This window comes from Aythya marila, assembly GCF_965140915.1.
Source record: "Aythya marila genome assembly, chromosome: 3".
In the NCBI taxonomy this organism is placed as follows: Eukaryota; Metazoa; Chordata; class Aves; order Anseriformes; family Anatidae; genus Aythya; species Aythya marila.
Genome location: NC_139044.1, coordinates 108,490,422 through 108,562,510, shown reverse-complemented (window position 1 = coordinate 108,562,510; position 72,089 = coordinate 108,490,422).

The window sequence follows — 72,089 nt, the reverse complement described above, 5'->3', positions numbered from 1 at the left end:
TGAGAAAAAATCTTGAACAAAAAATTCCCACAACTTCTAGTGCTCATCTCAAGCTTATACAGCCTACTCCCTTTCTTCTAAACGATATATGACTTCTCTTCCACAGGTTTATTTTTTTTAAAAGTCAGTAAAATAGTATGGATTTCAACACAGAGAAAGTCTGTTACAGTCTTGAAAACCCACAACACCTTTATAAAATTGAAAGACACCATTCTGGGTCCTAAGCCTTCCATATCGCATTCAACAGCCAACACATTTTGGTGATAAAGCCTCAATACTTCATAACATGAATTTGTCTATGTCATATAAGAAATATGCACACAACTTCAGAAAGTGACTTTGTGTACTATTACTTCTTACAGCAAAGTAATGGGCTCAGCACATTCCCTGAAATGCTTTTCATTGCAGAGGATAACTCTCATTTTTTGTTTTTTCCTGTTTCACAATAATGTGTTATTTCTTCATTTTGGTTGAAAATTGCTTGCATCAATAATGAGAACAGTGAATCTAAATTTCCACAGTTTTTTACTCAAGTGGTAGAAATTCCCTGAATGCAGCTATCCTAGATGAATATTTACATGTCTCTCACTCGGAGCCTTCATAACAATGTGTTTTGCCCTCAGTTGACTGAGAGGGCCTGAGTTTCAGAGAATAAGGCTTCAATGTTTCCTGAAAGTGTGACAGCTTCAAAGTATGTCCAATGAGACCCCAGAACCACCAGTCATTTTGGAAAAATGTTGTTGCTGTTCCTCTGATCCATTGTCTTTTTCAGTGTGGCACAACTGTGTTTGCTGCGCACAATTCCCAACCAAGTGATTGATGTGGAAGGCAAGCCAGGAAAATCTCTGCTCCACCCCATTTTGCATGTTCCATGGTCCAAAATGTTCAATAACTGCCCAGATGGGGAATATATTTTTTCCTTTCTGTTCCTCTATATATTCCTTCTGCAATTTGCATTATTATTGGGTCACTCGCATGCTATTTACTTCATTCTACAGCTGGTAACCCTTTAACAGTCTCCCACCTACAATACTGCTCTAGAAATGTCACCAGTGAATTCCTGCCATGAAATGTTCCTGTAAACAGGAAGAATGTGAGCAAATACATCCTTTGATTAGTCCTTGCTACACACACACACACACACACACACCTTGCTTTATAACCCAAATGAAATCTGCAAGCAGTCAAGGTGCTTGCATTCAGCCTTGTGTTGTAGTGACATCTGTGAAATGTTCTGCTCTCACTGAGGTGTTGTATAACCACCATTGCTACAGCTTATGTCTTCAGTTCCTTCTTAGGTTACATGACCAACACTGAGATTAGTAATAGGTTTTAAAAGATGTCTACATACTGATAATTTATCACATGCATATTACATAGATATATAAATAATGTGTACACAAATATATCAACTTCATTGCTGCACATGTAAGTACCTGATTTCCCATAATGAGCAATTTAAGGAAGCCTATACCCCAATAGATATTAAATACTCTGTCTGTACCAGAAGTCTCACTTTTCTCCTAAACATGCTACATTCACTGGGCTATTGGATTTATGATACTTCTCAACACCATGGTGCCTAAGCACCTTTTTATATTAAACCAAAATAAGTTGATTTTTTAAATTATTATTTTTTTATTTTTTTTTTTGGAGGGGGGTGCAGAGGGTATTAGTTTTCTAGTAAGACACAAGAAAAATGATCTTTGTAGGATTATTGCTTTCGGGTTTTATTTTATTTTATTTGTATACATATAGCATTTTGGTATCGAGGGATAAGTGTATTGCAAGTATTATCTTTGGAGCAAAAAAAATCCTTCTGCACCAATGTGCTTCTGAAGTAATTTCCTTTGCATAATGCTTAGTCTGCACCAGTGTAAACTGACAGCTGGTGATGTTTTTTTCTGGTAGTGGGTTTGTGCCATCACCAAGAACTGAGTTTCTCTCCAGAAACTTATCACCAGCCTGTGCAGAACCTGTAACACAGAGGTACCACCACTTCCTCCCAAGAGGAAACTGCAGCCTCAATTTCAGAGGAATTTTGCATGGTTAAGTACCCCTACAAATTTCTGGTCATGATCCCAGTAAGTCTGAAGAGGATGCAGTCTTGCAGCCTGAAGGTACATTATGTTTAACAGCCTTGATTGTGTCTTACTCTGTTAAAAGGACAACATTATACTAAATCTCCAGTAATTGCTAAACCGTTACACTTAAGCACACTTCCATGAAAGATATACAAGTCCCCAGGGATGTTCTGGCACAGGAGTGTTAAGTGCAGCATCCTTATTTTTTAAGTAGGTGATTCCTTGGTACATAAATGTCCCAGTCTGCTGCTTGCACAAAGGTAAGATGACCCTCCAGAGACATTAACGGGCTCTTTAACTCCTCCGTGCCTTATTCACAGCCAGGCAGCATCCCACCTCCCTGCTCCAGCCCCGCTTTGCTTATTTGTGTTTATGGTACACAAGGCGGTAGATAAACAAAAAGGTTTTAGACACTTTCTGTTCTTAGCTAAACCTTTTAGTTACACATTAGGGAACAGAAGTGTGGTACGACCCTCTGTTTATTTGTGGTTCTTTTAAGTGATGTCCAGAGACCTACATTTCATGGTTGTTTGAAAGTTTATATAACAGTGGAAAGCTGTTAAACAGCAGTTTACCTTCACTTTTTGTTGTTGTTGTTGTTGTTTTGTTTTGTTTTGTTTTGTTTTCATCGTGTAAAGGATTTGAAATTAACACTCAGTCTACCCTATTATTTTAGTTATTACTCAACATTCTCCAGGTTTTCTTTTCCCCCAGAATTTACGTTTCCTATAAGTAATTATAAGAGTATTCATGTCACCAAATATTAAGTAACTATGTGCTTTAAAATAGCCCTTGCAGCTTTCATAATTAGTTGCTGTTGAGCTCTGAGTTAAAAAAAAAAAAAAAAGTTGTGATTGAAAATTAAAATCTGCATTCTTCACGTTAGAAATATAAATGAGACAAAAAGTACTTTCATAGAAATCTCTTAATTTTATTTCCTTGTATTCTATTGAGTAATATGTAATTCAGTCTTTTAGATCAGCTGGAAATGTTTTTTGAAATGTTTACAACTTTCTTGCATGTCTCCCAGTTCCTAAAGCTTTGTCATGTTCAAACACCCTCAGGATCTCTCTAACACTGCACTGCATTCAGCATATAAATTTTTGTCTCATGTCTGAAAGCTCCTGTTTTTTCCTTTACATAATTTGACCCAATTTTCCTTCCTTAAGTTAATGGTACTTTTGCATTGCTGTAGGATCCTACTTTTTCTTTGGTGTAGGATCTTTTTCCTGCTTTATATAGCTGCAGCTCTTTCCAACAGCAAATATTTCTTTCATTAAAAATAAATAAATAAATAAAAACACACCAATAAGCAAAATCCAGACTAAATATTTACTTTATTTACAAGCCAGATCTTAATGCAGTATCACCTTGGGATACTGGATATATTGTTTTTCTTCAAATCTTCTTAAAATTTCAAGCTAAGAAATATAAGACAATTTAAATGTAAATCATTTATCATAAAAATTCGATTTTGATTTTAAAAAGTAACTAAATAATATCTGCCAAACTTTTAATGTAATGTATGCATTATTTTGGATCCTTATATTAAAATGAAAGAAAACCCACTTTTTAATTATAATTTTAAGTTTTTGGAAAATAACTTTAAACTTCAGCCTCAAAAACAAGCCTTAAATATATATATATGTGTGTGTGTGTGTGTGTGTGTGTGTATATTTGTGTCCAGGATTATTTATTTACTTATTTATTTATTTTTCTGGGAGAACATTGATGGAATTCATAGTAAAAAAAATGTAATCTAATTCCATCAATTATTTTTGGAAAGCTCACATGACATAGTCATATCCCATCAATTCACAGTGATCATTAGAAGGCCAAATGAAAGCTACAGAATAATACAAACTAGAGCCAAAAACTTGAAATGGATCACTACACAAGGCCATACTTATTTTAGGTTAAAAAAAAAAAAAAAAAAAAAAAAAAAAAGCATATTTTTCCCCTTATTACCTTTGTGTAATATTTCTAATTTTAATTACCATACTTTCTAAAACAATTTAAGGATAATGAATTCTCATGGTATAATGTTATGTGTTTACATTTTTTTTCTGGAACATTTCTGTAGCTTCAGACTCTCTGCTCCAAACATATAAAATGTTCTGCACTGCAAGGCAGTGGCAGAAATAAAATTTCTCTTCTTAAGTTGCTGAAAACTCCAGAGTTTGTGAAGATAAATTTCTCTTGTTATCATACTTATAATTTGTCAAGCTATTCCTTCCATTCTCTAACCCTCCCTAAGTATATGTCCATATATATATTAGTGAACGACAAAACTGCAAATCCAGTCCCACCCCATGAAAACTGGCTGTATGAAACTTTGCTATAGTGAAACTCCACTTAGGTTGCAGCGAAATTAAAATCACAGAGCACGTTTCTGCTTTTTGAATGCGCACACTGCATTTGCAGAGCCTCTAGAAACTGCTGACAGCCAAGAAAACAGCCACACTGTTTAATAGGTAATAATAGCCACACTGTCTTAATAGGTAATAATGCTATCAGGGATTTCTGAGAACAATCACCAGTTCAGTTCCCCGTAGGAAGCAAGCAGAGGGGCCAAGTCTATCTTTTGAACATTTAACCTAAGTTAGGCTCACAGTTAAAAGGCAGATGTGGTGCGAAAGCTCCTATTCACAGTTAATAACTTCCCCCTCCTCAAACATATGCCAAAAAAAAAAAAAAAAAAAAAAAAGACAGATTAAAAAGATATAAAAGCTTGTTTAGGCCAGCAAGTTGTTAAATTTCTAGAGCAAGGACAATTTTCTAAGTAGGATCATTTCCTCCAACAAGGTAACTCATGTAAACACCATCAGGGTCGTATTGTTTGTTCTGTGCTGCCAGATGGGGGATATAAACCATGCAGAAACAATTTCAGATTTCCACCCTGATTAGTTCATCTTGAATATTTTCACAGTGTGAATCTGGAAGTCAGAAGTTTACATAATGGTTATAAATTAGGGAGAAATCCTGCTGCCAAGAAAGTCACGCTCAGACAAACAAACTGTCTCCTTCCTAACATGTTTTAGGTGTTGCTTATCAAACACATTCTCAGCTGTAGGTGGAAAATAAAGAGCTTCAGCTCCTCAACGTTTTTTTGGGTTACTGTTTTTCCATCGCAGGCTATTTATTCCAAGCAATGATTTACCGAGTTAAAAGAAGACACCTCTCCGCACCGTCCCCATCAGCTGGGGAAGGGGGAGGCTTGCCACAGCCTGCAGCTCCCCCCGTGGGTCAGCAGAAAATCCACAGCTTGCAAAAGCCTTAGATGAGCTCTCATCTGAATCCTCGTCCAGTGAGAAAATTCACCGGAAAAAAAGCAAAACCTAACACCCCGAGTATTTCTACCAGGTGGCTGAGTGAGAGACCCGGTCCTGCACCCCTAAACTCCTTGTGTCCCAGAGGGTGGCTGCGGTGGAGGATGCCGCTTAGGCACCTTGCCGCTTAGGCACCTTGTGCCTTCCCAAACCTCTCCAAGGCACAGGTTTTGCTGGTTTTACAGTCATCCCAAAGCATAAACCTTAAAAAACAATATTATCTTACAAAATCTCAACAGAATGCCAGTTCTTATTAGAATCGATGGTTGTGGTTAAAATGAAAAAATAAAATAAAATTAAATAAAATTAGAAAAACAAACAAACAAACAAAAATCACACACAAAACAACAGAGTAGCTGTGCAGTAGACAAATACCAGAGGAAGGTTTATGCAGAGGGAACTTTTGAGGACCAGGCAGATGGAGTAAGCAAAAGGTGAAGTTTATACATTCTTTCCAATTGACTTGGCTGAGTGATAAAGCCAGCAAAAAGCTTTTATTCAGCAATCATTTTGATCTAAAATTCTTTGTGTACCAGTTATGTAATTGAAATTTCTGGTTATTATAAGTACGGGGGTGAATTCTGCCCTCTAATGTATGCACAAGTTCAGCTTTCCTTTAGGATCATCTGGGTTAATGTACGTGTGTGTCAGGACAGAATTTAATATTATCTCTGGTGAACAGTGAACAACGTTAGGTCAAACAAGCCAGTTTCATTTAATACTAAGCACGTTTAAGAAGAAATGTCAGAGTTCAGTTCCGCTGGCTCGCGATATAAATCAGGAATCAGTGAAGCCAGACACCTACCCTGCTCTTATACTAATTTTGCACTAGGGTTACTCTGCTGAAATAAATCAGTTCTTTATGAGAAATCCACGCTATGAGCAGTTCATAAACTTTATGCAAACAAGGAAATCATGCTGTGTAGGTGAGTAAATTTATTCATGTGGTTTAACTACTTGCTACAGTTACATACTTTTGTTTTCCTCCTGCTGAATTTTTTTGAGCTGAAAATGCCTTTTCTTTTTAAAGGAAAATTTTGCTGAACATCCCTCTTCTCTTCTCTTCTCTTCTCTTCTCTTCTCTTCTCTTCTCTTCTCTTCTCTTCTCTTCTCTTCTCTTCTCTTCTCTTCTCTTCTCTTCTCTTCTCTTCTCTTCTCTTCTCTTCTCTTCTCTTCTCTTCTCTTCTCTTCTCTTCTCTTCTCTTCTCTTCTCTTCTCTTCTCTTCTCTTCTTCTCTTCTCTTCCTTTTTTTTTTTCTCTTCTCTTCTTTTTTTTTTTTTTTTCCTCCTCTCCTCTCCTCTCCTCTCCTCTCCTCTCCTCTCCTCTCCTCTCCTCTCCTCTCCTCTCCTCTCCTCTCCTCTCCTCTCCTCTCCTCTCCTCTCCTCTCCTCTCCTCTCCTCTCCTCTCCTCTCCTCTCCTCTCCTCTCCTCTCCTCTCCTCTCCTCTCCTCTCCTCTCCTCTCCTCTCCATCTCTCTTTCCTGACACATGTAAAGACTATGGACTATATACATGAAAAAGTCCTCAAACATATTTTCAAAAATTTCTAACCTCATAATAGGGTAATAGTTAAAATAAATAAATAAATAAATAAATTTTCTCCTGTTAACTTTTTTTTACATAAAGAAACCATGACACTTTTCATACAGAAGAGCAGATCGATTCCTAGAACATAGTGGGCAGAATACCACCCCATTTAATCTGTAGCTTATTTGGTCAGCTTTTGCCAGGTGGTAATGTTTGTGTTAGCATCTCTCCTCAATATCAGTTGTATGAAAATATCCCCCATGCTAAAGGACTTCAAAGAGCTAAAACACACAGTAAGGAGTGTTTGCTATACTTTTAGATGAGATTCCCATGATCACACTCAATGCATTTGCTGATTATTATTATTATTTTTTAATCCTCTGCCAAGCTTGGGACATGTACCCCCACTACGTGTTTCCCTGCCTCAGTTTCAGGGGGCTGAGCAGTGCAGCCCCACAAAGCAGGGGCCAGAGGGGCTACACAGCTGCAGGGTTCAGGCTCTGCCGTACCCACAGCCTTGTAGCTGCAGCTTCTGGAGGTGGAAAACATTTTCTCCTTCGAGCTGATGCCGGTGCCTGGATGTGTGAGCGCCCCAAGGGGCCGCGGGGCTGCTGTGGGACTGGGACGCCCCGGCAGGGGCCTAGCTGCTGCCAGGGCCTTTTGACTCTTGTCCCCTTCACAAGCTGTTAAATGGCGCCTCCTGCCTACCAGCGAAAGAAAATTGCCTTGAAAAGCTTTGCCACTCAAGTTCTTGACCATTACACCACTGGGGTTTTGCCCGTCACACCACAGAGGTTGCACCTGAGATGTCCTGGTGGGCAGTGTCCCCCCACCCTGACAGGGGACAGCGAGTTGGCCAAGGTGCTGTAGGGCAGAGGCCCAAGTTTTGCTTGGTGCCCCAGCACAGCTCAATGTGTCTCCCTGCCGCCCCATCAGCCCCTGAGACACCCACAGGTGTCTGAAGTGATGGGCCTGGGGTACTTGTGCTGGGCAAGCATGGTCCAAGTGACCCACCTCCCTGGCTCAAGGTCACAACAGGCCAGAAAGGATGTGATCAGTTTCACCTAACTTTAGACATCTACAGTGTAGGCATGCACAGACCTACATCCACTCTATGGTGCCTCCATGCCATGGGTTGGGAAGGGCAGGTATGGCCACAGTCCAGCATAACTCACTCTTGAGCACACACCTGAACAGACCAGAGAAATCGCCTCCCATAAGTTCTTGTTTTCATTGCTAAAGATTTCAGGAAAAGAAAAATGTTTTGCAGAGGTCCAAAGTCTAACAGCAAGGTGAGCTGACCCTATTTGCAGATCCAAGGTATAGCAGATGCTGTCTGGTAGGACCTGGCCTCCTCTTGGATTATTAGTGCCTTCCTCTGCTTCCTGCCTGCATACCACAGAAAATCTGAGGAACACCTAACTATTCAGACACCCAAGTCACTATCCTTGGTTAACACCTAGCAAATTTTGAGCCACTGCACCATTTGCTGCTGTGGTGCAATAGAGAAGTCTTAACTTTGAGGCAATACAGCATTTCGCATAGATGTTGATTGCAGAAGAAGAAAGGGAAGCAGACAAGATCTTTCTTGAATGAAGAAATAGTGTCTGTATAATTGATTAAATATTTTTCTTTTGTTTTCTCTAGTGTTAGTTATTATAAATTGCCATGACCTCACAATGCTGATGACATTCATGCCTGCATGAGTTCTGCTGCATACAGGTTCAGGGTTGCATAAATTAAATGAGTTTCACAGAATCATAGAATATCCCGAGTTGGAAGGGACCCATAAGGTCCCTTCATCAAGTCCAACTCCTGGCACCACACAGGTCTGCCCAAAAGTTTAGACCATGTGACTAAGTGCACAGTTCAATCACTTTTTAAATTCAGACAGGCTCGGTGCAGTGACTTTTAAGGATTAAGTTTAAGGATTTTTGGAGGATAATGGTATAGCCAGGCTTCTATAGAATACATGCTGAACACAAGTTGTTATTATTATTATTATTATTATTATTATTATTATTATTATTATTTGTGTAAGGGAATGTGTTTTCACATGTAAGTACATTGGCTCCATTTTTTTTCCCACTATATATCACAGTAACTCTTGGACAAAACTCAGGGGAAATAGGGAAGGCAGTATTAAGCCTCTCAGAGTTAACTCTGCAAATTCCCAATTTTCACACTTTCAAAAGTGTTTTTGTTTGTTTGTTTGTTTTTTAAATGTCTAATGCACCCAGTTATTATTTAGTTATTATTAGTTAAGCATTAATATGTTATTATTTAGTTATTATTATAGTTAAGCATTATATGAAGTGTAAATATTACAAATCTAATAGGGACTAGAATAGGTGATTTTAAACATAAGGCATAAATTGCTCACACATGCTTCATTGCATCATTTCTTACATATATGGCAATACATTCAAGTGGATATAGAAAGCTATTCCAGCAATATTGAAAAGGACACATTTTAGTCCTCACATCTAAATGTACTCCCCCTGAGCTTTCTACCCATAATATATAAAGTGCACCACCTGGACATTTTAGCCCTGAAGAAGATGACAGTACTTCAGTCTTTTCAAAACATCTCTGAACTATGTCAAGAAACAGTTCTGGTTCTGCTCAGTTACGTTACTCAGTCCTGTGGATGATATCTATCTGGTCTACGAATGCTTATGAAATCAAAAAGTGCAGCATGTACCATAATTGCAGGCATTTGGATCAGCACATGCAATAAGCGTTCTCAGAATATCTCCAAGACTCACACTCTGCAAAGCACTGCCTCTCTCTTGTAAACACAACTAACTCAAGGAAGAATGTATAAACTCTCCTTTCACTCAGCTTTGCCCTTTTTCTCTCTTTAGTAGAGGAAGAATCTCCACTTAATGCAGTTATATCTTTGGTGACTATACATCTGCAGCCTTTCAAGAGACAGTTGTTCCCTCTCAGGCTCTTTCTTTCAGGTTCTAATAATAATAATAATAATAATAATAATAAACAAACAAGCAAACAAAACACCACAGACCATGAACCAAATCTTATCTAAAAGGATTATCTTTCCTATGAAGTTGGAAAAAGGTATTTACCTGATTCCCAGCAATGATATTTCTCTAATCTCTCTCTCATGCTAGGAACATCACATTTCTGCAATAATGCTATCTCTAAGCCACTGCAACACATGCTGAGCAATTATCAGAACCTATTTCTGGATTTTCCAGAGGCTTTCAGAATTATCCAGGCGTGCAGTCAGCTTGTATAAAAGCATATCCACTGTAGATAACATTCATGTCTTATATAACTACTATTTTTTTTTTTTTTGGTCTTTTTTTATTTTCATTTAGAAAAGTCATACACTGAAAAAGAGACGGACTGCAGGCATACTGAGACTGCTTAGAGCTTTTAATGCATTTGCCATTCACATGAGCAAAATTGAAAAGGGGAAGATTTTTTGAGTTGTCATTAAAATATTATAATTATCCTGTTTCTTTTTGTTTATAAGGCATTTTGGTAAAAAAAAAAAAAAAAAAAAAAAAAAAAAAGTTGTTAAAAAGAAATTTAAAGTTATTTTATAAGCAGGCATAATATACCATTTATATACAACAGGGAATGCAAAATTTTCTCGAAGTTATTCACATTTTTTTCTAATGATGCCTTTTTTTTTAAGAAAAAAAAAGAAAAAAAAAAGTAAGTAGAGAAATTGCTGCTGTGCTTGATAATTTCTCTATTTAAATAGCACCAAATAGATTTTGAACTTCAAAAGTCTTTTACATGAGATGGAGAATGGAAGGGTGAGTGGAAACCATTACCAGGACTACTGCTTGCTGGAATCAATTTTCTGCAAGACTGGTTTCACAGTGCCACATCACATTAGATAACATTTTGATAATTGTATCTTTTCAACATTAAGAAAGAAAAGGATTTTGCTATTTCTATGTATAATTTACAAAAATATAACAGAATTCAGCATGAGTATTGCTGAAAACCGTAAAACCACAAGAGCCAAGAATGTGTTCATAAGCGAATTTCAATGTGACAGCTTCTGCTATGCCAGTTTCCTCACAGCTATTCATATGCTTATTGGTCAGGTAAGAGTTAATTGGATTCTGCAAAAAATCAGAAGTAGCCACTGAAAAGAAAAGCTTATTCAAGCCTTATAGAGAAAATACTGGTAAAATACCAAGTCATCACAACAGGCTTATCATGCTTTATCAGAGTGGCTGAAGAAATATTTTCTATTTTTCTTTATAAAAAACAAACAAACAAACAAAAACTTTGAAAACAACAGCAACAAAACTTAGGCTGAAACTGAAGGATGTGTACAGAAAGAAATTTTTCAGCAAAGGGATTGTTTTTCACATTGAGTATGCAGCATTACAACACATAAGGAAATCTTTTCTGAAAGTCAGAACATCTGTAGCTACAATTACAATGCCTATAGTGCATTACAATGCCCAAGTTTAATTGGGAAACTCACTGTAGAAGACATTTAGACTCATAACAGGCTTCTTCAATCAGCGATGTCTGTTCCAGTCCTCTTCATCAAAGGCAATGTGGGCATCTCCATGGCTGACAGCAGCAGGACCAGGTTTGTAGGCAGTAAACCATTTGCCATATTGTACCAGAGGAGTGGGCTCTGGTCTAAGCAAACATTGTTGGGGCTGAGGAGTCAAAGGCAGGGATGCTGCCCTGAGAGACACCAGTTCTGTGGTTGCAGCAGTGGTTGGTGGGGGAATTTTAGCTCATTTAACAGTTCCATCTCTGTAAGTGCTTGTGTGGGTGATTCAAGAGCATCACAGTCTGCTCAGACTCAGTGTTCCTCACCAACTCTCTCTAACTGCCAAAAGTGGAAGATGGGAGAGGGACCACACATAGCCACAGCTCCTGCATGTTAACAATTAAAATCTGCCTGAAAAAAAATAACAATGAAAACTCTTAGCTATGTCATATTCATTCCCTCACACATGAATTACGAGGTGAGCCCTTACTTATGCACATATTTTTGATATCACACTTCCCACACTGTAACATAGTCTCATTTTTGTATTTATTCAATGTAGGCTGGCTGGCAGAAAATGATACACTTTAGGTTTTCATGAATATGTTATGTGCACATAAATTTGGTGTGGTGGGCGGAAGAGAGACCATGGGTCAGGCACATGAATAACTGAGAAATAGAAATAAGTAATGGCCATAATATCATTTTTTGTCTTCTAACAGCTGAAGACAGAGTTGACTGGATCACCTGCTCTCCGTAGCTGCTCATATAAGTAGATGCTACAAAAAGAATTTGAATTAAGAGCTATGGGTGGCCTTTAGGTCATGGGCAGTAGCTGCTTAGATTTCCCTGCATCTATTTCCAAAGTAAAAAAATGCCTGCATTTGATGACCATCAAACATGTGGGGCAATAAAATAAAATAAAATAAAATAAAATAAAATAAAATAAAATAAAATAAAATAAAATAAAATATTACAGAATGGGAACCAGCAGCAAGAAGAAAATCTTACAATTAGAGACCAAACCAGAGGTTCCCAGCGCTGTGTAGCAGGCCCATGTCAACATAGTTCAGGGTGGTACAACATAATGGTGTGTGCACAGGCTCCCTAATATGGCTAATACATGGGCTTGTAGGCTCTCAGTTCATAAAACAACTTCCCTGTCACGGATCATCCACATTCTTGTAGGTCTAGTGGCAAGGCCATTGTATTCCTCCTGTCTTGCCTTGATTCAAAGATGCTTTTGGGAAGAAATCCTGTCTGTGCAGCAGGAGTGTTTGCCCTGTGTCTTCCTTCTGCTTGGTTTCCTCCAGCCCTCCTGAAGGCACTGGTTCCAGGATGGTGTTCTTAAAACAGTTGCTGCTGACAAAACAAACCCAAAGACAGCTCTACTCTGTGCAGCACCAGCTATGCAGGTGAGTGATATCAAGAAGCCCGGGAAGCTATTTACAAGGAAGAGACAAGAAGTGTGTTGTACGTGCAGTGGGGTGGCATTTGTCAGGCTCAGTGTAGCCAGCTATAGTCTGAAGGACTGCAGCAGAGGAAGTTTCCCTATGTTCCCTCCCGTGTGCTGAGCACAAGCTCAGCAGCTGGAGGTAGGTAGTTCCAGGGTACATGGTGATTCATTTAGCAAGTAGATATAAAAAGGGGTCAGATTCTTCGCATTGTAAATATACTTTATCTCCATTTTTTTTTTTTTTTTGGGGGGGGGGGGTTGTTTGTCGGTTATAGTTTTCTTTTTTAAACAAAGCTCCACCAATAACTTTTCTATTATTTATTTTTCAAAAGTACAGACATTAAAAATGCAGATTGCACACACTATGGAGTACTGATGTTTTCACAAAAAATAAGGGTTTAGTCTTTGACATGGATGAGCCATTTTGGAGAATCTCTGGATCATGAGAAAGTTTCACGAAATGGAAGGAAAAAAAAAAAAAAAGGAATAAAAATATCAAAGAAAAGTAAACAATCACATCCAGCCACAACTAGGAAACATTCAGATGCCCTTCTAAGCCCAACATAGGGTTAGTTTAGGTTAGTTCACCAACTATTATTTATTGGTAGGGTTTCTTGACTCCCATAGTAACACAACCTTGCTCCAGCTAAACATTTGTTGTACAGTTTCTCAGTATGATTCTTCCCATGACAGTTGTGGCACAAGTTCAGCAGCAATCACCAGATGGCACTGTTACAGCTTCTTTATGAATAATTTTAATGGTCTTTCATAAGAAGCTGTTGCAAGTAGCAGAAAGATCAATTTCAGGCTTAGTATATTAATCATAGTTAGCATATAGGCTTTGGTTCTCTTGATTTCGTTTTTTTTTTATTATTTTTATTTTTATTTTTATTTATTTTTTTATTTTTTTTTCCCCTAGGAGCCCTGCACTGATGTTTGGGTTGAAATTCTTGACAGCAAAGTTTTGTGGCAGTGCTGTTTGTGACAAGTTCCTGTCAAGACTGATTTATATGGCAAAATCAAGCAAGCAACATTAAAAATAAACTCTGATGTGCCTTGCTAATTTCTTCTATGTAAAAAATGATGTATTACAGTCTGAAATCTGCTGTGGCTCTCAACAAAGCCACATTATTATGGTGCTCTCTTGTCAATAGATTTATGAAGTTTTGCAGATTTGGAAACAACTATTTCCAAGATATATATATGAAAACAAAACAAAACAAAAACCCTTCTCTTTAAGTGGATAAAGATCAGAGAACTGTCAGAAGGTTACAAAGTTTCATGAAAGATAGCTCAAATTTCAGAAGCTTATGACTACAAATTTAATGTGAGCATCGTTTGTTGGGAAATATTAGGTATTTTCTCCTTCGAGCTCTAGTTTGGCATGTTGAAAAAAAACATCATGTACCATCTTAATCAGAACAAGGATAACAAAGGAAATGATTTTTAACACTGAAATTGTTTTAAACTAAAGTTTCCTTTAAATTTTCTAAAGTTCATAGTGTTTGAATCTCTTTCTATATTTTTAATGATAACTCATGAAAGAAATGAACTGCTTATCTGGAGGTGAAAATAATTGTACTGCATTTTCAACCATTGCAATTGTATACATTATGCTGTTTATTTATATCCAGTCAGCCATGTAACTCTCAGGTACAGTATCCAGATGCTCCTGTCTGCATTTCTAAACTTCTGCGCCAGTTCTTGTGTCACCTGCTGAAAGAAAATGATCTGACTGTCTGCAGATTGAGCAGCCACTTCTTTGAAGCAGTTACCAGTGCAGCTTCTGACTCCAGGTCTCTGCCAGCATGCGTTCAACCAGCCTGCAGACATCAGTAGCTGGCTTTCCCCCACTCTGAGGCTTCACGTTAAATTGCTGTTGAGACTCCATGACATAAATTAAGAACAGAAAAACCAGTTTTAAGCTTACGGCTCTGAAGAAATCACCAAACGAGTTCTATTTTGGCAGCCTGCTGCTCACAACTCAGAAAATACGACAGCAAAGCAAATCACATGTCCAGTGTGTGTTTTATAACTCGCCTCAGACTAAGCCATCTTGTAGGCACATGCTTGACTATTTTTAGTGGCTGTGCTCCCGCATATATGGCAAAGTCCTTTAGCATTGGCTACTCACTAGGGGCTACTTGAAAAGTAGCAAGAGATGTCAGTTGCTGGAATTTTCACTGAAAATAATAATACCTGGATTTCAGATTTGCTGTGCAGCTTTGCCAAAGTGCAAATGAAGTCAGCTCTGGCAATGTGATGATTCACTGATTGCTGCCTTCAGCCATGAAAGCTCAGGATCTGACTGTGTTTTATTTTCATCACCATTACAGCATTATTTTAAAGATACACCATTGCTCGTGGGAACGTTGGTTTTCCAGGGTGTGCATCTGGGAATCAAACATTTCTTCCCCAGCTCCAAGCAGGCACTGTGGCAAATCCAGAGGACCTATAACTGACACGTCCCATTAGTCATAGAAACATCCCACTAAAATTAGCGGCAGCTTTTCATCTTTATGGGCCTCATGCCTCGGTCCATATGTAGAACATACAAAATGGATTTTTCTTTTCTTGGCATGTAACCCCGTCTTTCCGGTACTTTGGTTCCAGACCTTCATGAGCAACGCAGGTGGCTTTTGTTGCTCCACAGCTCATATTCTTGACAGTTACTGCATCTACACAATACTTCTGGATTCAGCCAGGCTGAAACATTCTCACAAACAGTTACTTAAGATTATCAGCATTAGCACATAAATATAATAATAATTAATAATACTTTGGCTTCTTGAAGATCCCCTGTGCTGCTCTGTTGGCTCTGTTTCAACAGCACCTAAAAAGATGACAGCAAGGGCTCCCCCATCCGTGTCTTGTTTTTTAAACTATAGATGGTTTGTTTCTTAGGTGTGCAACAAAAGTGCAGCCAAAAGCTACTGCGATTTTCACTTTCAGAGCCCAAGGTTTTCATGACCACCTCACATTTGGGACTGTATCTGTTTATTCATTTGTTGAGTCCCAGCTGGAGACAGTTCAGACATGATTTTTGGAGGTGTTTGCCACTTAACAGCTTCCATGTGAGCCAAGGAGAACTGTGACTGTGCAGCACTGTTCTTAATGTAGCTTCTGGTTTTTGAAATGAGCATACTCTACAAGAGGCCATTTCTACGGTGTTTACCTCATCTTTATTCTGAGTCTAAATTTATAACAAACAATGACCTGAATTATTTCTGCATCATTCACTGCCTTTGTGAAATTAATAAAGAACACAAAGAGATACTTTACTTCATTAATACATATCAAAAAGAAAATCCAAGGCTTCTGAACCCTGCAATTCTTGATTTTCTTGTTTGCTGCCTCAACATACAGGTCAAATACAGAGTAAGACTCTCCTTTTCCTGTGGAGTGGTTACTCTGAAGCAGGGATCAGGCTGTGGTGAGAACTCTGCATCATCATTGCTTTACCTGGCTTATAATCTCAGGATTTTATTTTCCAGTGTAATCAATATTCAAATTTTCCAAAGCACTTTATCTAATCAGAAGAGACAGCAATGTGCCAAATTTCCCTAGTCAAAGTCCCAAAGCCACATTTTTCAGTTTCAAAAGGAAACAAATAAATAAATAAAATAGAACAAAACTCAAAACAGTAGTTGGAGCTAACTAATAACACAGGTATCATTTTTATTTTTATTTTTATTTTTTTAATCATACCATGCAATGGAGTGCAATAAGAACAATGGTTATACCCATTGAGAAATAGAAAAGGTGATTCATTTTAGTTTGGAAAGAAACAGCAGTGTGTCTTGGTGTTGCTAATAAAAGCTTTTAGGGTTTTGCTCCCTGCAGGCTTCATGGCAGTAATCAGCAGTGCTTCTGTTAGCTCATTATCAGCATTGCTGGCAGCAGAGGAGGGAGAATTGGTTGCACATTCTGATTATTATTGTCATTGTAACACTTTATATTAAGTCTCTTTCAACAAAGGATTTACAAGCCGCATTAGAGACAGTACATCAATAGAAGCTGTTACAGAATCACACTGTAACTATACAGACTGATTAGTCTTTTATTGACAGCCTATGAAAAATTTACTAACCACCCACTAACTGTTTGTAAATGGAGCTGAAGTATTCAGACTCATACGTTTGAAGAACACGAGGGACCGTTTGGAGGATGTGCTCCAGTTTCTCACTGAACACAGGTCACAATGTCTTGCCAGAAGAGTCCTGCGGTGAGCCAGCCATTTCTGGATGAACTAGTGCATCTTTCCTAGAACATCATCCATTCTGGACCCAAAGTTTTCAAGAATCCTTAACAACTCAGTATGAAGACTTGTAAGAAACAGAACTCATGCAATTCCAGATTTCAGTTATTAAATACCCTACAACAGTAAAGATCCTTCCATTACTGAAACCTTCACCCTTCTCTCTTACTCTTTCTTTCACTTGATCTATGTTCTATATAAAGTAAAAAATCATTACCCAACATTTAGGTTTTGGTAGGATCTGAGCTCAGTCCAAACCAGAATTCAGTCATGCTGAAGGTAACACATCCTTTCAAAGATTACACAGGCAACATGAAACAGATGGATAAAAACCTTGTAGGCTGGTCACAGAGAAGAAAGTAAAGGAGTAATGGGATACATACAGCTCTGAGCCACTCACATGCCACACTGAGATGTTTCCCCATCACTGCACCTGCAGAGGTACCTCCTTTAGGAAAGCCCTATGAAAAATGTCTGAAAAACTAAAAGAATCACTGTACATTAATTGTGTAGCAGATAATAAGCGCAAGCTCTACCCACATCACCAGTATTCCTCTATTTATGAGCTATGGATCATAACCTGCACTTCTTATGAGGCTGCTCTGCCGTCCCTACTCCCTCCTATGCTTCTCTGTAGCAAGCTGTTCTTTTTTTGTTTGTTTGTTTGTTTTTCCAAAGCACAGAGGCCTGGCATGGAAACCCCAAGGTGCTCTTCAAGTTGTGTCCTAAAATAAATTGGATCTCCTCTTGTTTTTCTTGAATAAGTGCAACGCATTCTAAGTATTTCTTTGCCAAGGTATTTAGAAACGGTAAAGCTGGGAGATGAAGAGTGCTGGAAGACTGGGCTTGAGGCAGTGCACTTACTGCAGTGGTATTCTCCCACCAGCTGTTTCTGTTTCCCTGTAATTTGTTCAGGATTTGCATCAGGACCTCTGAGTTCACCTTCTGCAAAATATTTGTTAATTTTTTTTCTCTCTTTCTCTGAGACAAGTGCTCCCCCCTCCACCCTGACCCAACCTCTTTTTAAGTAGAATAGTTTGCCAGTGGATTGGAAACAAATTAGTACCATGTTGGCAGGGCTGGGCTGCTTGATTCCCAGACGTGTTTCTTGTATTTTTAATTTTTTTTTCATTGTGAAAATAACAGAGATGGAATGATGTATTCAAGGAGCTCCTTTGACAGAGGCAGATCTAAAAAGAATGTATTCATCCTCCACAGTTGTAAATGTGGTGTGTTCCCACTGGCTACAGTATACTCCCAACATCATAAGGATGGTGAATCTTTAGAGGACTCACAATTTAAGTTCCAGTGACTGGCAGTCTTCTTAAAATCTTCTTAATTGATGGATCTGCTTACAGACTGCCATTTACATACATCTGCCTAATTCCTTCTTTCTTACAAATCTTAGCCTATTTGCCATGGTCATGAGATTTAATTTTTGCTATGTTCTTTGAACATCAAGACATTTTCCTGATGTAGGAAAGCTGAGGTATAACAATCAATGCAATTCACACATGAAGCCTGGGTTGAAATAAGAAAGAGACAGTTAATTTTCACCCATTTTTATAAAAACAAAGTTCAGAATATTCACTTCAATACATTTTGAGGTTAAGCTAACTAAATCTAATGTAAAACTGAAATGAAGAAAAAAAATCTAGGTTAAATGAAGTATTTTAAGTCAAGCAGAGTGTTTAATTTGATCAGAACTGAAAAACCTTTTCTTTCATTTTCATTTTGGCATAAACAACAAAGAGGTCATTTTGGGTTGACCTGAAATAATTTTTTTCTTAGTTCAGCCAAAGAGTGGAAAGATTAGTTATTTAGACAGCACTACTCCTAAATTCAACTACTATGCCATTTCCAGCAGGCTATCCTTCCTGCCTTAAACGAGCTTTTCATCCTTATATATACGTTTATAACAACTGATGAGAGAAATATTGAGTAATCACATAGGTCCTAGTCAAAGTTTCAAAATTCCTTTAACTGTTTGACCTTCCTTTCTTGGAAGTGAATCCTATGTATGTGTAATTTATTCATAATTCCAGTTCATGAGACCTTTTTGTTGTTGATTGTGGCCATTTGTTGGTGTTGTTTTAAAAATAAAAGCTTTCCATATTAATTTGTTCCATCTCTTGCTTCATGGGACATAATTTACAGTGATGTGCCTGGCCCTAAATGAATGCAGGTTAGCTTACAGTAGGAAGGACTGTTGGAAAAAATACAATGAATTGTCCCCAGAATAAACAAACAACTTTTCAATTTGGGTTCTGCCAATGGCTCTTTGATAATGAATATAAAGGAGCAGGATGTTTGCTGACCATGCTACAGATGTCTAATGTTTCAGTCATGTTGAATGAATCACTTTGGTTCTGTTGGCTCACAGAGAAGTAAATAGTCTTTTTCTGATTCATCTTCTAAAACGATACTGCTTTGGAGAAGCTATTTGTGAAACTGAGTGCATGGAACAGTCTGTTTGTTCTTTTTAATTCCTTCCCCGTTTTTCTACTTATAACACCTTTTCTGACATAAGCATGTGCAACATAAACTTTGTGTCATGTGTTATAGGGTAGAAAATCTAAAATGCTAAACACACTAGTGCACTTTGGGTAACACCTACAATCATAATGAAGTGTTTCCTGGCACACTGCATTCTGCACCTTAAATCACTTTTATATTGAGCTCCAAAAGTTTAAGGTCTTTTTTGAGTTACATTAGTGCCTGAGGAAAGGGAGCTGGGCCATGGTAGACAACCAGGGCAGTAGGTGGAGGTGGCTACCAACATCAGCATCACCAGTTTGTGGTGTTGGGCTGAACTGTGTCCAGAGGTGCTACCCAACATTGGGACAGGAGTGCAAGACCAGAAGAGTGATGTTCTGCCAAGCAAAGCTGTAGGGAGGGCAGCCTCTTGGCCAGAGCCAAAGACGGATGAGGAGCAGCTGATTGCAGAAATGTCTTTTACCAAAATACCAGGTTCCAGAATAAATTTGTTTGGAGCTTAGCATTAAAACCCTATTTCAGTTCTGTATTTAAGTGTGTGCCCATCTCTGAGAATATGAGGCACTTTATGGTCAGTGGGATTTCTCACATTCTTAAAATGGGTATGTACTTCAGAAGCTAATTTGGAGCATTTTCAAATATTTTTAGGAACAGAGAATGCTTAGAGAGAACTAATACAGTAGAAGAAAATAAAATGGCAAAAAGAAAAAAAAATAAAAGAAAGAAAAAAGAAAAGAAATGAAGAAAATTAAAACATCAAACGTCAGAAAAAAATCACATGAATTCTGAAAATTGACCCAGATACCAATAATTCTGACAAAAACCTAGGCACATTAACACACATTAGATATAACATGAATTTGAAATGCACTGGAAACATTAAAAATGTCTAAACTGTATTAAAAACACCTAACTTGAGAAGATAATACACTTTTTTCCTTGATTACACTGGAATTAAAAGTGACAGATTTATATTTTATTTGGCAATGATGATTTTTATTTTCAAACTTTTCAGATTTGCTGATTGCTAAACATTTACCAGAACTGCCTGACCTTCTGATAGCCCTGACCAAGCCATAACTCCTATTCAAATTAGACTGTGTGCAATCTTGTCTTTGACAATTACCAAACTACAAGAAAGTTGTTGGCCTTAAGAGAAAAAGACCCAAAGTTCCATTGCAAATCAGTATGATATGGATAGACATTATTAGATTATTATTAGATAATGTCTATCCATATAGACATATGTTGTCAAGGTTGCTTTCCATATGATGGTGCAGTTTTCAACTATTAATTGTATCTGTCATTTTATTAGCATTAAACTATTATTGTTACTATTGATTTAGTACCTTGAATAAAATCCGTTAGTAGTATTCATTTTTGCTGCTTTTAATAACTCAGAAATGCTAGAAAAGGTTGTTCCACCAATGCAATTCCAACAACTTGTGTCTACCTCCACAACCTCATGTAACTGTCTTAAAACTAATGGACTTTAGCATCAAGATTGATTTACCAAGCTGCAGCAGACTAGTAAAAGTGATAAAGTAAAAGAGATAAAACAGGTTTACAGCTGACTGTGCTAAGAACACAGAATATTTAGAGATTTCACAATAAAAAAAAAAAAAAAAAAAAAAAAAAAAAAGGATTTTACAATAATCTAGGTGAAGAAAGGAAACAGCCATGAAAGAGAAAAAAAATGTGTACTGTTGGGTACATTGGAAATACTTATTATTTAATGCTATGAAATTAAAAGAAAAAACAGCTAGGCAAGAAGGAAAGTTATATGAGTTAATTAAAATAGGTTTTAAAGTTTGTGAATTAAGGAGCTATATACACAAACATGTAATTCTTTATTTTGATTTCAGCAACTTCCATTAATTTCTCATAGAAATGGGTCCAAGTCACTGTGTAAGCTGCACTGAGGTGAACCAAGATGTGGATTTCTGAAAGATCACCCACTGCACCCATGGACTGCCTCAGCTAACACAGGCAATTTACAAAACCCCTGGGCTGGATATTTGTATGTGCCAGCTGAAATGAATGAAAATCCAGCTCTACAACTGACAAAAACAGGATTTGAAATAATTAGAATAGATCAATTTATATTTATTGCAGATGCTCAATTTTAGGGTAAACAAATCCTTAGGATTTAGATCCAAAAAAAAGCTCTCTCACTGAGAAAAAGATTCTATAGACTTATTTATGGAACACTTTCCCAAATAACATTTTTCATTGTGTAAACTTCTTTGGAACATTTAACTAGGTAAGTCAGAATAAGGGGAGACTATCCTATGGAGAAAGATCTAGCACAGGACAGAAGATACTCTGGGTAGTGTATTGTTTTTGTAATACCTGTATCTTGCTGTGACTGTGAGTGAACCACTGAATATATTCTTGTTTTTCCTGATTTAAAAATTTATTTTCTACTTTTATGGACTGTTCCAAAGTGATCCTACATCATTCTGCACATCTTCTGATTTATACTCATCTTAAACTGGCACAAGGTCAGACAGCTTGGCACAGATAACTAAATATTATTTATATGTTTATTTTAACTAAATATTATTTAGGTGTTTATTTCCACTGTGGCTTCAGTTCCTTCTCTGAAATGGTTTGGATTTTTTTCCCTGAGAAAATGATATTTTCTCACCTTATTTATTTTCTCACCAGCTTTGTTAATTCCAGTGAGGATACATATTCCTTCTCAAAACTTTCACAAAAACTCCATCTGAAGAAAGCTATAAATGTTAGTTTATTTTTATTTTTATTTTTATTTTTATTTTTATTTTTATTTTTATTTTTATTTTATTTTTTATTTTATTTTTTTATTTTTTTATTTTTTATTTTTATTTATTTATTTATTTATTTATTAGCTTGACATGCTCTTCTTCAAGTTGCATCTCTCCAAAGAAAAGCTTAAGGCTATCCTAACAAACCAGCAGATCATGACCCTTTAAAACTCACCTCTGATCTTGGAACAGAGCTTCCCGGTTTCACATGAATGCAGCCTTCCCTCCCAATCTATTTTGGATTTTTTACAATCTCCATGTTATCCAGGAAGTCTCTGAAGCTCAGCTCCTACCAGAACAGTTTTATACCTTATACCTTTGACAGGAACTGCTGGCATTCGACTGCAGGAAGCTGACATGATTTAGGAGGGGATAAAACATGTACATGTTTGTTACTTGAATTTTACAGCTCTGCATGGAATGAGAATCTTTTTTTTTTTTTTTTTTTTTTCCCCACAAAGGATTTAAAACCTTGGCTTTGTTCCGCACTTGAAAATTTCAAAAATTCTCTGCAAGGAAATTGCAAGATTTAATTAATTTGGGATCAATTGAAAGGTTTCAGTCTGACCAAATCAAAATCCTTTTAATTTTAGTTTTTATTTATTTGTTTATTTATTTTTACATTACATTATGATATATTTAACAGCTTAAAAGATTAGATGCTAATCCTAATGCTTTAAGGGAAGTCCTGAACACATGGCATAAATGTAACTGATACACTGATGTCTATCTGCGTTTATGGAAACCCTAAAAGAACAACTGTGGGAGGTGTGAAAAAAGCTATATATCCTGACCTGTGTACATGAGTGATATTTGATAATATTAATATTTAAAATAGTTTATTAAAGGTCATGAGAGAATAAAAAAAAAAAAAAAAAAAAAAAGGAGAAAAGGGAATGATATTAGGAGAACCAGGTATTGAAAGAGACAAATTTTTCTGGTGCTACGAGCAAACTTTATTTATTAACAACATTATGTCTTTACATAGTTATAAGTGCTCTTATATTGTCATACCTATATTATTACCAAGACAAGAAGAATCAAACCTTCAGGAATAATGAAGCTCTGTTAAGGAGAAGTAGATATTCAAGAGATGAATTATTTGGAATCATCACAACCAGCACTGGTTTAATTTGTAGTCATACTTAAGTATTTGCACTGAGTGGTAGAACATTTTGGTATATATTTTTACCTATTCCATCAGAAGAGTTTTCACTCTGTCACATTGCTACCACTTCCAAGACCATGAAGAATAGAAATATAATCAGGAACAGTCGACATTATCAGAGTTAAGCCCAGCTATGTTTGATGAAGACATGAGCATCTGTGCACATAAGGGTGTAACACACTGTGACTTCTGTAAAATTGTTGACATCATCTCCCACACCATTCCCTTTTGTAAGCTGAGGAAATCTGGGCTGGACAAACTGCAAGACGGATAGAAAATTGGCTGGAGCACTTCATTTTAATTAGTGGTGCAACAACAGATTGGCAGGCAGCAACAAGTAGAGCTTCCTAGGAGTTGATACTAGGACTGACATTGTTCAGTATCTTAATTGATGACCTCAACAATGATACATAATACACTCTTGACAAATGTGTACAATATTTAATTGAACAGAGAAGCCAGGGGCTGATACACTGAACAGGAGAGTTCCAAACCAGAGGGACCTGAAGAAACTTGAGGACCATGCTAACAGAAGTCTCATGAAGGTCAGCAAGGAGAAATGCAAAGATTTGCACCTGGAGCAGAGTAAACACAATCAAGTAATCAACAGGCTGAGCAGCAACCTTGTTGAAAAGGACTTTGGGTATCTAGGGAACACGAGGTGGACTAATAGCCAACTTGGTGCTTTTATCACAAGTGCAGGAAACGGCATCATGGGTTACACTAGGAGGAGTGTGTCCAGAGGAATGAAGGAAGATGCACCTGCATTCAGCAGTTGTGGAGACAATGTGGTGATTTAACAATATCCTACAAGTATTTGAAGGACATTTACAGTAACAATAAGTCCAAACTCTTCTCATTAGTAGCAGACAATTTAAGAAGGAGTAGGAGCAACTTGTTGCAGCTTGGGAAATTCACCTTGGACATTAAAAAAAAATCCTCAATAGGAGAGTAGAACAACACTGGAAATCACATCTAGGTGGAAGATCTGTCTTTGGAAGGTTTCAAGATTTGCCTCAAGTTAACCTCAGCTACTCTGATCTGCTGCTGTTAATAGTCATGCATTGATGAGGATATTGCAATAAACCTCCAGAGATCACTTCCAGTTTCCTTGATTCTGTGATTTACTGTCCTTCCCCTTCCACTTCCCCTTCCACTTCCCTTTCCCCTTCCCCTCCTTTCTTCTTAGAAAAGTCAAAAGTTCAGATAATTTCCTTTCTGACTATGAAGCCACGTACACTCCTTAAAATAAGCAAGGGTCTTTGAAAGTGTAATTTGAAAATAATATGACTACACAGGAAGGTTAATAACCAAGCTAATGTGACATTCAAAATCTTTGTTGTTCAGGACAACGCATAGCAGACAATAGATTTCACTTGATCACTATATTGTATATTTTTTATACAGCAATTGCAATAAAAACAATTTAAATCTCTTCCTTCCTTCCTTCCTTCCTTCCTTCCTTCCTTCCTTCCTTCCTTCCTTCCTTCCTTCCTTCCTTCCTTCCTTCCTTCCTTCCTTCCTTCCTTCCTTCCTTCCTTCCTTCCTATGTAGATTTAGTAAAATAAAGTACATCAAGTGTGGGATGCTATTTCCAAAGCAAGATCTTTACTCATCAGTTCTGTAAGCAAAAGAAGGGAAATCACCATGACTAATTGGGAATAAATTCAGCAAGCTGAATCATGCAAAAACTCTCAGGCTTGTGAGAGAAAGTAATGGAGTATACAGTCAGGCCAGTACATAATCTGGAATTTTGGTACCAATATTCTAACTCATTACCGATTTATACAGAATTTGAGCCATCTACAAAAGACTTCACTGTTCTTTTCTCTGATTATGTTTAAAGTCTCAGTTAAAAAAAAAAAAAAAAAAAAAAAAAAAAAGAGTGATGACAATCCTGCTTAGATAATATCCTGTCATCTCAGTTCTGTTCACTTCTAGTGAAACTCCACTGCTTGGACAAATGAAAACAAGAAATTTATGCAGAAGTTAGCAATTTTGCAGAAAAACAACTTCACACAACCTTGCATGTCAGATTTAGGGAGCGGTTCAGTGTTGCTTTTTAAGATACATATAAGATAAAATTAATGTGTTGGGAAGCGGTACCTACATAAAATTTCCCAAGTAGACAGATAATAAACAATACAGTGAAACAGGAACCACCAGAGAAGTTTGCTCAAATAAGGAATTGGAAGTTGTTAACACAGAGATTCTGAAAATGGGCAGTTCTGGCCCCTGGAGAGGCTTTTTTCATTCTGTGTGGCCCTTGGAATATTTTCATCCAAAAGGAGTTCCCTTGGATGAGGTCCTTGGAAAATATTTCTCTTTGATCTCTGGTGTATCACTCCTCTTTTGCAGCCAGCCAAAGTTTAAAACTAACTTGACTCCCCTTTGACTGATACAATTTCTACAGTTAGATACAGAATTAACATAGCAGGGATCAGAAAGACCTCAATAAGTGCTGAAAATCATCAAAATGATGCTTGTGTTGGGCAGAGTTAAGATGAAAATTTTGGACATGCCTGGAAGAGTCTTCTCTCATCAGCATCAGATGCTTAGAAGGGCATGGGCTAGGAAGAGAATCATCAGCTAGAGGAGAATTCACAACTGCACAGAAGACTATGCAACTAGATCAACTCATACTACCTGGGAATCTGCACCCTGAAGACTGAAATCGTAATAGCCCTAAAAATAAGTTCTCACAAACTGGCTTACTCATCAGCACTGTTTCTTACTTTAGTGAAGCTGGAGATCTGCTACTAATACAGGCTTCACTGCTCTAAATCATTTATTTTGGCAGCTCGTAAAATATGGAAACTCTAACACTCAATATTCCCCACTCTCTCATGATTACTGTTCAGGGACAGACTCTTTATATCAAACCGAAACTTAAAGATTGTGGCATGTTATCAAAACCATAATGAAATCTTGTGCAAGCACGGTAATCAGAGAGGGCTATTTGTCAAGACATACTGTAGAGAAAAACAAAATCCCACAGTAGAAACAGGAGTGCTTGCTCTGCTGAGAGATACTGTGAAAATGAAATGAGGCTCTTTTTTCCTCCTCTTTAATCAAAACTCAGTATGAAAACAAAAACGTTACCAAATAACTTTTGCTGATAAAAAAAGTTGGCTGAAAAGGAGCAGGGCATAATTTATACTGAAACAACATTAAAAGGGGGATTGTTCACATGGATATTTCTGAGTGTGTGATCAGAAATTTTGGCCCTGGGGGGAGCTTATGTTACTGCCACTACTGGGTTGAGGCTGTATTTGACTCTCTCTGTGAGACAGTCAAAATCTGGGAAGTTGCATAGGGAATGAAGGTGTGGGCAGATCTGATATTACTTTGGAGGTCCCTAGTGAGTGCATGCCTGTGTTTTGACCCCACCTGCTGCTGGAGGTTACCAGTTCTATCCACAGAATATCTGCAGAGGTTTAAACTTGACTCATTGCTTAATGATGAGAGCACTAGAAGGGGAGTTACATGCTCTGGGATCTCCTTCTGGCTGTGCCATTGATTTGTGAGCCAGAGGCCTGCTCAGTAAATCAGGGATAACATTATTAAGTTACTTAAATGGACTGTTGGGATGTTAATTACCCAGCACATTTGTGGTCATATTGCCCTTCTGAAAATTAAGCTTTGCTCTCTAACATGATTCTTAACTCTGGGCACAAAGATTGAATGAACACTTCAACCTAAATGTCCCCATTCTCTGCTCTACAGGCTCTCATAGAAGCATAATTTCAAGTATCATCCCACTTCCAAAAGAGGAGGGCAGTGTCAGGTCAGGATTAAGTATCTACCAGAGATCTGTAATGAAGATCTTAAAAGAAACAGTGCTATCTAGCGTTACTTGTTGCGCAGTTGTGTGAGCACTAAAGTACTAAATGTGCATATAAATACTGATGTGTAAAGGGCAGAAAGGGTGGGTGACAGGGGTATAAGAAAATGCTTTATTTCTGATCACAAGTACAATCTATTACCAAGGCAGAGCAATGCAAAGTTAGTACCTGTCAACAAGACAGCTGGAAATCTCTGTGTTTTTGTTGTTGTTGTTGTTTGTTTTGTTTTTTGTTTGTTTGTTTCTTTCTTTCTGATAAATGTTGAGTGCAGTTGTGCTTGGCATACGCTTGTGCTGTAAACAGAAACCACAGCCAGGAAATATCATTCTGATTTTTACACTTCTGCTAATTGCTGCTTCTGCTTCATCAGGGGTGGCACCCAGGCCACATCCCAAAATCTATTCAAAACTAGAGAGCAACTTAGTACCTAGAGCTGCCTAGGCTTGTAGGCACCTAAATTCATTAATTCATCTGGGCCAGATAAAAGAGTTATAAGTGTTTAATTTTAATTACAGGAGCACAAGTAAGAAGGAGCAAAAGAAAAAGGTAGAAAGACAAAATATCCTATATTTATGAGGGTCCACAAGCTTGCCGTCTGTGGGATAGCAGGCAGCTGTTTTACAGCATTCTTGAGTCAAAGCATTCTGTTATGGGAGTGTCATCTGAATACTGGCTATTGCCACAGCACAGTATCTTTCCCCAACTGAAAATATATTACTTTCTCTCATAATGTGCTCCCAAAATATCTTTCTTAGATCTCTGTAATTTTCCATTTCATTTACTTGAAATCCTTTTTCTGTGACATGCCACAGCCACTTGACCTCCAAAGTTAAACAGATAGGATCATCTTCCTCGCTCGCTGTACTAAATCCATATCCTTTCCTTGAAAAATCTTTTATTTGTTCTGCTTTTCTGCATTATAAACTCTATAAAGAGCAATGCTTCTTTTTGATATTAGCTCCTGGTTCTCCCTTCCTGACAGCTGTACACACCTCCATTGCAATTTTCCATGTATTCTTGTCTCCATCCATCACTCTGGATGCCATAAAAAAGAGCTTAGAGTCCTCAGTTAAAACTCTGAACACAATTTACGCATGCTTTATACCAAATTAGAGAATTCAAAAATATTTTACTCATTTTTGAAAAGCATGTGATTTATACATGCAATATTTATAAAATCTTTAAGACTCAGTTGTAACATTTTCCCCATACACTCCAGGGATGTGTCTATACAAGGTCTTCGAAGTAGGTTGCAAACTCACTCTGTCTGAGACCTGTACCAGCTCAAAGTCAAACAACTCTAGTTTCAATCTGCAGCTATGACTAATGCTGTTGATTTGGATATGATTATTCTTCTGCTGTCTTGAACCACAAGCAGAGGTAACCCAGAAGGCTTATTAGATCAAATGTAGGTACCTACATCATAAAAGCCAGCATCTGATCCAGTTGTCTAGGCTGTATTTATAATCAGTGTGGAGATATTTCTGTATCCAGAGTGGAGTTCAGTTCATACTGAAGTCGGTGCTAAAATAGCCTTATTTTTGCTTAATTAAGCTGCATGTGTGCCTATTTGTCTCCATTAACTATAAAAGTTTACAGTAACTTAGATGCAGACTTGTAAATTACTTGCCTTCAAATTAATACATAAATTCATGGTCTGGACTGAGTTCCAACATGAACCTGTCTTTAAGGACCCTTTATTTCTCTACTGAATGCTCAGGACACCTATGCAGACCTATGTCCACTTTCCAATGTTTGAGTTACTTTTTCCTGAATCTGGATAAGAATACGTCTGGTATCAAATAGTTACACAGCAGGATCTTCATTTATAAATAATTTGTTCAGAGAAGTTATCTGATGGTGGTGTACTAGAATAACATACGTGGATTTTATTCAGCATGATAATTAGAGAATTTTAAATGTAAAATAGCAAGGCTCTTGCTGCAGCTGCAACAGCAAAGTTGCAGTTTCCAACAGCCTTGGTGGTAGCTGTACAATTTCTACCAGAATGATGCACTATTCCTATCCTGTGGTCACTGGATATTATATCATCATTTTTAACAGTATCTGGTACATATGAAAATAACTTAAAACTTAGATTAAATTTCCATACTGTTTAGTAACTCATCACAGATACTACTTTAAAAGATGTACAAATTTATCTCTGCAAATAATCAAATTACTTCCTTTGGGGTGCCCAATGAAATATTGCACATAAATCTGGAAGCATTATTTCCTTTAAAATTTTCCTTCACAGTGCTTTATTGATCTCTTTCTTGTCATTGCATCACTATGAAACATCTGTGTTTTTCCTTCAGCTTACCATCAGTTCCATTTAAAAAGTCTGTAAATTTTGTGCTCCTCTACAATCTATAGATAATTGATTCCAGGAGTTTGTGTCCACAGCAAACTGTGTAGCTGCAGTTCCACTTCATTTAACAATATACAGTTCTTTGTTAGGTAGAGATCAAAGAATATAATTTTATTAAGTTTTATTTGCCAGATTGGAAAAGAATGGGCTTTCTTTATTTAAAATACAGAAGGCAGGCCAAGCATTTTTCTTATAGAATATAGAGTGCAAAGAGAGGTAAAACAAGAACAAAAGCAATTCATAAGTATCTTGAAGTAGTTTTCTAATCAACAGCCTTAATGTATACTGCATTCAAAATATTTTTACCATTACTAAATAAAAGTTGTTTTTACCAAACAACACTGAGGAATAAAAGGCCATGGGAAATGCAGACGTAAGCAATCATTTGCTAGAGTTTGTAGCTGAGAGGAAAGAAAAAGAAATAATAATAATAATAATAAAGAGTTGCACAGAAAAGACAGGATACGTTTAATGCTATGCTACGTTCCCATTCTTCATGATTTTAAGCATTTGAGCAAGTTTGTGTAAATCTTTGACTATCAGAACTACCAGATAGCCTGTGTAAATGTTTGAAAGATCAGATCTTTTCTGTATAGCAAATGGTAGCATTTAAGAGTCACTCTACTATGTCTAAAGTACTGAAGTAGTGCAATAGCTAAGCATGTGCCTAAAGCATATAACAGGATATCACTTTTTAGTTTGGTACTCGCATCTCACATGCCTACAGGAGGGAGGTATCTTAGTGGTATTATTTTGTAAGGCTACCAACCACTCAAAAGCCTCCTTTTCTGGCTGAAACTTGCCCATTTTTTTAATCTTTTATTTATATAAATGAAGAAAAACACTTCCATGTTGTTCCTGAGTTTTAAGTTCTTCACTGAAAATTTTTGCAAGACAGTGACAGAATAATATCACTTCAAATAAAATATAAAATGGCAAGAGGGAGGTGAATAAGTAAGGCAATGAAAGATAAAGATGCTTCATATCAGCCTATAAGAGAAGTGAAGAAAAGATGAAATGGAAAAATCAAAACAGGATGTCTTGGAAAGTGGCTGCCAATACCAGCAATATTTTATTTTGGAATGGAGAAGTTCACATCTTTTCTTTGGTACTTTATTACTTCTGTTTTAGGTTTTGGGAGGCCTGTGTATTTGTTTCTTCTTGAAAGCTTGGTGAGGATAGAAAACAGAGTTCAGTTTTCCTTCACTGTAAATTAAGTGTTTTTGGAATGTGTAATCACATAAAAAAATTTGGCAGTGATGGGTACCATGTAACAGCTTAAATAGTTTTGGATACTTGACTCTGTTGATGGACAGAAGTTGTTTATTATTCTGTATGACAAAACAGCATAGTTCCTGATTCTTATTTATTTTATTAGGTCACTTATGTAGCATTGGTTTCCTTAAAATGAGGCTCATGTTCCAAGTACATACAGTTAAAAATGGGACTAATTACAATTACAGTACAATGGGGCATTAAAATTAGAGCAGATTACAACTGCTTGCCTAAGAGTTTTAAAGCAAACAACAACAAACAACAAATAAATCCTGACAAAGTGGAAATACATGGAAAATATCCTGTTCTTATACAATTGTGTTGAAAATTCTAACTGATATGAAGTGTGCACATATTTTGCAATTAACATTTACACGTTTTACAATACTTTGCATTGAAATGACTTAAACTATTTTCAAGACAGTTCCAAATTCAATATTTGAATGATTTCACAATTCTATCTAAACATAAAATAAAATCCAAGTAGTGGAATTTCCTGGCATTATTTTAATATATTTATAATAAATTCAGAAAACTCAAAAAAACATATCAAAAATAATACCAAAAATATATAAAATGTTATATGACAATAACCAAACAATATTAATTTTATGAGTAATAAAAATATATATTAAGATGAAAAGTATTCTATTTAAAGTATAGCAAAAAAATAGTTGTTTTTTCTCCTAACTTTGCCCAAAAAAGACAGATTCCGTTGTCTTTGGTTTAATTTCTTTTTGGCTTTATTTTTTTTTGCTGACCAGGAAATCTGGTTTTGGCAGCACAAACAACTTCTCCCAAAGCAAACATTTTCTATATGCCTCATCTCTATTTTTCTCAATAAAAATGGTAGAAAAGTAAGATAATTACGTCAAAGCTAGAGATAATCACACTCTTTCAAATTTAGGTAAGTTAAAGTATTGATACTTAATGAAAGTAATTTAATATGACATGTTCCTATTATAACACTACTACAGTGTTTCCCAGGCTAATTTTTACCGTACCCATTTTTTTTGCACAAGGTACTGAGAAACAGTGGATTCCTTCCTCTTCATTTTAGAAACTTAAGAGGATTCCTTCCTCCTCATTTTAGAAATTTAGCTCAGGGTGCTTACATTGTGTATGCTTTAGGATCTGTTTCCCTGAGTTTCCTCTATAGCCAAAGGAGATGGACAGGAATCATCTAAGGGAGGTTAAACCCACAGAAGCACCATATAAAACAGAAGGTAGTTCTGGAAAGGAACAGAGAAGGGGGGCGGGGAAGAGGGGGAAGGAAAAAATAATAATAAAAAGAGAAAAAGTTATTATGTCTTGATATAAAATTTTGGTGCACATAGAGCTTGAAAGTGGCAAGCAGTTCTATTTACAAGTATCCCTCAGAGAAGCTGAAATGGAAACATCTGATCCCATTCTCTCATTTTTATCAAGAGTGGAGGCCATCAAATGAGATGGCAGTTTACAAAGAACCATAAAGATTATTCAAAGGCTGCTTTCAGACTTGGAACTCTAGACAGTGTGGATGTTTGATATGACCCATGATGACCATTCCTATGCTCCTTGTTTTCTTCTTCTGAATGAGTCTCTGAGCAAATACTGAGGGACACAGGAAGACTGAACTTCTGACAGTCATGCCAGTAACATTTCTAAATGTGGTATGAAGGTCTTAAAGCACTGCTTAGTGTCATTCAGGAAATTTGTGGTGCAGCAGGGCAGCCCAGCTCAAGTCTACAGCCAGCAACTGAAGACATTTGTCATGTCTAACAAGCATTTTTTTTGATTTACACATCTTTTCCTCTGATTTCAAAAAAAATGATTTGCATCCAAAAGCAGAAAGGGCATCTGCAGTCACTCATAGGATCTGGTCTCCTTGATGGCTATACAAGAGACTTCAGTTGACTTGTGGGCACAAATATAATTTCTGAATTGCATGTGTATATATCTATGTTATCATACTCTTTCACTGTTAAAGCAGTAACTACTGTATGTGGTAAAATGATATATTGTTGTCCGCAAAATGTCTTTGGCAACAGGATGTTCACTAGCCTTGGAATTTTGCCTCGTATAAATATTTTTAATCTACTCCATGTAGGCATATTTTGGCTGCAAAATAAAGGGTTTTAGAGATTAATATATCCAGGCTCAGTTCTGCTTATACATCCTACATACATCAAGGTTTTATTGAACTCTGCATCTAGTAACTTTGTGTAGCAGCTGTTTTGGGGGCTTCTCCCCTCCCTCCCCCCTCCCCCTTTTTTTTTTTTGCCCACTTTACTCAAAGGAGGATTATGACTATATCCTATTTTTATACTCTACAAATGTAGTAATTTAATCTACAGATATATTCTCATTCTTCAGATGTAACCTATATAAAGTATGTTCAAATTTATAGTCATTGCTTTTCCTGTAAAGAATATTATTGGCCTCTTTTCAAATGTCCACATTTTCCCAAGGAACGTCCAAATAGCTATTTATCAATGAATAATGAATATAACAATTATTTGACAGTATCAAGTACTTTTCAGCTGAGTATCTCAAAGCTTTTTCAACTATTTATTAATCCTCACCATGCCCTTGGGAGATATCTTTCACTAGTCTGTTTAGTCTGTTTTATTGGCACAGCAACTGGGTCTCAGAGTTGCATGCCTTGTTTCAAGTCTGAGAGTCCATCAGTCACAAGCAAAAGAACAGTCTAGGGCTTCTGCTACACAACTGCGGTGTGGAAATGTATGGGGCTCTGTCACTTGTTAAAACTTCTGCCAGAGCAAGAATAGGTTTAAAGGAAGGCTGAGATGGTAATTCTGCCCAGGTGTACTTTACCAGCTCTTTTCCAAAAACTGCTACTATCACGGAAAAATATACATAAGTATATGCATATATATATCATGTAAGTATTCAGCAAAGTTCTGCATGTTATATTTCTGTTGCACCGAGTGTGTGATGCTGGTTTTCCTCAACTGTCAATCACACTGCTGAGAAGCTGGCAAGTAATGCGGGGTTCCCCATACATCTCAGCCCTTGATGTCCCACTGACAGCCCTAAAGAGGGGGTCAGTAGAGGAAAAAATTGCAAGTTTTTTAGGCTGGGGGGGAGTGAGGTACTGGAGAGGGGGTGTTTGTCTAATTCAAATATCAACAGTTCTACTGTGAATACGGGAATGGTTTTCAGATGGACCACGGACATTCACATCTTTGTCCAATTTCTGCCTCAATCTGGATGTGATAAAATGCCTGCAAATGCCAATTCAGAATACAATTTAGCAGCTGCCCGAAGTGCCTTTAGTTTAAGTCAAACCCCATTTTAGCAAGAAATGTGTTTCCCACTTCTTACAGAACTGGAAGTTGTTGCTTGCACCGGTTGTATGTGCTTTTCTTCATGTGGCACTGTATACATTTCATGTGTAATACAAGTTACATTAATTGAAAGAGACTGTGAGATGTTTTATTTATGTTCACTACCACCTGATTTTTTTCAGCACTTTGCTGGAACAATTAGTCTAGTATTCCTGTAAACTTATATCTCATTACAGAGGGCCAGACTATCCCTTTACAATACAGACATGCATATTACCTCTGTAACTGGAAATGAAAGGCTGATACCAGTCCCAGCCTCTGAAACTTGCAGACCAGCTCAATGGCCTTTGCAATGTGTGAGTGCAAGAATGCAGGTTTGGAGGTGTGGAGGCTATTCCTCCTCCCTCCCACTCTGTTGCCCCAAAAGTCAGTGGAGAAGCGAAAGAAACTCTACCATGCATTCAAAAACCATTTGGCAGAGATCAGAAGAGATGGGGAAGTAGCAACGGTGATTATATGCAGATTTCTAGAAATTCAGTTCAATGCAGCAGAGGGAATATGGAAGAGTCATTTAGATGGCACTGGTTGGAAAAGTATTGGGGACCAAGAGATGGTGCCTCTCAGAGAGGTGAGATGGTACCTGTTCTCAGTTTGACATTGCCGTCATTCTGTTGTAAATTATTCAAAATCTGTCAATGACTACTGCCCCTTGATCTAATGTATCCTGTGAAAAGGATCAAGTAATACCCAAGTTACACTGAAGAATCAGAGGTTGTGGTTACACTGTTTCTGGAATGTCCAGTGAGAGGAGACAGGCAAATCATGAATGGTTGTACTGAACTGCTCATCAGTGCTGCAGGAGACACTATTATTTTTTCTTCCTTTTTCTCCTTCTCCTTCTCTTCTGCCTCAATGTCGAAAACAACAAGTGGAGAAATAAACTCAACTCTTTCAACTTTTCTTCAGCAACCACATATATTATTTTTTCTATCACTGTTTACCTTGTTCTGTCACCAGCATATGTGTCTTCCTTGAAACCTAGAACTTGTCACACTTTATCCATCACTTCTTTATCTGAGACCTCACCATTTCCAAGTGGATTACCTACCATATTTATAAAAGACTTTCTCTTTAATTTCTCCCAGAGTGAGACTTGCAAAAGCATCAGGTTGGTGACTGCTAAGGAGCATGAGATTTCACCTAACCAGAGTTATCTTCTTCTGTACTTCTGTGATACAGTATTATGGGGTTTCTCTGAATTTTGGACGCTACAACAGCCTTCCAGGTATACTGATTCTCAGGTTCAAACCAGCTGTTTGTTTATGGGCCAGAGAAATATTATCTCCCCTTAAGGAATGTTTTGAAAATTTTCCCATTCCTCAGGGACTCCCTCTTCTCTTCCTGCAAGGTTTCCCACAAGAGGGAAGTGATCTGGCCCGTGAAATGGATGCTATTTTATGAATAGTTAGCCTCATGTGTTTACAATGTGTTAATGATAGTAAAGCATAGGAAGTCTTTAACCTAATGCTATTGCAGACTGAGCCACTGTATACATAGAGATTTTTTTCTACTTGCCACTGTTTTTTTTAAAAAGCATTTTTCTCTATAACTCATTGCTACCTTAACTTCACCATCAATAAGAGCAAGCTACAGGCCTCTCCAACAGACATGGACTGTTTCCAAACACAGAGATGTGTCTCCAGCAAAAATAATTTCCCAGTTTTGCCACAGAATAGCTTCTCTTCCCAAAAGAGAGTTTCTAACAATATCATATAACCTCATGTGACCACTGTTGGGTTTTTAATGATGGCCACCATTATACAATGGAGACAAGAAAAGTGGTGGTGTTAGTTTTTCTCCTTGATCTCCATGTCACTCTTTCTACTCACCTCTGTTTTACCACCAGAGACCAAGAAACTAATGCCCTCACACTTCCATGTTGGGCTAATCTGAACTGAAAATCAATGGTCTTGCCTCACAGGCCTTTCTAGTAATATTCCCCCTAAGCTTGACCTCACTTACTGCACCCTTCAGGATGTTATAACATTTGATCTACCATAGTTTTATTTATTATGTGACAGTGCTGGCTTTGCTCCTTTGGCTGCACAGGATACACATTTTGCATCCCAGGAGTCACTAGGGATCGTGTGAATGTCCCAGTAATTAAGGATGTAAAAAGTCCAAGATTTAAGTACAAAAATGGGAATTAAACTCTTAAGAGCCTGTTTTATGCTTAGAATCCTCCAGCTAATGTGCCAGTGTGCCTGGCTAGACTCTAGTAATAAAATGTTCTTGTATTTTGTTCAACAGGAAAGATTCAGAATAACACTGTCTTTTTGGATATACATGTGTAATTGAGTAGAGCATATTTCTGTGGTTTAAGTAGTCATGTTTGACATGATCTGTAATAATTAGCAAAGCCTCATTGACCTATAGCACTCTTAGCTGCAAAGCAGAGTCTGTGAATTGCTCCTTGAGGAAAATTCACCCTTAATGTAATTCCATTAACTTAATACCCTTGAGATTTATATTGATATCTACCACTATCATCAAAGAGTTTGGCTAATTAAACTGGGGAATAAAAATTACCTTTTTCCATCTCTTAAAATTCCACACAGGCCAGAAGGGAAATCCCCTGTGGTTTTTATTGTCCCTTCCCATAAGGATAAACAACCTTCTCTGAGAGCTCTTGTCTTTACCCACTGTGACAGTTAAATGGACACTACTGGGTTGAAAGTAATGCTCCTAATATTGACTCTTATTTGCACTAGTATAAATCATTAGTATCTCCACTGCAGCAAAAAATTACCATGGGAAAAAAATAAATCAGTATAGGTGGGAAGCAAAACAGACCTTCATATTTACAGCAAATGAAACAGTACTATCTATAGCATGTTATCTATAGCCTGTCAGACTCACAGAACTGTACTTGTTCTTCAAATCCAATTTACTTACCAGTCTTCATGATGTTAGCTCATTGTTTCTGTAAACTTACAGAGTTTATATGCATCAATTCTACTTTGTTTTCACCACATATGATAAAAACTACTTTCCAGTAGTCTTATAGGATAATAAAAAATGTTCTTGTAAACAGTAATAATAGGTAAATCCAAAAAATTGGATCAAACAGTAGAATATCACTACATGTTCCAGTCCCAAATAACATATAAGTGTCAAAATCAGAGAGGCATATGTGAAATACTATAAAGTTCTTGTGTACTATCTCAGTAACATTTTTATTCTATAAACTAACTGAGATAAATTTGTGGTTTCCCTTTCATGGACAAATACTTAAAATAATTATAAAACTCAACACCATCTTTTGGAAACTAGAAATATCAAAAAGTTCCTCAGAAAAGGAAATTCATGTTAAAAAGTTGTTCAGTCATAATCAAATTATTGTTTTGAAAGTTTCATAATTAAGTAATTCTTGGAAGACCATTCTCAAAACTGCCATAGCTAGGGTTTCCTCACTGTCCAGCACCACTAAGGCTACAAAGGGTCAGGACCTGTGGAGGCTGGGCCTGCCCTATCAACATGAAACCAAAGAATAAGCAGTTTCTGGTCCAATAACAACCTCTGAGTGGGCTGGTAGGAACATGGTAGACTTTCAGCAGGATGCTGTTTGTATTTCATCAAAACTTCATCAGAACTGACACATTCCTACAAATACTTCTGTTTCCCCAAACTGGCAGTTTCCAACAAAAGAAGTGTTTGATCGCTGGCTCCCAACCAGCCTTATTCTGAAGTGCTCTGTACAACCTGGTCCATAAACAGTAACAGGTTATTTCCAGCAGTTTACACCTGACTGGCACATACTCAGCTCTATTTCACTATCCAAACTATTCCTCCAGGCACTTTTGTTTACACACATATCCTTTGGATAAGAGCATAATTTAGTCTCACTAAGAAAATATATCAGTGGTCACTGATCAATGTAATATACTTTAGAGACTAAACCAGATTAAAGTGAGCCTATTAATACCAGAAAATACCAATCAATATTTGAACTGTTTATCTATATATATGCTAAAAGTGCATTAGCAAAATAGCAGCTTATATACAAAGCAGCCCATTGTACCCACGTTGGTCCATTTTTCTTCAATCTACAGCTGTGCACGTAGCCCCACTGGTTGTAAAATGCCAAAACACTGCTCCTGACAGATCACACCTGCTTCAAATAACACATCTCACCCCACACTAATCTGCAGCTATAGGCTGGTTTTAATGATTTAAAAATGCTGGTATTAACTCTTAATGCTCAACTGGTTTTTATGGAAGCAGCGGAGTCCATTTTGTCTAGTTTTAATACAATCCCAATAAAACAGCTGGGAAATTGCAGTGCCAGGGAAACGACATTCAAATCCACCATTTCCCCTATTGTAATAATAATCAGCTTGACAAAGTCAGATAGTAAAGCAGATTGTAGCACTTTGGGGCTTTTTATACATATATTTAATTATATTGTTAAGTTTCCCATTTGAAAGCAATTAAAAAAATACTTTCAGTTCAGGATTATAAAACTACCCACTTCTGATTTCAGCCTGACATTTTTATTGGTAATCTGAGTTATAACATGCTCAGGTTCATTCCTCATTGATTGGTTGCTGAGCTTTCTGCCAGAGTTTTATAGCTTTATGGGAAAGTACAGTATTTAAAACTCCTTTAAATTCATGGGCTACTCCTGCTTCTGAAAAAGCTTCTCTTGACTTCCCAAAAATGCATAACAAAAGCCCATGTTTACTTAAAAACATCTGCTGCATCCTTTTTGGTGTAACATTAAAAAGTGGCTTGATGTTTTCCATGCTTTCCCTTTACCCTTTTGTCAAACTGCAATTTCTTACCAAACCAAGCTTCCGGTCTTCCCAACACAGCTGGTGGAGCCACATGGTGGAACGAGGTACAAAATGGGCATCCCAAGGGAAGTGGTCACTTACCACATACACCATATATGACAGTCCTGTAGGACTTCGGCCTAGCTAAGAGCTACAACTTGACAAGGACAGGAAGTAAGCAAACAGTGGGCAGGAGATCTCATTGCCTGGGCCTGTTGTTGGCTTCCCAGCTGAGAACAAAAAGGATCTAAAAAAAACACCAGCTAAATTGTAGAAATCAGAAGGTTTTCTGTTGCAGGTCATATAGGGAAACTCATATCAGACTTTGGTAATGAGCTACTTTTTACACTAGAAACGGAGGCAAAAATATGCATTGAAATGGCTCGATGTTTGTTATGCTTATTGTTCTGTGACATTTCAGTTCTTCTGTTATTCTGTTCTGAAACATTTATGACTTTTATTATTATTATTATTATTATTATTATTATTATTATTATTATTATTATTATTATTATTATTATTATTCAGCTTGTAGCCAGCTCCCTCTGTCTTGCTGGAAGCACAGATCAGCAAGGTTGGAGGGGAAGGAGGATGAAGGATTATTGGCTCACCTCACCTGGAATGGGATGGTGGCCACAATTTCTGGTGTCCACAGAGCTCCCTGTGCTATGCCCTGCTTGTCAAGCCTCCCTCAGCATATGTAACGGCTCCCATCAAAAGTTTGAAACTACGGTAGGCAAAGGTTTTGCTTGAGACAGCACAGCCTATATCTGAGGATGTCCAAATAATGTTATAGTCATAATATCCTCACTGAGGCCATGCTGAGGCCATCTTAGTGTCATACACTTGGCTTCATTTCTGGTAAATACATGAACGGATACTGATGATAAACATTGCTGCAGTTTTGTAGATGCTGAGCTGCTCTCAAAAAAAATTAGGAGTCTCACACTGAACTTTCAAAACATGCTTTTGCTGTCTGTTAGCCCAAGACTGCTACTTCACACTCACCCACATTGATGCAGGCTAAACCTCAGCAGTGAATTAATGCCATGTAAATGCAAACGTGCTTTTCCAGAACCCTTTCTAAGAAAGCAATACTTTGGAGCTAAATCTCTCTCAAACTTAACACTGTACTTACTGAAGGAACACAGGGTGTATGAAAGCATAACAGTAAGAAGCTGTTTATACCCTTTAATATTATAACTCAGCTTTTGTCATAAATCTCTCTCCTTGATTGCACATACCTCCAGCATGAACTCATGCTCCTTTTGATTTTCCTCTTTATTACCCTTAGCCAACTGAGTGATGTGTGAGTTCCTGTCATGGTGCTGACTCTATTACAAAGTGCAAAGGTAATTTACATCACGGGGCTGGCAGGGCAACCAATAGCACCATGCCTGGGAGGCATGCAGTTCCAACAAGCCTCTCTCTTTTATGGATGATAGAGGGCAATATTTTTTTAAAAAACAAACTATAAATTTCTGTGCATGTTCAGAGGCAAGTCCTTGAGGTGGGAAAGCAGATTTACATGCAGCATCATGAGGAGTCAGCATCTTCTTTCCAATGAAGAGCCCCAAGAGCAGAGCCTGAGCCCCCACCTCCCTGCTGAAATTCCTCTGGCTCATTGTGGGGGAATCAGAGAAGTGGGGGAGCAGAAAATTCATGTTTCTTTGCTGAGGAGGTTCACTGTAAGCCAAGACTCCCTGGAGTCAGAGCTGCAGTTTTCACACAGCTCTATAGCCTGATCTATTTGGAAATAGTCATTCAGTTTGGATATAAACAAACCCTCACTCTATCTGAGTTCAGGCAGGGGCAATAGCCCTCCCAGGAGCACAGCCTGAGTGAATGGGGTCACTCTTTAGAGAGCTGGGAGGAAGCAAATCCTTTCCAGGTGGCCCTTGGTGGTACTCTGAACACTGATGGAAGCAACAAATTTTGGAGGCCAGTCACCCTACACTGTCTTTATAATCATTAAAGAAAGAGAGACACCTCAAAAAGTGATTCAGAGAAGCCTAGTTAGGCTCTTGGTGTGATCTGTGCTCTAAAGATGACTCGCCCTTTCCAGTGATATATAACCTGTATTCCTACCTGAGAAAAGAGCCCATAGTTAGCCTGGATGAATGCACCCACCTGTTGCTTGTGTGACTCTAGAACCAGAAATACACAAACCTGTTTATGGCTGGGGAAACAGACACAACAACATCACCCCTCCTCTCTGACAAAGATCTCCACCTGATGCTAACATTTGCAATCAAAAATGTTATTGCTCTCTTCACACAGAGTAATGGGAAGGGAGAAATCTTCCTCATCTTCACACACATTGCACATATGTACATTTAAACAGTGACAGTCTCATTTCACTTTTAAAGAGGTTCAGCAGCATGACAAACAGCAATGATCCATGGGACCCCTCATGTTCCTTCTGCACTACATAATGAAAAGGATTTTCTTGATCTTCCTCAGTGGGAATTCTGAAATATTCACTGTTTAGTGATAATCCTTGTTAGCATTCTTTCTCTGGTGTCCAGCAACATTTTTAATGTTAGAAATGTGTTTGTAAGATAAGATGAGGTTTTATAGATACCAAATTTGCATCCATCTGATCAAAGCTATTCAAAGCAATTAGAAGTATCAGAGCTCATATTTCAAGATATACAAGAGTTAAGCATCCAGGTAACTTTGGGAAATGGATTTCAGCAGCTGGCAATCTCTAATTCTGATGCTTATTTAACTTCAGAAGAACTGCTTTCTGTAAATTGTGATGGTGGTTATGGATCTTCACTCAGTTGTACATGGATGTGTTACACAGCTTTGCCAGCTACATTTTCTGATAGCTTGCACTATACGCTCAAGATGATTCAATATAAAGTTTCTTCTGCTGGTTTTTAGTACACAGCTTAATTCATGTCCTTTCATAAAGGGGTTTAGTGTAAACCAGGGATATTAGGATTATAGACTTGTCCATAAAAGCATAACTTTTCAACCACCTCCCTAAGCAGAAATAGAAAAGAATTATGCTCTGCATAAGCATTAGTACAAAAGGTACCAATGTAGCCTCTCTGTAAATAATCTCACACCAAACATTTCTATGGGACTTTTTTTTTTTTTTTTTTTTTTTTTTTTTTTTTGAGCAGTAGCTTAATTCTAAAGCCATATAAATCTACCTTGTTTGTAAAACTACTGTAGGGCAATACAACCCAGGCCAAATCTTGGTTCCACTGACATCCATGAGACCAATAGCAGCAGAAGAAAGCAACTCTCCCATATACTTATTATACAGTATTTTATCCAGCTGTCATGCTCCACTGGCTTTTCACTGAGCTGAAGTCTGACCTTCAGCTTAGTACGAATATTCAGGGCAAAGTGACTATGTGTAGATTGCTTTATTTACCAGCAATCCCTGGGTGTTGCATTATCTCCCCCTGGGGCATGTTCTACATCTGGTTTAAGGGTGTGTTTACACTGGAGTGAGTGTAGTTTGAGCAGACATTCCTGAGCAAGCTTTTTAAGGAATATCTGAGTACTCCTTGCAGCACAGCTGTGATAGCATGGACTTTAGCACAGCCTGGCTACCCCCATATTTAATCAGTTTTGGGGCTAGCTTGAGCCCAGAATTGCTGACCAGAACACTCTCCAAAATCCAGGGAACTCAAAGACTTTGTAGATCCATCCATGCTCTGGTTCCCTGATACTGTGCAAAGCACAACCCAGTGAGATTGCAGAAACCAGAACAATGCCTGATCAGCACATTCAGCATCCCACCATCATCAGACACCATGCACTAAACATACTTATTAAATATATCATGCCTTAGACAGCTAGGAGAAAAATGTATAAACACACTTATCCTTAGGCTGCCTGGAATAAGACAATGATCTGTTTGCCTTCAGCAATGAGGCCAACCTGAACCCTTAAATGTCATTTTTGGGAGCATTGTAATGGTAAAGTACCAAAAGATCATACTTTAAAAATGTATAGCTCAGCATGTATATCTAATGATCTAATACTCTAATACTAATATCTATATCTAATACTCAGCATGTACATGTAATCAAGTTATGGTTGCTTTAACTGTTGTGCATTTCCCTGTACTCCCTTGGCACTCGGTGTATCCCTCAATTAACATGGGCTAGCAGAGCAAAGCAAATGAAGCCAAACTTAGATGCTAAGTTGACAGGAGGAGGGAGTGCAAGCACGCTTCTCTGCATTGTGCTTCTGCTTTCCTCTTTCTTGTCATTGCTGTTCTGGTAAAATTACACTTTGTGCCATCCTCTTCATAATCCATCCATCTCTGTATTTGCTCAGTGTCTGTTAAGTCACTGAACTGTGACTGTGAATGAATCTGTGACTTACAGATTGCATAATTTTATCTGCCTTTCTTATCCATGGTTAAGTAACTGTAGGAAGGATATGTATTTTATGCTCGTGATAGGTTCTCCCTTTTCTCCTACAACTTTATTGAAGGCCCAGCCAAGCCTCCCAGGTCATCTTAATTCCTGTAGAAGACCTATTTGAAGTGATGCTGGTTATTTTGAGAAAAACTGCAATCAGTGCTATCATGATCCTGTAAACACAGTATCAAATTTGGAACTGAGATATCTGGGATTTATTCCCATGTCTGACGCTGGTTTATTGGGTGGTGGTGAACAAGCTGTTTTGCTTCTGAATGCCTCAGTTTCTTCATCAGGGAAAAAGGGATGCCATTTGAGATCCATTAATGAGCAAAGATATCCAGCGAAGTAAAGTTTTTCAAGTGACTATATTTAATGTAATTATATTTTTTTCATCAAGTCCACTTGTGTTCAAGAGCTGATGTACTGATGGAAATTAAAATAGGTTGGGGTCAAATATTTGTACAGATATTAAAAATGTGAGTATTCATATTTTTCAAAGTTTATATCTCCATTTTCCTAACAATGTTAGAATTTGTATCTGAATTCTTATCTGAATTCACTATACAACCCTTTAATAACTATTTGAATTATTGAAAGTGAAGCTTGCACAGAGGACAATTCTGGCTATACCTTTAATATTCCAAATTACTTTTAAAATGTATCATAATAACTCCAAACAGTAAGCAGCACATTGCTATAACTGGCTATTTATTACATCCATGGTAGAAAAGGAAAGCAAGTCTCTATTACTTTTTTGTTCATATAGATGTTCCTATAAACCAGATAGTTAAGTGATGTATTTATTTTGGTTGCAAGCCAAGCAGAAATATTTAAATCCTACTTTTGGAAGCAAGAATTATCTAATCACTCACTGGCTTTTATAATAAAACATTTATCATGGAACATTAATCCATTAGTACTTATTTTCCATCCCATCCTTTCACTAGCACCTTGCTTTGAACAAGGTTGAGTTTGGCTGTGATTTTTCCTTTTATCATATATCATAGTTACATGATGGGACACACCAACATTGATTTAAAAAAAAAAAAAACTTGCACTTTGCTTGAACTTGGCACCCAGATGTTCTGCTTGTGCTTCCACTGCTAACAAAATAGTGCATGTGTGAGTTCTGAAATTAGTCTTTCATCGTTATGTACCAGGGCTTCATGGTTGCAAGGAGGCATGTGGAAACAGCTAAGAATAATTACCTGTTAAAGAAAAACTTGTGTTTAACTAGCTTTGTTTTTTCATGGCTTTAATTTGCATAGCACATCACCAAACTGCCACGCTTAAGCTCTCTGGCATTAAAGTCAAAAATGAAACGCTTCAGGGGGATTTCTGCTTTGTTTTGTTTTGTTTTGCCAAATTAGAGATTAAAGGTAACCCCTGACTAAAAAGTGCAGTCCCTGACTCTGTGATGCCACATCACCTATGGTGTCATGTAACTGATCAAAGGTTTGACTTCCTCAGGCTCTTGCTGGACCCAGATTTGCAAAGCCACAGCTCAAGCCAATGTCAGTTGAGGATTAGAGGGTAACATGTCCTCCTATGGTGCAAAACCTACAAGAGGAAGGGGAGCACTTAGGGAATTCCACAGTCTCAATGCATTTTCTTCAGCTTCCTCTGAATTTAAAAAAAAAAAAAAAAAAAAAAAAAAGGTCCTTAGGGAACCAAAACCTCCTACAGGATATCTGTATAACTGAGAAGCCTCAGCTGATTTAGGGTTCTTGTGTGCTGCTCTGCCCAGTATCATTTGCATGTCCTGGTAGGTATGTTTAGAGACCTTATCACAGCTGGATCTGTCATTTGCCCTCCACTCTGTGCTGGGACTGGGAACAGCGGCTCAGGCTGCAAGTCTGTGACTTTGGGTCCCAGGTGAAAAGCAACCCTTCACACATCCCAAATGCTGCAAAAAAAGTCATGTGTCTCCAAATGGGGTCCTGCAGCCCAGCGTCAAAGAGAGGTTGTTATATTTGTTTTCCATTTCTGTGCAGACGTTTCTGAGCCAAATAAACATCCCTTTTGTAACATATATTACAGAAGGTATGAAACATCAGAGCCAAATCCTGCAAACTTGGGGTGTAACATTTGCTGCTAGAGTAGAACCTTTGTAATCCATAGGTGTAATAAATACAGTGTTCATTTTGTACAGGACAAGAGCCAAAGTGTTATTAATTTTAAAACTGGAAGAGCCTGACTTATCCCACATCTTTTTTACAGATTTAATGGAACTGCTTCTGTCAAGTAGAACTTGACAGAGGAAGGTAGACTGTAGCTCAGGAATTTTGGTGACTTTAGTCACTGCAGCGACTGGTGAAGCTAGGGTAAGGCTAATAAAATGCATGCAAAGACAAAACTGACCACTAAAGCAAATTACTTCTGGGAAATAAAAGAGGAGATCATTTCAAAACCAATGCGTTGTTTCCATGCTCAAACATTTTTTTCCTGTTGCCTTTTAATAGATTGATAATCGCGTAGTGGTCTTTGTGTGTTCACCAGAGTCTCTATTGCTCCATAGGGTGCCTTACCTGGCAGAGAGCAGCTGGATACAGAGACAGGAGAGTCCTTTATAGGTTTTAAATTTGATGCTTAATCAGAACTCTCCCCTATGATTTTTGGGAGTGAAATACTTTCTGTCTTTTCCTCACTGTAGATTTTAAACCCTCAGACAATTTCTGTATTGTACACCTGCACTTCTTACAGAGCTTCTTTGGAAGTCAGCAGAAATGTTTTGTGCAAAGAAAGGTGCAGTGCAGATGCAAATAAACAGAGCTATTCAGTAAGAAAAATAATTTAAAATCAGTTTTTAAATTATTTTTACTGTCCAAACATTTAAAAGAAGACCACTATATGTTCGTTGTCCAAAAGGAACATAAAAAGTAGATTCCTTAATTTAACTGCATTTTCTTTAGTTATTTAACTAATTACTTTCTACTAATTTATGTGAAGGTTTTATCTTTGTAAGATAAGCCACATATATGCACAAGACTATATTACTATATTTTTAAAAATAATACTATCCTTTCAAGTGACTTTTATTTTCAGTAGACTAATCTAATGTTTATACTTAGACACCCTTCCTTATTTCTCATGCATTTTTCACTTTTTTTATTAGGATAGTTCTTAAGAATTTTTTAAACGAAAGTAATTTAAAGTTATATTAAAAAAATAAAAATAAAAATAAAAATAAAAATAAAAATAAAAATAAAAATAAAAATAAAAATAAAAATAAAAATATGGGAATATGGATTGAAGATACAGACATTGCAGTCAATGGAAGAATATTATTTTATTTCTTCCCATTAGGAAATCATTAGCTGCATTCTGAGAAAGAAGTTATCAGCACAGGAATCTGAGGATTTCTTGTCACTGAAATGGTATTACCTCATCCTTTAATTACGCTGAGCTGTCAGTGCAGGTGTTTTTAAGGTATTGGATCGGATGGAATTCCCTCAGCACTTACTGAGCCAAAGATTCATTCAGCACTTGTGTCAAACAGAGAACCATCAAGGCTACTCTAATTTTTGAAGCCAAAACTGCCCCAATGGACTGCTCCTGCAGCAAGAAATAAGTAATAAAGAATCACATCCGTATCACCTTCCCTATTTGTGAGTCAGATTTACCTGTATAAATAATAACAAGTAATATAATAACATGGAGCATAATATAATACAACACAGTACAATAGAGTACAATGTAATATAATAATAAATAACTATAGAATTGTTGAGTTATGAAATAGAACACTGAATTTTCCACCATTTTTTGATATTAGAGGATTATTAGGACAACTTCTTATGACAGGATTTTCATACGTTCCTCTGCTGATTCATCACTTCTCTCTGCGCTGATGGGGGACATTCCTACATGATACAACACTATGTCTCATCCAGTCTTGTAGGTTGCACAGTTGTCCTACAAGCAGTAGGTTTATATCTACACAATGGAGAAAGAAACCTCTCCACCAAGTAGAAAGGTGAGATTTATGGCCATACAAGACAGTTCTTCTGTTAATTCTATAACAGAGAAAATAAATTGTATACAATATACGAGCATACCCACAGTCCTCAGAGTTCTCTGAATTCAAATGCATATTGTCAAATGCATATGTTCAACTATCGTTTTGCACCAATTAATTAAATATTTAAAGAAAAGCTCTGCAAGAGAAATTTTACAGCTAAACATGTTTGTGGAAAAAACAAACAAACAAACAAACAAAACTTTTCATGTCTTCTGGTAGGTAAGGTAGGTCTCTATCTTTTAAGTGTATTTTAGATACATTTTAATTCTGTCATTTCTCACCAACAGGAAAGTCAACTCTTTCAGTACTTATCCTTTGTTAGACTACACAGTATGGCCAAAATGGCAGAGAATGTTAAATACTTGTGACAGCAAATGCATGAAGACATTAAAGGATTTCTTATATGGGGATCGTACTGGCACTGTTAAAATAAATAAATAAATAAATAAATAAATAAATAAATAAATCGCTTAGAAAAAAGCTGCATGGAAAAAAGAAACAATCAAAATTGTCTAAGTAACACTATCATATAATTAGATTGCTTGGCATAATTTAATACATGAAATGTCCTCAGTTCTCATACTATTCTCTGTCTTGATTGAAGAAGGAACTAAAAGACCAGACTTTTTCCATTGCTAAATTTTCCATTGTGAAATTTGATGTATTCATGACTACAGAACCTCTCTTAATCAATAAATCACTTGACAACTTTGATTAATTAGCTAGTCAACAGCTCATAAGACAGTTCAGTCAGACCATCTGCATTTTCTTTTGTCCTATGTGATTTTTCAATGAAGTAAAACATGGCTGTTCCTGTTCCCAGACTGTTTGCTTTAAATGTTCTATGGAAGAATTATGTATTATTTTTATTTGTACTTCAGTAGCAACTAACGGCCTCCTCTAAGTTCCAAGCTCAATTTGTGCTAGGTTTTATATGATCCCATTAAACAGACAAGGCTGGGGGGAAAAGAGATGTCAATACCACCCCACAAGCCTGGAGGCAAAGCCAATACCAGAGGTCAGATGCGTGGAGTCCTAACCCAGAGCCTCACCAGTCACACTGCCTCTGCTGCGAGAAAATACAGAATGCTCTTGTCTAAGCAAACAGCATTGTTTTCAAAGACAATTTGCCAGCATGAGCTTTCCTGTAAAAGGAATCATTTTATTAGCGTTCTGGGTGGGATGTCATCCTACAACGGGATGTCTCCCACAGAGCCATCTAACCTACCCTTACTTAAACTTTAGGTGCTGCACGCTACTGGACTTCCAAAGGAAGTGTCCCAGTCCCTTCAGCAGGGGAGATGGAGGTGGTGGAGACTGGTAGTAAGCAATGCAGAGGCACATGTGGTAGATGAGAGCATTTTGCCCTCTGGAGAAAAATAAGATTTGCATGTGTCTTAGTCAACACACAAAAAAATTATGACTGTGAACATGGCTGGGCTGTAAATTCAGTCACGTTGGTACCATTTGGATATGTGTCACAGAAAATGGATCCTGTGTAATAAGACAAATATAAACTTAATTGAACTTCTCACCTTGATGTTCCTATTAAGTTTCCTTACATTTCATGCATATCTCTTCAAGAATGCATGAAGGAAATGTTGTATTTGCTATAATTCACATTTATTGTTTACTGTGCTGATGAGGATTAGGCTCATCAGTTACTTAGTATTTCTTGCTCAACTTCAGATTTAATGTTCCCTCTGGCTTTGCTGACACTTTTTCCAAACTCTCCTGACTGAGGGGGAGTTCATAATATCCCTTCTGCTCTCAAGCCCAACAGATGTCTTTGAGTTATCCCCAGCTGCCCATGCTTGGAGCTTGCATGGTTCCAAAATCTCTGTACCCACCTTAAGACTGCACCTTGCAACCTTCTTCTGGGTTATTTAAACATGGAAGTTATTGTCTCTACTCTTATTTTCTCCCAGTGTTTCTAGTTCATTTATATACCTCCCACTCTTTTCATCACTGTTGCTTGTGATAAGCCCTCTCTGCAATTTTTGTCATTCCCCCTCACAAACTTTTGTTACAAAACAAGATAAGGAAAAATATGAAATGTTGAGATTACCTACTAGTCAGACGTTTCAGTATCTCCGACAATTATGCTGATCTTTTCAATTTTGACACACGTAGGTGTGAGTTTTCCTATCATTTGCCAGAACAAATATGAAATGAGGTGGAGACCAGGGCATCTTTCCCTGGGTCACATGTAGTAACAAGATTTAGTAGTCATTAACCAGAGCACCATTTGAGACTTGTATTTCAAACACACGATGGCTGAGTTTCCATCTCAAGCAGCCAACAAGCAAGCAAACCAGAAAACATTACCCACAATGCTTAAAATGCTTTATCTTAATGCTTTTTTTTTTTTCCTTGCTTCAGAAATAAAAAACAGAGGCCACTGAGCAATATATTGAAAAAATTGAACCATACCGACCTTTGAAGAATCAGATACAAAATAGTATTTTAAATTAAAAAGTATGTGTGTTGCACTTTGGACCAGGTTGCCAGCTGATGTAAAACAGTTCAGCTCTTTTAATCATATGGGGCTATGCCAATTTACATCAGCTGAGGATCTGTCTAATAATAATATGTGAAACAGGGCTTCACCACATACTGTACTGAATGTTGGAAAACATCCTGTACTTAAATGCATGCAGCTCTTTAACTCAGCGTATGAGACTGGCCACATTGTTTGACATAAGGGTTAGTTTTCAGATAGTGAAATTTCAGTTGCCAGGTGCCAGAGGCAATTTATCAGACACTCATAAAATAAAGATCAAAAAGCCCATCAGTCTCCCACTGCATCTGGGATCTAGGAAGGAACACTTACAGCCCCCTATCCTTTAAACAGCTCTCACTTAAAGAGCTCACTGTTTATAATAACAAGAAAAGGAGAAAGGGGTCAGGTCAAAACCAGCAGAACAGCAGGTGGTGTTATAAAGTTTTTTTTTCTTCTTTTTTTTTTTTTTTTTCTCCGCAGTTAAAACTTTTGTGAAATAGTGGTTCAAATGTACTCATACAAACCTGTTTCACGTTTTTAATTTGTATTTATAGATAATTTTGATTATTAGAATACAAGTCACAAATGACTTGAACTTTTTTTCTCCACTGTTTACTCAATTCATTACAAAAATAATACTGAATTATTTTCTTTTATGCTTACCTTTTGACTGAAAGCCCTTGTTACATGCTACTGAACTCATGTTTTAGATCCACAACCAAAATTCCTCCAAAGTTCAAAGGGTTTTCTGAGCAGTGTTGCTGTTCATAACCAGCTTAGCTGGAATGGTGCAAGATGAGAATTTTGGACTCAGATCTGAAGTGTACTATTATTTAATATTTAATGAGGAATCACAGTCAGTCTTTGCTGAAGTCATAGTTGTGAACACCTTGCCTTCTGAAAGGTTGCAATGTCAAGGCCCTGGTTCTGCCCTCTGGTCTCCTAGGTGGGATCTCTGGTCTGCAACTGACAGTGACAAGCTGATAAATTGTATCTATTAATTAATATATAGCGTTACCACTGAGAACACTAGATCAAAGATCTCCAACAACGTACTAAACACATCCTGTGAAGAACTGAATACATGCAGCTTTCAGAAACATCAGCGTTGCATGGAATTGAACACACACACAGAGGGAATGGAATTTCTCTTGATTTGAGTAATTTAATTTAGGTATCCACCCAGGCTATAGAAAATAGTAAATAATATATAGTAAGTGGAAAGAAGAAAGTATCTAAATTAATATCCTGACTCCAGTTGAACTCAGAAACTCTGCATCATCCTCTAGAGATATTTGCCTCCACCAGTCAGTCCCAAGAGCCCTAGCTCCCACATGATGCATCAAATTTATCCTTACTACACGCAATGTAAATGACTGTCCCTGATACAAACAAGATCTTCTGTAGTCCATGCTGTTTTTTCATGAATTATTTCAGAAGTGTTCTCTATTGTTACCTCCACTGAATCTAAGTGTTTCTTTAACACTGCATTGATTAATAGCCAACTGTTGGGAACAGAAATGCCTCCCAGTTCACAAACACAGTGCTCATCATTTTTCAAAAATGTAAATGTTTGTCAACAGTTACTCCACAGAGGTATTAGAAATCCATGGGAAAGAAGTCGTGTGTCTTGGATGCAAATGTAAAAATATTATTTGCTGGGGAATGGGGAATGTGACCTTTTTTTAATTGTGACTACAATATTGTTACTACACACATCAGCATCCACTGAGGCTAGTACCCCTTAATTTTCTGACTGCTATCAAGCTTCCCAAACACCTTGTCCAAGAAATCATTTTTCTACTCCAAAGCATGAGTCAGGTCTCCCATCTGCTTTGGACATCCATTCAAAAAAGCTTATTTGGCCTTAATCCCAGTCACTGAATTCTGTGTGGTATCCAGTATAGTATATGCATTATTTTGAAATGCTGTAATATTGACTATGTTATCTTTGCTTTATAACTGCGATCCCATAGAGCTTTCCTTTGTATTTCCAGCATTCGTTTCCCAGGCAGTTTTATAAAAATGTAATGAGGTGCTATTATTAAAGCCTATTAACTTATACAGGCTTGTTGCCTGATGAGAACTCAATTCTATTTTCCTTAAGCAGCAGGCCAGATTGCAATCAAGTAGTTTCTCCAGTGAGAATCCCAACAAATTCATCACCCGATTTCTTAGACTGAGATAATGCCACAGTAGACACAAGGCCAAAACTTTCCTTTTTCAAAGTTCCAAGAGTGACATATTTACTTTTTTTATAATAGTTGGACATAGGAAGGTACTTTTTTTCCTTTATTCCAATGTTTCTTCTCTTCTCTCTCTCTTTTTTTTTTTTTTCTTTTTTCTTTTTTCCCTAATTTTAATCCCAGAAATAATGCTGAGATATTTATGGATAGTGCTGAACTCATGGGTTTTGATTAGGATTTCTGTATGACTGAACGATATCTTTAGTTCATCTCTTCTAGCAGGACTAGCATTAGGCTTGTGCAGCATGTATAGGCACAAGACCACACAAAAGAGGAGACTTTGCATTCCAGGTCACCATCTCCAGAGGCCGGAGCAGAGCAAGAGCTGCCAAATTGGTTAGATGGACCCCAGCTTCACCCTGCAGCTGTCAAAGCCCTCCCACGCACTGACAAAGCGAGATTTTCCCACCCTTCTCTGAACTCCAGAGATGTGCTGAGCATGGAAACATGCCCAAAGCACCAAGGTGTTAGGCATTTTTGCTAAAAAGGGCTGGAGGAGGAGAAAGGCCTTGCAATGAAAGTACAAGGTTGTCTGGCTTCATTTTCAAGTCCTGTTGCAGACTGCTTGTATGACCTTGAGTATTACTCCCTCTATTTCTAGTCTGTTTTGACTTTGTGTTTCATAAAGCATCAGAAGGGAATGAGGACTTCTAGCTGTGATTGATGGAGATACACAGCAATCAAACCATGTTCGATCATCAGCACACTTTGCAAAAAAAGTGCAAAATCAAAAAAAAAAGAAAAAAAAAAAAGAAAAAAAAAAAGAGGACCTTTTCAATACAGAGTAGGGAATGCAAACAGCAGATTAATTATAAGATAATTCTATATGTTTTACAAATATTAATAGGTCAGCAGCTGAGATATGCAATTCTGCTCCTACCAAAAAATTATATTTCAAACATCCTAAGCTCCTGAGAAAATATTTTCAGCCTGAATAGCAAAGAACATCTTCTGGCACTGCAAATGTCTCATGAGATTCTTTAATTGATATACTTGTGAGTGTCCAAAACATACAGATTTTTGGAAAGCTACTTCCATTGAACTGGAATTCATCCTAAATTTCCTTGGCACTGATTTAATGATTTCTGAGGTGATTTAACAAGTATTTCACAAATACCAGACCTAAGAGAAAAGTGCTACTTCAAGTTGTCTCAGTGGATAAGACATCAACAGGATGGTTGAGCAACCCTTTCATGGCAGCCCTTTTAACCAAAGACTCAGTGAACTTAATGTGTCTACATTAAGTCTAGTCTACACCACTATATTCCTAGTGTAGCAGTCACTCTGAAGGAAGTTTTTAAATTTCCCATGCCGTCTATGCAGAAAACTCAGTCCTTAAGAAAGACTCTATTTAGATACTTAATTTTCCTAATTTTAGGCACAATAGAATGCCAGATGAGATTCTCCCTACAGGAGGCATAGTTTACCCAGGCAGATGATGAGAACCACCTTCCATTACCAAATGAAAGCTGACCTAATTTTATATAAGACTTTTTTATGATATTGAAGACTACTACACCACATAAGTTCTCTAATACCTATTTTTAATTTGGCTTTACTCACATATCTCCTTAAGCAGGTAGGAAGCCAATCCTAAGCATAGCAGAAAAGCCTTTAAAATATCAAAATTAGATGTCTATCTATGATCTTCATGCATGCTAAAGCCAAAACAGAATATTATGATCACTTGATCTGCTGTGCAACATACTACCTACATTTTGTCTCATATTTTATAATGCACTAGATTTAAACCAATTCATTTTTAATTAAACACTTAAGAACTCCAAATTTCCTTAGCTATGCTGCTTCAAAGTTTCATTAATTACAGTGCAGATCAAGTTTCGTTTCTCATTAAATTGGAGGAGTGTGATTTAAAACAGAACTTGTGAGATTACCACTTCTATGGATACGTGTGTACAGTTAGATAGCAAAGCATATGCCTACATATAAAAATTGACATATATATTTCTGATGTGAACACAGTCATTAAATAGAGTCAATTATTCCTCTATGCTATTCAAAACTCTACCAATTGCTCCCAGCACAAACCAGGTTCAGATCTTGGCTGTTTCTTTCCACTGGCTCTCCGATTTTCTCATCTCTAGCTTTTCCATTCATTAAAGTCATAATCAACTTCTCCTTTCCCCCAATCCTTCTCAGCCCCCAAATCCCTTCATTAGCATGCCTGACAAGTCTTATCATGTCAGATGTGAGCTCCCTACTCACGTCTACTAACGCTACTGTTCCCACCTACCTCTGAAGCCTTCCCTCTGCCCATTCCCACGCTCTCTCTCCAAGCACCTCCCAGCCCTTAGGACTATCTGCTCCAGTTGGCTCTTTTCCTGCTCCCTGTGGTCCTCAGGAGCTGCCAGCTGGCCTGCTTCTCTTCTTCCTCAGAAAATTAGATACTTTTGCTGTCCCCACTACCTAATGTGGAGTCAGGTTCATGTAACCCCATCTCAGCAGGAGAGCTCTAAACTCATCTTTTTGCTCTTGCGTTGCTGTTCACACCATTTCTGGGGCCAGACTCCAGCAAAAGAGAATCCAAAAGTTGTGCACAGTTGTGATTAAAGGCATAATAAACTGGCTTATAGACATCAGCTGCTGGATGGACTCTAAATTCCTTGATTGTTTTATGAACACATCACCAAACATTGATTTGCCTTTAGCTCTAAGCCTTCAGCTTCTTGTTTTGAGAACAGATGTTTGTTTCGGAGTTTTATATAGAACTATTAAACAAACAAACAAACAAACAAATAAACAAACCTTGAGTTGTTAGAAAAACAAATAAAAAAAGAATTAGGAAAGAATTTTCTGAAAACCTTGTCAGAAAAACATTTAATAATAAAATAAATTAAAAAAAAAAAAAAAAAAGAAACAAACAAAGAAACAAAAAAGAAAATGTCTTTGTCTCTTCATAGTATGTGAAAGTTCAAACTGACCATGCTGTTTGGATTTAATGTCTTAAGTAGCCATTGATTTTTTTTGTTGTTGTTGTTTGTGCAGAGTGCTAATATCTAGTCTAAAAATTGCATAGAGTTGAACTTCTACTGACAAGGTTAGTCAATGCTTGTAGACAAAAGGAATTACTTTTCTCATATGTTATGAGAACTAATCATCATGGGAACAAAAGGAAAATTTGGCTACTGAACTAGAGGAACTAACAGATCCATTACTTTCCTGGAAATGTTTCCTTTTCACTGGCTAATGTGCATTATGAGCTAATGATAATGCTGCACATGCCTACATGGAAGGGATGACCTCTTTCTGTCCATTCTCTGAGCAGACAGACAAAATCTATCTCCATTTCAGACACCACACAGCACATTACTATGTTTTAGCGTATATTTACACTAGAACTGGGTGCTAGGACAGCTCTGCAATTTCCAAATTGCAGATGGTTCATGTCTGGGCCATTCAGTGCACAGCCTGCCCCCATTTATATGGACTTACCCACACATAAAAAGCTCCGTTCTTTGAACATCTTTCTCATCCTTTTTGATTATCTACACAGAAATTTGTCCTCTTAGAAGAATTATTTTCAAGCCTTCTTCTGGCAGTGATCTTCATCTCATTTGGCAGATGTAAATGAAAAGCAATTTAATATCCAGTTACCTTGGTGTCTTTCTCCCAGATGGTGTTCTGAACCTGTTCTAACCTACATTTATTTCCCCTGTTCTGACAGAGGCAGCTTATTCTTACCCATACCAACATCACCTTATTTTTGACATGCATGACAAATTAGAAGGTTCAAATAACTCAGTTTGGTCTTTTTTGTTCTGGATGCATAGTGAAAATTTATCTAATTCTAGAAGCAGTTCCTCACCTTCCTCACCCTTCTTTCTTCTTCCACGAGCATAAATGGAGAATAGGAGAAATATCTGGTAGCAAAGGAAACGGCAAAAGTCAGGACAGGGAAATTACTGAATAATTACTACCACGTCCTGCAAGGCTTAAATGGCGCTACATAGCCGGCAGAGGAAAGTACACCAGATAGACTCTTTTATTTATTTAATTTTATCTTTTAACATGCTTAAAAGTTATTTCAGGGCTGAATTTCCTTCCTTATTACCAGATCACTCAAATAAGCTGTCATGCAGAACTGGGTCATTATCTGAAACTTTGTTGTGTCCTTAAGGCTACTATGGATGGGCTCTGAGATTAAAATGACATCACAACATTTGGTAAAAGAATGTATATTAAGGAAAGTATTATGGAGGGAGGCAGTTAAATGTGGGTTTATGAATTTCTCTGTGCACTTGTTTTTGTATGCAACAGGTGAAACATAAGATAGTTTTCTTGGTTATGCCAAATTCTGTATAGACACAATGGATTAGGGTTAAGGAACTATGTGAAAAGCTGCAGGCTTTACTTTCTGGTTTAAAGTACTTGTGAGTCTTTTTTTTTTCTTTTTTTTTTTTTTTTTTTTTCTCTGGAAAATGCAGAAAGAAATTTTTATTCTGCTTCTTGACTGACCACCTCTAGCCCAAGACAACGAATGAAATACACATGGACCACACCCAGTTGCACCACCACTGATTGATCTTCCACTGAGAACTCAGCACAAATGACCTGTCATCTGCTGCTGCTTGGCAAAGAAAAGATAGCAGAGCGAAGATGGGACAGACCATTGTGTCAGGATGGCAAAAACAGACTTCCGAGAACAACTCAGATCTAATGTTAGTTTTGTAATTCACCCATGTTGATATGTCCTTTATAGTTGGGAATGCTTCATTAAATACCATGCAGTGTTTAATAAGCAGTTTGCCAACATTTCCTCAGTTTCTTTTAAATCTGGGGCCAGCAAAGAAACTTCTTTCTAGACAACACAGATAGTTTAACTTCAGCAAATGTACTAATGTTGATAGTGTCAAAGAAGAAACATATCTCTGACAAGAACAGAGCAGAGGCTGCACTGCAGATAAGGAAATTATTATTGTTTAAATGAAGCCAAAGGAAAATTGAATAAAGATAAAAGAGCAATCAAACACTTTATATATATATATTTTTTTTTTTTCTCTTCCTTTCTTCAAAGTGATAGAAATCCACTGGATTAATACAAAGTCAACAGGACGGCCCCACTGAGGAACAAAGTTATCTGCAGCCTTCTTTATCAAATGAAACATTCTAAGAATCTGTTTTAATTAAGAGCATTACTTCTATCTTTTACAAAATGCAATCTTCTATTTGGCACAGCTTTAATAACAAATGGCAGGTATTTAAACAAATGGCATTTTAGCCATGGAAGAAGGATGATATCTATCCATTTGTTTTGTTTAGAATTGATTCACACCTTGACTGATGTCCATGGGTCTTGCACAGATGTAGCAAGGGAACTGCATGTTTTGTTTAGTGTTGTTTGTTCTCTCCTACATGGTAGTGACCTGATATCTTACTGCACACACTGAAACCTTCTTACACAAAGCCACTCTCTCCCCCTTCTGGTAGGTAGAGCAAGGCTGGATGCAACCCAGCAGTGATGAACAGCTACAGGATTGCCCCTTCTTATATGACACCAATCACACATACTCTGTTAAAGAGGAGTTCCTTTTAATTCTTCCTTATTTTTCTCCTCCACCTTCCTCCCCTTTACTGGCAAGTTTGTGCCAGCTAGGCACAGCTGGGCAGTCCCATGTCTCTTACCACCTTTGTGCTGTGACAGCAAAACTGTCCTTGGGGTTCTTTACTTCAGAAATATGCAAGTTTAGCTATACATCCTGATTTTAAGTAGCTGCCTCGTTACTTCGGTAGTTAAACATCAAGCACTATTTTGGAGAAAAGCGTGGGAATTGAGATTTGCTAGATGTGCCCCAAAGGAGAATTTGTCTAGTTTTAGATTGTGAAATACTCCAGCTTCTGGTGTTGTTGTTCCTTTTTATTTCTCAGAGTAAACACATACTGCTACTCTGACATGCCTGGTCCTTCAAATGTTAACACATGAGAATAAACTTTTATGGTTACGTGGATCAAAGGGTTGCACGAAATTAAGAACATGCATTAAATGTTTGCAAGATCAGGAATGTAATCTACTGTGCCCAAAATAAAATTTCAGTGAACCTAGAGAACACTTTGCAGAGATTTTCTTCATCTTGAATTCAGATTAATATTTCAGAAAAGAATGAAGCTGAATATGAAATCTCTGCGCATCATTCTGCTTCATGAAAATTGTGTCTAAGGCAAAGAACAAGCAACTTATGGAAAGTAAAATTTTGGTTCTGACTCTACAAAGTGAATGTCTGCTTAACTTTATGAACAAGACTCTTGGCCTCTTTGGGTTTACTGTATAATGGTTTGTCACACACTGGGTCTGTGTGACTCTCTTGTGGCTTGACTTACTTTAATGCACATTTTTGCAGAGCACTAAAAACAGTCACTGGTCTTATAAGTGTAAGTTAGCTTTCATTCTAAGGGATTTTTTAAATACCTGGATTTGTTAAGCAATCCATAATATAACTGTTCCCTCTTGCAGTTAAAAATCATAGCTTCTCCAACACTAGCTGCTGTACCTCACATAAATATAATATTGCTATCAGCTGCCTATTGACTTAACATATTTGATTTCTTTCTCTCTCTCCTACTTAGAAAGATTAAAGGCTTAAATGGTCTGCTATACCATATCATACCATATGTTAAGAGGAAAGACTAATTTTGGCTGCCTACAACATTCCAAGCCCTATTTAAATAATATTAGCTAAAGCTCAACTTGTATAAATGCTTAAATCTGCAGATGTAAGGCTTTGACTAACTAAGTCCTCTAAGGACCAAAATCTATGATTTACTGCTTTTGAAAGGTCTGCCATGCTCCAGGGAGATGTACTATTTCTTGGTGGAGTCCTGGCAGGGATCAGCAATACATTCACAGGATTCATTCACACCCACTGAACTTCACTTAGGAAGAGATCAACGCAAGTCCCCTAAACCACATCATTCTGATGGTTGAAAAGCTCTTGCACAGCACTCACTTAAAGGCAGTTTTTGCTTTTCACTTGCTTAGCTATCCACTCACGGTCAACTATAAGCAAATGCTTTCATTCCTTCTGCATTCTGTTTCTCTCACTATCAAACAAGGCCTTCATGAAGGTTTTCAGTGTATCGTGTGAGCCATCATGCCATGGAAACATATAGGTGAGAGCTGAGCAGAACTGCCAACATAAGCTTGCTGTCAGACACTTATGGCTATCCAGAGGTGGAAGGTCAAATTTGACAAATTGGCCCTAAAATAAGAGGAGGCATTATTTGTGTGAGGACAATTAGACAACATAGATGCTAAGGAGAAATGATTTCATCCTCATCAGTTGGAACAGCTTAGTACTTTTTTACAATGTGTTTTAAGGCAGCTCCTGGGAATAAGGTTATAGGCATTAAATGAAGTGCTTATGGTTCTCTTCTGGGGGTAGATTCAATAAATTTCCATTCTTATGGAATTTGGGGTGCAGTAGACAAAGAGTATCAGCAGCTCTGAGCTCAGACAGTGTCTGTGTTTCAATTTCATGCTTCAGTTTGTTTCCTGAAGAAATTAGAAAATATTTTTTTCCATTCTTATGAACAACTTCAAGAGCTGTTCTATTTATTTGCTTATTTTCTGTTTATCTAGTGAGTTGTTATTTTGGGTTGTTTGGTTTGGTACTTTCTCTTCCCTTTGCAACATTACACATTGGCTGCTGCTGGAGATGTGGCAGCCTCAGGACAGAGAAGCATTCTGTGAGGTTACAGCGGATTCCCTCAGCCATCTGGGTTTTCTGCATGAAATTTAATGAACTGAAATATGTCAAGTTAGACTCTGTGATACCATCATCCTATCTAACATTAAGCTTTTTGTAATGTATTTATGTATTAACATCTATGTATTGTAAATTATATATGTCATCAAACTATGACATTTGAATTACATTTTAAAACAAGAAGGAAAATATAATACTTATAAACTTTATAGTACATCCTCTTCCTGACCCAGTGAAGTTATTATGCTTATTTAAGTACTCTTCTTTCTACACAGACTCACTTGCCACTCCTTCTGTATCTTAACTAGATGCTCTATCTGCTATTCTGGATGACTGATCCATGTGTACACATGTGCATGTGAATTGCCATCATAAGTTAAGGATGAAATTATGCCAATGACCACAGGAAAACAATTAATTACTCTGAAATTAAATCTAGTTTTTCACTAGAAGTTCTTCTAGTTTCTTCCTGTTCTAGTTCTAGTTTTTTTTCCCTAGAAGTCAATCTAAATCTCTATTTTGGAGCATAAATATATCCTTATGGATTTTTTCTTTAAACTTATGTCTTGCTTACAATGAAATTCTGAAGGTAAGGAGCAGCCAACTGAGTTTTAATGTGGCATTGCAAATGTATGTCTCACTATTCCTTGTAAACACAAAGGAAGCACTCCAGCTGATGATCTACATCAGACTGTACATATGGCAAACATCAAGAAAGTATCAAACTTGCTGCCTCAAAGAAAATAACATCAGCAAACTGTGATTGTATTAGGTGCTGCATACAAATACCTATTTCCATTTTTATATAGGAATTACACAGTATATTGACTCTCCTCTAAAATCTGGATTTCTTGGCCATTAAATAGCAAACCTTCCATCCCAGTCCCAGCCACATCTGGTGGTTCACCCTTTAAATCCCACCTACCTGGTCTGATTCATTTGTATACTTTATTGTACAGCCAGAAAGCTACTATCAGGCATTTCTTCAGGCTGCCTGTGAGGTTCCCATGAAGATGAGAGATGTTTTGATCAGATAAGGCATTCTCAAGAATCTTCTTTACAATTAGCAGACACAATCATAAATTCTATTTTTTCAAGTCAACAACATTATAGTTTACTGCAAAACAGAGAGATACAATCCTGCTTACATTAGACATTGCTGTTATACCACACACTGAAAAGTTCTACCCATCCAGATTGTGTTCAATATTTCTGTATGTAGTACTTTCCAGCTTTCTTACAAGTACTGAAACAGATCTCGGTATTCACTGTATTGCTATTTTTATTTAATTAATTGGTTATGTTTGTTTGTTTGTTTGTTTGTTTTTATGATCCACCAAAAGAACAATGACATTACTTTCTATTTCAATTTATGATTTTAAAAGGCCATACTCGTACTTGAACCTGCACCTAAACTATACATTATGGGATATCCTGTCAATTGTTTATTTGTTTTTCTGGATTTTCTACAAATCCTTTATCTCTGGTACTCTAAACTTGCCTTAGTAACAAATTATTTTACTTGATTAAAATAAATAAATAAACATACCTCTGATCATTTGATGGTCACCATGCTTGAATAATATTGCCAAATGAAAAAATACTACTGGAATCTCAAAACTTCTCTAATATTTGAAATATCTGGAGGTATTATATTCGCAAAATAATTAGGAATTCAAGGGGATAAAAATCCCTGTCTAGTGACTCAGCTAGTCAGGATATACACAACAGAGGTTGACCAGAACATATTCAACATTGCTGCAGCAGAAGTCATTTTGAGAAGAGAAAAGCTGAAAAGGGAAAAAAAAGCTGATTAGTAATGTTTCTTGTGCAAACTTTTGATGTTCTTTCTTCCAAAGACCAAATGTGTATGCCCTATGGAGCCTTAAAAGGACATTTCTACACTGCTTACATCCACTGATGTTCAATCAGAAGGTTCTAAACTGGGCTTGCTTATTTCTACCTACGGAGAAGCTTCACCCTGAAGGAAGAAACACCAAACACATAAGTTTATTTTATGCTGAGCGCTTTCTTTACATATGGCAAAGACATAAGTTTATCCAACAATGGTCTATTACGATATGGCTAAGTCATGGGATAATCTTAGGCTGGGCTGTTAGGATATGCTATGCTGATCTATGTCAGTATCGTGTTAACTTGGTGCCAATTTTAGGGGTGTTTTGGACTCTGATAGTGAGATACAGGATGAGGGATAGAAAAACAAAATGAGAACAAAGAGATTTTTTTTCAAGGGATTAAAAGGCAATCTATAGCAAAACAGATATTCCCGGTGATAAAAAATTCTTTGGAAAACAGCCATTTTTCTGTAACGTATGTGTAAGAAGGAGAACCTTAAAGTGCTTCCACTTCATCTATATACCTCCCACTGTTTTCATCACTGTTGCTCGTGATAAGCCCTCTCCTCCATTTCTGTCACTCTCCCTTGCAAACCCTTGTGATCTTTCCTCCTTTTATGGCTTTATGCTTTTAAATTGCTCTAAGTCTGCTGGTAAAAGAGAATGCCTAAATATATAACAGATACACCCGTTCACCTTGGGATGAATGTTTTATCGGTTCAGATGTCATCATACTCTTCACAATCACATGTTTCTTTCTCCAACACATATGGCAAGCAGCTGTATCATACTGGCATTACACTTACTTACAGTTTATACCTGGGAGATCCAGAGGTTCAAAATTAAAACACAAGAAAAAAAAAAAAAAAAAAACAAAAAAAACATTTCTGACTTCTTCTTAGACAGTGCTACTTTTAATCAATGAAGACAATGAAGAAACAAAGATCAATGAGGAAATAAATTAAGCAAGGAATAGTATTTCCTTTGTCTTCAGAAGATGCTATTCCAAAGGAGAAAGGGTGCTATTAGCCCCAGATCTGTGTCCAAAGGTGATCAAGAAATGGCCCAAGTTTCTGATCTTGTTTCTCTTCTCCAATTTTTATTAAAGAGAGAGGAGTAAGTATTTGCATCTGGCATAGCTAGAGAGCTGAGTGCTCTAAAAATAACATCCAGTGTTTAAGTAGCATGGTTCTTTCAGATATCTTGAAGCCCTTTTATGGGAGTGGATAAGATATATAATCCCTATTTTCCAAGACAGAAAGATCAAGATGCTACTGAGTTAATTCACCTGTCCAAAGATAACCAACCCTTACTTTCTCATAAGGGACAGAATCAGATTCAGGGCAACCCAAGCAGCTGAATTCTGTTTCCACATTCACTCAGTCCCCAGCATTTCCCTACTGTTCTATGATACATAGCAAGGGAGAGGCCATATGAGTGCCTACAGCACCCCTCCACCATTCACACCACAGTTGTGTCTGTCTCTCTACACTAATAATGCCCACAAGCTGGGGCATTGGTGAATAAATGCAGAACTGACAAACATTCAGTCTGCAGAAAAGCTTTACATCATTAAGTCAGATGTCCACTTCACCTTTCTCCTTCAAAAAACATGATCAGAAATTGCTGGAACTACAGTGATTGCAGAGATGGAAACAAAGCTTTTACCTATTGCAAGGTGTTGGCACAAATTACTTAGTACAACCAGAAATCCTATCACACAGCAATGCATAACAGTGCAGCACTTGGTTGCAAAGAGCTTGCCTCTCTCTCACATGGTCATCAGGGCAGAAACCTTTCAGCACAACTGCACAGTACAGAGCAATCAGCCCATGTTATATTTAGACTGAGAAGTTTTCTTTCATCCTGCTGTCTGGACAGACTGGGAATCACGTTGAATACAAAACCAGAATTAGTTCCTTGACTTCATTCCCTCTGCTAATGTCCACTTGCTTTATCCTTCCCTTCTCATATCCTGACATTTGTCAACCACAACATAGAAGTTTTCCTCTATTTAAAATGGCAATGTGATGGGTACCTATTTTATTGACACATCTATCCATTCATGTTGGAGAATTATTGATATATTCACATTGACTGACAACCCCCCTCCCTTTTTTTTTTCTGTCTCCTTTTTAAATTTTAAACATCTGACATTTCCAAGGTATTTCACCTTTTCCTATTTACAGTAAAGCCCTAGCTGTGGAAATGAAAACTTTTTTTTTTTTTTTTCTCACTAAAAATAGGTATTTCATATCTTTCCCCTATTTTGTTTCTGTTAATATGAAAACAAACAAACAAAACAAAACAAACAAACAAACAGCTACCAAAGACTAGTGAACATCATTTATGGCCAGTCAGGACCACCACTTTTCAGGATAAATTCAGAAATGGATTCAATTAGCTCTTCTTAGAGCTCCCCTGCTACCATTTACAATGGGACTGTTCATGGTGGTGAACAGTAATCTTTATTACAAAAATATCTCATGCTATCCCAGCTCATAGTACCATACATGTAGGATATGTTGTAGCTAAGTTTCTTGCTCTGCTGCTCACATTGGTGCTGTCTATCATTTTATATTATTTGTCTTGCTATAGCTCCAGTAATTTCCTGGTGTCAAAAGCTCTTTGGAGATTGCTAAACAGACCTTCAGTTATGAATTTTGCTTGGAAGTTTTCATCCCTGGAAATGGAAATGCTGTGAAGCTACACTGATGATTTCACACATGTAGTCTCCCTAATATAATAGCCATCTTCTAGGTAGGGCTGAGGTGAAGAGATGTCAGGTGGTGGTGGCCAGAATCTTTTCTTCCCCATATCAATCACCAGGAGATCATCCCAGCACGTGGCAGGAGGCTTCTTGGTGAATGCCAGCATAGGAAAAGGAATCAAAATCCAAAACAGTTGTGAATCAGTAGGATATCCAGCACAAGTGCTCAAATTGGGAAGTGGCCAGGACATGGAGACTAACAAGATAAATGTGCAGAATACTCTTGCTTTATTGCTAACTCATCTCTGTATTTCCCTTTCTTCCTCTGCACATTTATTGCCGTTTGATGGTGTTTTCCAATAGCACTGTAACTTTTCATTGTGCAGGCCAATGGGCCACAGTGTACAAATAAGAGACCAGTGAAGCCTGTTTTTTGAATACTTCCAGATTTCTGGGTGTATCCTTTCATTGTTCATTTTAATAACTATATCCTGGGATTACAAAGTGGATCAAGGGCTACGATATGCCGAAGGCAAGTGTAGCCACCCAGTGGTCATTCATAGCTATGGTACGCTGCAAGTACTCCATGAAGCCCAAAGGGTTCACTGTTACTGTTCCTTCAAGCTATTCAAGAGCCCATCTACATAGAAAGGAGGATGTAAAATCACATTAAATTCCAGTTACTATATTTTTCTTTCCAAACTCTAACATAAATAATCCCACTAGTCAATTTATCTGTGATCAGGAAAATTACTGTACAACAGAATATATAATAGTCTTATGATGTTATTTCAAATTTGCATTCTGACAGCACAGACAAGCCCAAGTTGAGATTAAACCCTCAGTATTAGTGACAGTACACTGATTTATAATAAGTGACAGCTTTTTCCCCAAAGATTTTACAGTTACACAGACAAGAAATGAAAAATCAGAAGTGCTACAAAACCAGTTAGGAAATCAACCCACGAAGTGTTTCTGGGCCTTTCAAGGTGAACCCAGGAAGCCATGGCTAATTTATAAAATTAATCTGTCTCCTATGTTTTAATCTAGTGCCATCATCACATAGCTTTATTTCCTACACTGAGCATTTTGTGTTGATAACATCACTGATATAAATTCACACTGCCTTTCATTTTCTGAGTGGCTTTTAAGGAAGTCATAGAAGCTTGAAAAACTGTAGGAAAACCAAAACAAACTAAAGCAACCAGCATTAGTATTTCATATCTTGTGAAACAGTGAAACAACTTTTTTTTTTTTTTTTTTTTTTTTCTGGTCATGGAAGAAGGATGGCTAGATTTCAGGAATTTTTCTTAGGTGCAACAGACAAGCTTTATATTTTGGGTTCCAAAAAAGCTTTGGACACAGAACTGTCCCAGAAGAACACGATATCACTTACATATTTCACAGATATGCCATAAGTGATTTTTGTAAAGTGTTTTTAGAGGATTACAAAAGAGATGTCATAAAAGACCTGAAAATTAACATTATATTAGGACATTTGGCCTCAAAGGACTATGACTGATAAAAACTATTCATTGTGATAATGGAAGTATATTTTTTATTATACATGGGCCAGTAGCATCCAGAGATAGGTTAGAGTTGTAACTGAAGTTTAAAGGCAAATTGGACAAATGCTTGGACATATTAAAAGAAATATCCTGAGGCTGCTTTCATGAGATTCAGGAAAGTCTGGAACAAAAAATAGGCCCGTTCCAGTATTGGATCCATCTGCCAATTTGATACTAAACATAGCTATGTAAAAGAAAGTACAAAGTGGTACAAAATTCTATTTAGGTCATCTTTACTTCCAGCTTTATTTAAAAACAAATAAACAAATAAACAGTTGCAGTTAATTGGAGGATGCATGTTCTGCAGAATTTGCAACAAATCCCAAAACCCTAATGAAATTTCACTAGTGAGCAATAAGTATTGAGCATCAGACTATATAAGGTGGAGTAAAAGATGTTTAGATGTAGAGCTTAGGGATATGGTTTAGTGGGGACTGCTAGCGTTAGGTCAGAGGTTGGACTCGATGATCTTGAGGTCTCTTCCAACCTAGAAGTTCTGTGATTCTGTGTGATTCTGTGAGTCTTCTTTAATAAATAAATAAATAAATAAATAAATTAGTCACTGTTATTCTACTGTTGCTGAATGATAAAATAAATAACATTGACTTAAGTGGAATAATCATCATCGTAACATTAAGCCTTTCAAAAAATCCCTGTTTCCTGTCTTCCTTTGCATGGAGTTAGTATGTATAATAATGATTTATCAAATGAAGGGGAGGCATCATTCTTAAGAACAAGTTCAGATTAGTAGAAATCTGTTCATTATGATTTCTCTTTTGCAGAATCACAGAATAACAGAATGGCCAAGGTTGGAAGGGACCTCTGAAGATCATGTAGTCCAACCCCCTGCTGAGCCAGATCACCTAGAGCACATTGCAAAGGATGGCATCTAGGTAGGTTATGAATCTCTCCAGAGAAGGAGAATCTACAGCCTCTCTGGGCAACCAGTTCCAGTGCTCTGTCACCCTCACAGTAAAGAAGTGCCCCCTCATATTCAGCTGGAATCTCCTGTGCTTTAGTTTGTGCCCTTTGCCTCTCATCCTCTCACTGGACACAACTGAAAAGAGACTGACTCCTTCCTCTTAACACCCTCCCCTCAGATATTTGTATACTTTGATGAGGTTTCCCCTCAGTCTTCTCTTTTCCAGGCTGAACAGGCCCAGCTCTCTCAGCCTGTACTCGTACAACAGGTGCTGCAGTCCTCAAATCATCTTAGTGGCCCTCCTCTAGACTCTCTCCATGTCCCTCTTGTACTAGGGAGCCCAGAACTGGACACAATACTCCAGGTGTGGCCTCATAAGGGCTGAGTAGAGAGGGAGGATCACCTCCCTCAGCCTGCTGGCCACACTCTACCAAATGCAGCCCAAGATACTGTTGGCCTTCTTGGCCACCTGGGCGCATTGCTCATGATCGGCCTGCTGTCCACCAGGTCCCTCAATACAAGTGTCCACAGCCTCCCCTCATAGGACTTACCCTCCAGCCCTTTTACCACCTTTGTTGCCCTCCGGATGAAGTGACATTTCATTTTCTGACACTAACATTAGACTTTGGTACAACAAAAAGGACATCCCTTTAACATAGTATGAGGAAACACTGTTTTCTTCATGTCTTTGGTGGGGCAGAAGTGAATTAAAACCTGCTAGGCCTCTGGGGTATTAGTATAAATCTGTGTATGTGAGCACTGAAGAAAGCTTGAATTTAAATTCTCTGCCCTTTGAAGAATTAGCCTCCTAGATAAGGTCATTTAAAAACAAACAAACAAAATCCCACAAATTTGTCACAGTTTTAATCTTCACCATATGTAAAGGCAAATATGTTAGAAATGCTTTGGTTATTTTCATCTATTAATTTTTGTCTCAGGACTTCATATCCAAGACCTCTTTGTCTTATTTGCTTTTTCTGTATACTGTCTCTGTTTCATGCACACCAGCAATCACTGCTAACCTCTGTCCTTATGCACACTGTTAATCCAAAATCCAACAGGACTCCCAGGTCTCTCTCTGCAGAGATGCTCTCCAGCAGGTCACCCCCCAGCACCTTGTACTGGTGCTTGGGGTTATTCCTCCCTAGGTGCAGGTCCCTGCTCTTGCCCTTGTTGAACTTCATGAGGTTGCTCATGGCCCAGCCCTCCAGCCTGTCAAGGACACGCTGAATGGTAGCACAGCCCTCTGGGATATCAGCCTCTCCTCCCCATCTTTGTATCATCGGCAAATTTGCTTAAGGTTGAATCTTTATTCAGTCAGCTCCTGATCTACTGTGAATCTTCCTAAGAAGTGGTATTTTTGGTTCAGCTTCACTTTCTTGCCTTAGGGAAAACAAACAAACAAACAAAAAACAGTAGTCTTTAACAACAGTTAAATCTGATTTTGTAGGGCTTAGGATTTCAGAGTTTGATTCTCCAGTGCCTCAGTAAGGATTCACTCTGTCTGATGCTGTTTGACATCATCATGTTTTTCCCCATAAGGTATATTTTTTTGACAATCACATTGCAGTCTTCTCTGACACTGGGATTCTCAAACAGGCCCCACCTGAAATCTGTAGTAATTTGGTATCTTTTGCAGGTTTAACACTGTCACTTTTGGCTGAAATTAGCCAAGAATTTCGATACCTTTCAGGGATACAAAGAAAACATATTATAACCTTTGCTTCCATTGGAAACAAATAGAAAAACAATGCAAAATAGTCATATAGCAACAACAACAACATTTCACACAACTTACTGAGTTTTTCATTGTTTTGTAGTGATGTTTTCTGGAACACAGACTCATAGCAGACTATTTTCTCATAGTCAAAGTAATCCCAAGACAAGTGATGTCCTTTTGACTGTTTGTAGGAACCACAATCTGTTAACTTTAAAGATTCAATTTTGTATTGTGTAGATCTGTAGAAGTTTTTGCTTGTGGCCAAAACAGGTCTGGCTGCAAGCACTACATTTGCTTCCAATTGAGTCAAGTGAAACTTTTGCGCAAGCATACTTGTACTGAGTTCCTGAATGATGTGCATTAGTGATCAGTGCTTCCTCAGCTGGGACAATAATTAGAAGTGGGGTCTGAATCAAGATTCTTGAAAGCAAATACCCCCATTCTTTGCATTAGTTTCCAATCCAAAACCAGATGCAGCTCTGAATTTCACAAATGAGATCCCCTTCAGTAATGAGCAGAACTAAAACTTCAGATCAGATCCCCCAAATTCAAGGATTTTAAAATCCAGCTCTCTACTTTGTGGTTTGGACCCCAGTCTCTTTCTAGAGATATTTTCAAAGTTAAATCGTAGTAATGGGCAAGCAGTTTCTAATGTTTTTCTCTTCAGAAAATATTCCTATATATCTTTCAGCTGGTCAAATTATCCTATTTGAAACGCATTTGTAATTTGCTGTGACTGAGTGACCTGCTTGTGAGGCTGTATCTGATCATTTGCAGACCCTGTTAAATAACAGCTTGTGCATGACTTTAGCAGATGGTTTAGCTAACATATAATTTCTATAGGTATATAACATAACATTTGGAATAAGAAAGCATTATGGCCTCAAGATTCTCTGTTCAATTTTGCAAAGTCATTTGCTCCTAGCTGTTAGAGCATAGCAGCAAAGGACTGTGCAGTGAAAATTATGATAGCAGTAAATTAAGCTGAATAATAATCACTTTTAAAATAATACTCCAGAAACTCTACTAATAATTGTATAAAACCAAGAATTTTACAGATAGCTAAAAAGAATAAGGTATTTTCATATCAGGCAAAACAGTTTGATCAGCACTGACTTGGTCATGGTTTTAAATATATGCAGTCTCCAGAGAAGGTTTATTTTGACCTAGTCATCATTAAATCTGGTATTAATAAAGAATCAGCAAAAAATTCCATAATTTCTTTTTGGGAGACAACATATTTTAAAGGATATGCACTGTCAAAATTAAGAGGTTAGACTTTGCTCAGTGCACTTGGATTTCATTCCAGATGTTAAGAAAAGCAATAATTGGTTTGTGGCTCATGTTTTTCAGACTTTGGAGGAAGAGATATTGCACAGCTTAACTTCAGAAGTAGGTAGTTATTTTTCCTACACTGCCTTTGTCACTGATGAAGGGAGTTAGAGGTCCTGGGAAGCAAGAGGTTACTATGCAATACCATGAGGGCATTCCATGGCTCCCCTTGCTATCCTGATCCCAGCAGCATCCATAAAGCAGGAAAGATAGACTCTGTAGTTTGTCCCACATTTTTCTTTTTTCCATCAGTGAACAAACTGGAATGCTACGTGATAGCTTTTCTACCTATGAATGTAGGCATTTCCTTTGGAAAGAAATCCTGATGCACAAGCTAATGAAACATAACCCTGTCTCCTCACCTCACAGAGTTAGAATGAGGGAATGAGGTCACAGGACCCCATGAACCAAGCCTACAAGGTTTACTGCAAGACCAGTCATTCTCATGATACTGGCTCAGCCCAAGAGTCTCTATGAGAAGTTGCTGCGTTGAGTCATCCCCTATAAGAACCCACCACTATTTACTGACCATGGAAGAAACCTAAGAAGATCCATTTTTTGTGCCCACAGTCAGCTTTTATTACATTTGTTAATCATTTATCCCCTATTAATTGCCTGTCAGTTTGTTCAGCTAATATTAATTCTGCTGTGAACATCAGAGGATGTCTTGTGAGCAGATCTATGGATGTTCTGCACATGTATTAATGAGAGAATATGTCAACCTCCAGAGCTAAATGAATATAAATCAGTAATCTCTGCCAAAATATCTCTTCAGATGTGTTTTTCTTAAATATTGTAAGACACACACCCCCACACAAAAAGGGATGTATATGACTTTGCAAAACTGTTCAGAGCTTCCATTCCAGTTTTTATTTCCAACCTGCCCTACCTTCTCAAACTCCTTCTCTGAATATTTAGGATACCTTAATTGTCTAGTTCAAACCTAAAGTCAAATGAAAATCATCATTAAGTAGTGGGAGTAGCTCTTCTGATTGATGTATGTGAATACAGCAGAAAGAATCACAGCACTGTCAGAAAATTAAAATTAACCATCAATTCCAGTAAATGAAGACAGAGTATACAAAACTGTCAAAACATATAAAAATATCACTGCCAGTCCTGCAGCACCCACATACATGATTCTATTTTCTTATGAATTGTTCCAAGCCTCATTTACCAAGGAAAATTGCTGTCATTACAGTGAGGTGGTCAGGAACACTCTCATTCTACTTTCAGAATTAGAACACATTGATCACCCCATACAACATTTTTCAAGGGGAGATGTTGGTCTCAAGAAGCGGATTGAAAAGCATTTGCAAATGTCTTTTGAAGTAACTGAGACTTTGTCTCCAGAAATGACAATTCTATGATCCCAAATTACTTTTCATAGAGAAAATTAAGCAAATTAGATCACAAAATATATATTAAAAGCAACCAAAACATTTCCAAATTGCCAAAGCAAAACGTTACAGCTGATCTGAACCAAAACCATATCTTCTGAATTTACGGCCCATGATGTTTTTAGGTTTTGACTTCTTTGTCCTGATGCAGGACATAAACATTTTTCCATACTGTTATATTTGGCCAGAATGTGAAATCTATTTCCTGCCTGTTTCTTTTTTACTACCATAGTGATGGCAGCTCTCCTAGCACAGTCACAGCTGTAAGATATTGGCTCTGCTGCAACTGTGAGAGTGCGTTTGCTGAAATATTTTATGTCAGTTCCACAGACCCAAAAGATAACTGTTCAGCAAACCAATGTTTTTACTTCCTAGGATAACTGTAGATATATAGTTTTACACAAAAGGGGGGTAAGAAAAGACCCTCAGATCTAGCTTGTATTATGGTGTTAGCCATAAATTTAAGAGTAGATTTCC